The 72,089-nt window shown below is 40.0% G+C and overlaps 2 protein-coding genes across 2 annotated transcripts; one reads left to right on the top strand and one right to left on the bottom strand.

The window, feature by feature from the left end:
- Positions 1–17,085: 17,085 nt before the first annotated feature.
- On the top strand, positions 17,086–39,524 carry grm3 (glutamate receptor, metabotropic 3; the record flags this gene model as incomplete). The annotated part of the gene is made up of 11 exons (XM_079250269.1): positions 17,086–17,265; positions 17,959–18,102; positions 22,758–23,027; positions 23,465–24,065; positions 33,039–33,281; positions 33,376–33,565; positions 34,255–34,564; positions 34,670–34,863; positions 35,015–35,147; positions 38,459–38,640; positions 39,458–39,524. Exons 1-11 carry the CDS (start codon positions 17,101–17,103, stop codon positions 39,522–39,524), a joined length of 2,499 nt encoding a protein of 832 aa, XP_079106395.1. The 5' UTR covers positions 17,086–17,100.
- Positions 39,525–45,656: 6,132 nt separating this feature from the next.
- On the bottom strand, positions 45,657–60,035 carry elapor2a (endosome-lysosome associated apoptosis and autophagy regulator family member 2a; the record flags this gene model as incomplete). Its single annotated transcript, XM_079259051.1, has 22 exons — positions 45,657–45,790; positions 45,887–46,055; positions 46,356–46,534; positions 46,771–46,897; positions 47,016–47,117; positions 47,216–47,312; positions 47,546–47,732; positions 47,840–48,013; positions 48,107–48,370; positions 50,248–50,385; positions 50,464–50,566; positions 50,652–50,742; positions 52,862–52,990; positions 53,105–53,285; positions 53,368–53,456; positions 53,980–54,132; positions 54,231–54,336; positions 54,928–55,017; positions 56,825–56,972; positions 57,041–57,230; positions 58,406–58,526; positions 59,940–60,035. 22 exons carry the CDS (start codon positions 60,033–60,035, stop codon positions 45,722–45,724), a joined length of 3,003 nt encoding a protein of 1,000 aa, XP_079115177.1. The 3' UTR covers positions 45,657–45,721.
- Between the last annotated feature and the right edge of the window lie 12,054 nt (positions 60,036–72,089).

The raw sequence follows: 72,089 nt of genomic DNA, 5'->3' as shown, positions 1-72,089 counted from the left end.
TGGACAGCAGCAGGAATATTTGGACTGACAACGTCAATACAGTTATTGATAAGGGTATCTAATCTAGAGATATAAAATGATTGTTTTTTTCTTCTTCTAATAGCTTTATTATCCACAATATAAAACACATATCTGGTTATGAGAAGTTATCAAATGTAAGTAAAGAAGTAGTTTCACATTTTAAATAAGTTTTTTACAATTTAGTTTGTCAGATATTTTGCACTTTTTTACAACTAGTTCAGGCTGCAAGACACTGTGAATATGATCTGTTTGTGCTACTGACTGAAATATTTGAATTTTTGGTCACAGTATTGGTCCGATAAGTGCAAATATCATTGCATTTAACAATATCTCCTGTATTAGTCATTTATTCACAGCACTATGGTTCCATGTCTCTTAGTCATTAGCATTAACTAACAGAACAATAAAATCGTTAAGATAGACAGCAACATGGATACGCGCACACGTCAGGTTGACAACGGTTCACCAAAGTTCACCGTGTTTTTGTTGTTGGGAAGAAATTCCACTCTTTCCTCTGTCATGTCAGCGTGGCATTTCTCTTCTGCTCTCTGTTTGTCTGGTGTTCTTCCCAGAGGAGTACACCGGCATCAGCACACAAACAGTGTTAACCAATGCATGAAGGAAAGCTCCATTTTTTTCACTTTCTTTTCACCACAATTAAAGTTTTCCATTGCTCTTCAAAAGGTTAGAAATGTGCCAGTCCTTCCAGATTTCCTTGACATTGTTAAGAACTCTGATTATCATCTGTTAGATTCTGACATGCATAGAAGTGCCACCTCAGCAGTGGCAGGGGGTCTGCTTCTGGTTTTTGCCCAGATAAGTCTATAGAGGAAGATCATCATAAAATTTATTTTGCCATAATATATATTAGACAAAACTGTGTTTTCACTCATTAAGCTATGAGTTGTTTTGTTTTCTGTTTGTTTGTTTGTTTGTTTTCATTTTCTACCTTTAGTACCCAATATAAAGTATTATTACTTTTTATTACTTACTAAATAATTTGCTTATCCAGCTGTGTTGAAATGGTTCTCTTTAAACCTGATTTAAGATTTAAAGTCCAATCTTAACCTGAGAAAACAGAGTGTAGTTTCTTTTCTGCTGCGTTGATTTGTTTGGGGTTGAGTGTTTGTGTTCTATTTTCTTGCCATAACTTAGAGTTCAAAATTTCACTCAATTTTTTTTCCCAAATTTAGCTTTAAAGATACAAGACTGGGATTGTGATGATCTAAGTTTAAAAAAGAAATACTGGGGTGACATTTAGCTCAGCTTGTTCAGGGGCTAACCCACACAGGCTATTGCTCCTAAACACAGCTGACTCATGGTTACAATAGGGTGGTGAGCCTCAAGTGCCACCTAGAGAGCCACGAAAAACAATTTTGCACCTGTTGGTCAATAGGGCCATGGGAACGCATTATCAACTAGGCCCAAAAAATATTACCACAAGAAACTCAGTTGCAATGCAGCTTCCTACCACTTCGTGGAGGTAATGTGTTTGTTAGCTGTTCAACATACCAGACACTCAGCTAGCCGCTAGGCGTTAGCTTCACAGAAAGTTGTAAAAAAGTATTCGGAACAAACAAAAAAATGCAGACAAAGATGTTCCCAAGTCCCCCTTAAAAGCAAAAATGTTGCTCAAGGGCAATCAAACTCATTAACGGGCTTTTTTTAACAAGGCAGAGCTGAGAGGTGTGTAGTGTAGCTAACGCTAGCTAACGCTATCTGTCACTGAAGTATTGTTTGTCTTTTTGTATGCACAGTTTTGACATATGTGATATAAATGTCTTTTTATCATGTCATATCTGACAAGCAGCTTGTCGAACTGCAAGTGGATTTGGTTTAATTACTGAATGCAAACGAAAACAACTGAGATCAATTAAACCAGTACAGTGTTAATGTTTAAATGGGCCTTGGATCAGTTGGGCTCCAGTGTAGAAAAAATAAATAGATAAATGAAGACCCATGGCATAGTTTATACAAAAACAGAAGAAAGAAAAAAGTATTAAATTTTGCTTTTTTTCTGTTTTTGTTTTCTGTTTTGTTTGTTTGTTTCAATGTTGTTTTGGTTGTTAGTTTGAAGACCTCCTACAGTTCTTGTTTTTACTTTTTTTTTAATACTGTTGCTGCTCTCTGCATGTTTCTTGCACTGTTCTGCTCCAGTGAGGAAACAGGGAGGTGTCTGGAAATCACTGCTGCTTCTCACAGCTCACCTCTCATCATTAACTACAGTCAAAACATACACTGAGCTGCACACACACACACACACACACACACACACACACACACACACACACACACACACACACACACACACACAACACAAACACACACATACACACACACACACACACACACTAGTTTGAACACACATACACTGTGTAAGCACTACGCCCCTCTGTTCCCTACATGCACAGACATTCACACGCGTGCATACACTCAGGGGATGAGGCAGTGAAAGGGCAGTGGGATGTACAGCTGTGATGGTGTGTCTCAGAGAGAGATCAGACTCTTTAATAAATGATGATCTTGAGCAGGAAAACTGTGTGTGCATAAGATTGTGTGAGTGTGTGATTGATAGTGAAAGGTGGCTTCCTGGTCATGCATGCAGTGCATGACCAGGAAGTGACGCAATAATACAAAAGACCTTCCTAAAAGTTAATAGGAGCAGATATTTCACCAGTCAAAATTTTTCAAGAACTTTTGATGACACAAATGTGCCATTTTATTATAGATGACAGCTAATTTAATGGACAACTAATGATTATACAAAGCTGGGTAACAACTACTCAATCACTGAATGACTATCTAGCTCCACAAATCTACTGTATAAGACAATTTTGGTGCTTCTTGCCTTGATTGTGTAGTAGCTTCCAGAAATGAAGCTTTTACACGTGTGATCATGTGACAGAAGGCAAAAATACAAATCATGTGGGTGTCGTTTTTATCTTATTAATCTCAGAAGTTTCTAGTGTCCTTTGTGCAATTGTTTTACCATTCCAATTTACTTATATGACTGCTGCATAAACTGAATTTGTTTTTTTTAACACCTTTTGAAAATTGCCCATCACACATGGAACTTTTTAGCAAGCAGTGATCTCAGAAAGCAAATCAAACTCTCCAGCAGTTAGCATTTTTGTCTGAAGGCAAAACAAATCATTACACCACATCAATATATTCCTAATCAAAGGGGGAAACAGTGTCATAACAGATAAATGCAACAGATTTTTTGGTATCAGTAGTTCCCAGACTTTCTGCCACATTGTCTTCTTAAAATATAAACAATTTCGCTCAGGTTATGATCAAATTACTGGCACTATAGCCTTGTGGGTCTTTCTACCCTGTTGCATCAGGCACAGTAAGTACCCTGGATATTCACTCCTAATGAATAGCTAACTGCTGTGGGGGCATCTGCCACGCACCTGGGAACTGTGTGTAAGCTGTGAATGTCATTGTAAAAATGTCAATATATAATATTACCATATTAAAACTATAACTTGAACTTTGTTCCAATGCGATGCAATTAATGTCATTTTGTCTTCAAATGACAATAACACAATTATGATGATTATATCCTAACTGTGCTTTGCGGTGATGATCTCATTTAGACTATCTGTGTTCATGGATGTTTTTAATATGTAAGCAAAAACAATTAGGCGGACTTGCAGAATATTACCTTAATATTACCCTGGAAAATGCAGTGGGTGCATGTTTAGAGTGTAAATCATTAGCTCATGCAGGGTTTTGATCAAAACACTTTCAATATACTTCTAATCACAGTTTGTTTGGGATTCTTTTCTTCTTGTGACTTGCCTGGTACTCTTTTAATTCTGTAATAATGTATCCTGTTATCCATCAATGCACTTGCAAATTCTCAGACAATTGTTAAACTTCAGTTATATGGCTGTATGGTATGAGTATAGCTGGTTGGAAACTTTGGCACTTCAGACAAATCCTATGCTAACCTTAATCTAAGACATTTTGTTACCAAATTTTGTTGAGTAAAAATAACTATAAGTGAGTGCAAAACTGGGTAAAATATACAATAATAATGATAAAAGTAACAATATTAACAAAGCTGTATGGTCTCTTCTGTGTACAAAAAAAAGAAAAACAGGATACAAGAATTGAAGTTTGGCTTGTTGTACAAAAATAGTACTGCCGTACCTCTACCAGGCTTGTTTGGTCGTTTAAAAGGCTAGCTTTCATAGTGGACAGTGCATTCAAAGCATTATTCCTCATTCATAATATTCAAGATATATCCCTTGATTAACCTAAAACAATAAAATAGCAAAACCTTCTATATATGCAAAGTTTATTGAAGCACCCCATTTCAATGTTTTTTTCTGACGATTACTTTGCGCACAAGATTTAGGAAAAAAAAATAAACTGGAAATTCAATTCATACAAATGGCAATTTTCCTTTTTCCCTCAAGAAACTCCTGCAGATGTTTCACCAAATTTGCTGCAGCAACTGGTGATGGTTTCAGACAGTCAGGTCTGATGTAGTATGTGAATGTGCTGTTGCCCTGGCCTCTTATTCATGTCTGTCAGTGCCTGAGACAAGATGGCTTGCAGGGACCAGAGACGGTCAATGTAAGAGAAGCTTCATGGTTGAAATGATAGCCCTGATCTGGTTTGTATTCTAGACCAGATCTACTTTATCTTTCTTTATGGGATGAATAAAGTATCTTTGATTGAATGATTGATTTACTTGTGTTTGAGTTACAGTAGCACCAATAAGTCATTAACATGTCATTAATGTGGTTCAGGGTCAGCCATATTTAAAGTATATAAATAGACATTTCAAATTACTCAGATTTCAAATGATTTCAATATGGAACAAAGTGAGGTGACCTGTGAAGGGCGAGCAAGCTGGACTGTGTCTCACCTCATCTGTCCATATATAGCTCCTGGGTTTAAATTCGAATTCAATCCCTGTAACTGTCCATCCATCCATCCATCTTCTACCGCTTATCCGGGGTCGGGTCGCGGGGGCAGCAGGTCCGGTACCCCATACTCCCGGAGTACCCCCCACAGGAGCCCCCGGGGGACACGGTCGAATGCCTTCTCCAGGTCCACAAAACACATGTAGACTGGTTGGGCAAACTCCCATGCCCCCTCCAGGACCCCAAAGAGGGTATAGAGCTGGTCCACTGTTCCGCGACCAGGACGAAAACCACAATGGACACAATGCACAAACCACAATCCTCAATCCGGGATTCGACTATCCGGCGGACCCTCCTCTCCAGGACCCCTGAATAGACCTTACCAGGGAGGCTGAGGAGTGTGATTCCCCTGTAATTGGAACACACCCTCCGGTCCCCCTTCTTAAAAAGGGGGACCATCACCCCAGTCTGCCAATCCAGCGGTACTGCCCCCGATGTCCACGCAATGCTGCAGAGGTGTGTCAGCCAGGACAGCCCCATAGCATCCAGAGCCTTAAGGAACTCCGGGCGGATCTCATCCACCCCTGGGGCCTTGCTGCCAAGGAGCTTTTTGACCACCTCAGCGACTTCAGCCCCAGAGATAGGAGAGTGCACCCCTGAGTCCACCAGCTCTGCTTCCTCATCGGAAGACGTGTTGGTAGGATTGAGGAGGTCTTCGAAGTATTCCCTCCACCGACCCACTACGTCCCGAGTTGAGGTCAGCAGCTCCCCACCTCCACTGTACACAGTATTGATGGAGCACTGCTTCCCCCTCTTGAGCCGCCGGATGGTGGACCAGAATCTCCTCGAAGCCGTCCGGAAGTCTTTCTCCATGGCCTCGCCGAACTCCTCCCATGCCCGAGTTTTTGCCTCGGCAACAGCCGAAGCCGCATGCTGCTTAGCCCGCCGGTACCCATCAGCTGCTTCCAGAGTCCCACAGGTCAAGAAGGCCCGATAGGACTCCTTCTTCAGCTTGACAGCATCCCTCACTGCTGGTGTCCACCAACGAGTCCTGGGATTACCACCACGACAGGCACCAACGACCTTACAGCCACAGCTCCGGCCGGCCGCCTCAGCAATAGAGGCACGGAACACAGCCCATTCGGACTCAATGTCCCCCGCCTCACTCGGAACATGTTTGAAGCTCTGCTGAAGGTGGGAGTTGAAGCTCGCTCTGACGGGGGACTCAGCCAGGCGTTCCCAGCAGACCCTCACAACACGTTTGGGCCTGCCAGATCTGACCGGCTTCCTCCCCCACCACCTGAGCCAACTCACCACTAGGTGGTGATCAGTTGACAGCTCCGCCCCCCTCTTCACCCGAGTGTCCAAGGCATGTGGCCGCAGGTCCGACGATACGACTACAAAATCTATCATCGAACTGTGGCCCAGGGAATCCTGATGCCAGGTGTACATATGGACACTCTTATGTTGGAACATGGTATTCGTTATGGACAATCCATGATGAGCACGAACACCATTTGGGTTCAGAGGGGGGGGGACCATGCCTCCCAATCACTCCCCTCCAGGTCTCACTGTCATTGCCCACGTGAGCATTGAAGTCTCCCAGCAGAACAATGGAGTCCCCAGAAGGAGCACCCTCCAGCACTCCCTCCAAGGACTCCAGAAAGGGTGGGTACTCTGAACTGCTGTTCGGCGCATAAGCACAAACAACAGTCAGGACCCGTCCCCCCACCCGGAGGCGGAGGGAAACTACCCTTTCATCCACTGGGGTAAACCCCAACGTGCAGGCACCAAGCTGGGGGCTGATGAGAATGCCCACACCTGCTCGGCGCCTCCCACCATGAGCAACTCCAGAGTGGAAGAAAGTCCAGCCCCTTTCGAGGGTACTGGTTCCAGAGCCCAAGCCATGCGTCGAGGTGAGTCCAACTATATCTAGCCAGAACCGCTCAACCTCGCGCACAAGCTCAGGCTCCTTCCCCACCAGAGAGGTGACGTTCCACGTCCCTAGAGCCAGCTTCTGCAGCCGGGGATCAGACCGCCAGGGTCCCCGCCCCTTGCCGCCGCCAAGCTCACACTGCACCCGACCCTTACGGCTCCTCCCGCAGATGGTGAGCCCACGGGAGGTGGGGCCCATGTAACCCTTTCGGGCTGAGCCCGACCGGGCCCCATGGGCAAAGGCCCGGCCACCAGACGCTCGCTCTCGTACCCCACCTCCAGGCCTGGCTCCAGAGGGGGGTCCCGGTAACCCGCATCCGGGAAAGGGAACATTCATGCCCAGGTTGGTTGTCATCATAGAGGTCGATGAGCCGTGCTTGGTCTGGTCCCTCCCCTAGACACCTGTTTGCCATGGGTGACCCTACCAGGGGCATAAAGCCCCCGACAACACAGCTGCTAGGATCTTCGGGACGCACAAACCCCTCCACCACAATAAGGTGATGGCTCAGGGAGGGGCCCTGTAACTGTAACTGGTTTTATATAATTTTTTTCATATAATTCATGAAATGTCTGTGTAGAAATTGCATAATGACTAAATAAAACAACCTCATTTATAGCTGGATACTATTTAAGTTTGTATTTTTTATGAACAAAAAGCTTATCATTTCATTTTGACTGAGACAAATAATTATTTGTAGATGTAAATTAAATTATTCAAACTTAAGTACATGAAGCTGAATTGATTGTGCTGCAGGCTGAACAACTGAAACCAGGAACAAAGGGAACGAGCAAACCAGGAAGTTGGTACATTATTTGAATAATAATAATTAGTTAGAAATGGCTTCAGTAATTAGTTTTTACACATCACTACCTTACCTGAATCAACCAAAACCACTCAACATTATCCAAAATTATTTTATTATTTTTCACTAAGAGGCTTTTGTGTCCATCCAAGCCAATTGTATAATTATTCTTCCAACTGCCTCAGGTGGACTGTGGTCAGCACTACGACTCCCTACCTGTTCAGCACCTCTGTACACCGTATTTATCAACCAGCAACAACAGACATGCAAATGTGAACATTAATTAAGTAGTATGCAACAAGGACAGTGTCATGACAAGGTTGACTGATGCTCCATGATGTCTCCCAGGGTCTTTACATGACAGTTAAGTTGATAGATGCCATCCACAGATGGGTTATTCTCCATTTCACAGTCTCTCTATACCTTCTACAATGATGGAATGCTGATCTAATGAATGCTTTCACAAATCCCCTACCGTGGTCTGTTTTTAGGCTGAACAGCCATTTTTAATCATGTTGTGTCAAAAGAGTGGTGGATGATCAAAACTTAGGGAATCCACACTGAGAGGAAAATGAAGACAGAAGGCTTCCTCACACAGAGATTGTTCTTTTAACAGCACCAACAGCATTTCCATGTCATGCCGCCATTTCTCGACTGTACTCATTCACACAGAAGCACACATAGCCAGTGTGCACTCTCAGATAATAGGCCACTGTGGTGTCCAGTTCTGCAAGTTTCCACAAAATTTCACCAAAAATAATTGCCTTATATGATGGAAAGGACAAGAATGAGCTGTCCTCTTACCTTTCTAAGATTCAAGCACTTTTAACGAACACAGAGAGATGGGAAACACATGCTGCGAACTGCGGCGGTAGCAACCTAAATGGCTTGTTTGGATCTGTGGACTTCACCAGAAAATATTGGGCCAGTTTTGTTGTTTCTCTTAATATCTTTTAATTCATTTTATTTTTGTTGTTTTAGTCTTAATTGGCTTGGCTTTGACTGACACGACCATGAATGCAGCTGTGGGATGTTTCAGCGGCCTACAATCTGATAAGTGGAAGAAAAATTCCTTGTGGACCAGATAGTAGGAAAACTGTTTCACAGTATGTAAAGCCCAACACAGAAATTGTCTTTAAAATGTTATGTTTGTAATAATTTTTACAAGAGCTAAATTGTAGAAGATTAGTTTTGCATCTTCAAAATGGCCAACACAACAATGGGCTGGATTACCAATAAAAGATGGCCGACGGATCTGGATTTGATCAGAGACAAAGACAACTGCAGGTTACAGTGATATATAAGGTGCATTTCCTTTACACATAGAATTGTGCAAAAACTTAGTGTCGAATTAAAAAAAATTGCTAATGAAAACACCGACAATTCGCAAAAAGTCTTAGATATTGCTAAAAGGTTTTTACACTCTCAGGAGCTGGTTTTTCAGATGTTTTTATATAGAATCATATTGCAAAAGTGTAATGGAAACACTTTTTTGCATTTACGTGTCCCCGGACGTGACATAGGGGGTCATGACCAGTTCATTCCTGTAAAGATGGCATGGTCTGGAACAAACAACAGCAAATTTCACAGTTTTAGGGAAAAAAATGAGGAAGAAAAGCTTTGAAAGCTGAAGCTAATTCTCTGCAGCAAGTAGAAAACACCAAAATAACGCGACGTGGCTTCTTTGCATCAACGCAATTTTTGTAAATCTCATGAGCATAAGATGTTACGAAACTTGAGATTTATATAATAAACACAATTCACACCCACAAATCGCAATTGTTTTGTCAAAACTTACAAATATCGCTTTTTATTTTGAGACAAAAAAAAAAAAAAGGATGTAATGGAAACACAGCTATACCTGCCAAACCGTTGATGTCTCTATAGACCATGTACCTGACCATTTGTTGTGACAGATTGGTCCTGTCTTTTGTCTACATTTATTAAACAAATCTTAATTTTTCTGTAGACACTGATCTACTGTAATGCAGTCTTCCAAACAAATGCTATAATAGAACAACATGAATGCATTGTTCCACTGAGTATAAACAGATCCATAGGGTGAACTTAAACAGAATTAACTCGTCAATATTAGTTAAAAGAGAAAGGAAATTGAATTCTGGCAGAGTGCAAGCCTCCAGACTTGGTATGTAACATTGTAATCTCACTTTGGCATGCCCCTCGGAGCTGCCTTTCTCTCTCAACAGGTGTAGATTCAGCTTTGTGACAACCTGTGAAGCTGATTCAAAGACTGTACCGCTGTGCTGCTTCACTCCATATTTGCATCTTTCACATAGGCAGGTGGATTGTTGTAAATGTGTCACAGTCTTTGCCTTGAGTAATGAAGTGAAAGGGGCTACAACTGATTAAAAGACAATAATATGGTAACATACATCCAAACTCTATTAATTTCCCAAAAGGCTATGGCAGGTTTGTTGATGATTAAATGTTTTTACATTCTTAATAATTTGAGGGCTGTTACTGTAGTTAAATGTACTGTGTATAGTAGTCCTCCTCTCTAGACTTTGTGTAAAATGGTTTAATCTTTCAAATTTAAGCTAACTGGAAGGAGCAGAAAATTGTGTTTATGTACATATATATATATATACATACATACATATATATATATATATATATATATATATATATATATATATATATATATATATAATGTTTTCAACGTGACATGGCTTTTAACCTTTTGATTCAATGCTGGTCACGAAGCGGACTGACTGATCAATACAGGAAAGGCTGAGCTGAGAATACCTGTTCATTGATTAGTAAATGGTGATGAAATGTTTCTAACCTAAGTCCGCCCTGTGTTAACACTCTACACACAATTTCAAATCAATGTCAGCCACTTTTTAATGACACTTTTTTGGAATCTTGGTGATATTGAATTATAATTGTTTTTCATGGTTATCAGTAAAGGAGCAGAAAAAGGTGGCGGGGGCTTTTGTGATCAATTTGTTAAACATGTTTGCTGGTGTGCTCACACAAAAAGGAAAGACGGATGTTCATCATGTCTCGCTGGCTGTTTAGTTGTTGTGTTTTGCTAGATCGTTCTGTCCTATTTATGGATCATCTGTCTTTCCTGCCTAAAACGTACTTTGTAAATAATTCATGGTCACACCCCATTGCACCCATTAGACTGTCAGAAGTCTGCACCTCTCATTTACTGTGCAAACACACATTTAATTGTTTTGAGTTCATGTCAAAGTAGCCAACTTCTCTACATTTTAGCAAGAAGCAAAAAATATGAATATCTTTTCTATTTCATGTAGGCAGAATTTCAAATAAAGTAATGGGCACCGCTGTCCTTATTTAACACTTGGTGATGAAGATAAAGATGAAAAGCCTCAGATAAAAGAAGGAAAGAGACATGAATATATGAAATAGTTAATGAATTGACCTGGGTGGCTTTAAATGCAGCAAGGCAAGGCTTCTGATAAACTTCCTCTCCATTTCTGTTCCTGAAACACACATTTGCGCATCCCATGTCTTCTCACACTGTGCAACTCAAGTCATGTGTACAGCTGTGAGTTCTGTGAAGGCTACAACAGACAGACAAACAAGTGCACAGACACACACACAAATGAATACACAGTGGAAACAAAATAGACACATGCAGAGATTGGTTATGAGGCTATCTCTCCTCTCAGTGTACTGCGGTCCATCGACCCTGCATGGCTGCTCTCAGCTGGAGACGTGTCATCCACAGCAGCCTTGCTTGGTAGGGGGAGAGTAAGAGCTGTGGAGGATGTAAGAGAGGTGCAAATATATGTGGAGCGAGGAGAAACAGCAAAGACTGTTTGGAAGAAGAAGTGGAGGGGAAACAGAGATGATGCCTTGGAAGAAACCTGATAAATCAGGAAGAGAGGAGTGTGACGATGTGTGTGCAGCCTACTCACTGACTTGGCAGGGTCAGGGGTGAAATGGGGTTTTCTGTTGAATGATGCTTTACATAATACATCCAAGGGAGAGTATTCAGTAGGCAACCTCTGAACTTTTTTTTGTGCTACTCTAACTGTTGTTTAGTTGATTAATGTGTGTCTCCATATCTCTCTAATAGGTGTCTTTGGTGATGATGTCATGTGCCATCTGCAGTCTTCTCTTATTCTTCTTTATTCAGGTAAGCAATAGCTTAGTATTTACGAATATTTTGGGATTTTTTTTTTTTTTTTTTTTTTATCGTAGAACTCACTGAAAAATTGATGAGTAACAGATTAAGCTATCAAAGTACATGGTACCTCACACATACCTACACAATTAGTGATGTAATCTTGTTATCAAAACTTGGGTGTTTTCTAAAACAAACAGGAATACAAAGATTGGTAATTAATTGAAACCTTGCTTGAATTAAAAAAGAGATCAGAACATTTGAACATTTAAATTGTTTTAGATTGAAAAGACAAATAAAACCTGCCTAATAATGGTGGTCTTTAATTTTAAATTGCTGTTCTGAATCATCTGATTGTTTTGAATTTGGTGCTACGTATTTTTAAGATGTTTTTACAGGGAAAGCATACTTTGGAGAAGTTGTGTGATGCCAAAAAAATGACAAACTACAATAAAGTTGAAAAGAGTATTGATGGAAGACTGGTCCATAAGAAGATTAGTTTATTATTTATATTTTTGTGAAGGGCTGCCTTTATGTACAGTATATTTGTTTAAGAATAATGTTTCTTGGTGAAAAAATTTCAAAGGATTTGGAGAATTTTATTCATTAACAGAACTTAAAATTATCACAGGCTTATCATGAAAAAATGGAGGAAACACGCCAAAAAACTGTGAAACTGGTGTGATAGAAAGAAATTTATTTTTCCTGCAGGAAATTCAGAACTTTGTCTAAACAAGAATGTTTCTAGAAATCAGTACATGGGGCTCAGCAACCTTTCTAAAAACATTTGTCTGTGTTCACAGTTTATTTCTGCAGCCAGAAATGCTAAATTAACATCTAACATACAGTGATATGGAAAAAAAAGCAAATTACACAACATGGCTGCCCATGAGCTGTTTTTATTGATTTATTTAGTCCTTCATCTGTTAATTCATTTCAGTAAAAGTGAATAAGAGGTTAATACTTAGTGATGCTGTGTTTGACTTAATAAATGCTTTTGATGTATCTTCTTAATGCTCTGCATAAGTGCAACAACTGGACAGCAATTTACTTTTTATCTAATAAAGCAACTCATGCATGCACAAATGAAATCATTCAAATGTGCTTTAGTCTCCCTTGAAATATCTTTCAGTACAAAGGAAACAGAAAAATAAAATTTGGTTTCACAGAATGTGTTTTGTTTGCACAGTTGCTCTTGAGAGCGAAAGCTGGGTTTGGGCACTTTCCAAGAGGTTATAATGAAGCAAACATTTAATTTTGGGAGACACCCTGAGAGCAGCAAAATGCTGGAAGTTATCATCAGGCACATTTTTGGAACAATGACTTCATTGTTTCACTGTAACTGAGCAACCAGTTGAAATTAATGTATGGCCTTGAATGAAACTGAGTTTTACCTCTATAAACATGCATTTCACAATGCACACATCCATGAACGTGTTTATACAAAAACAAACATGCAGCTTTGTCTGAAGCTTTGACGCCGTACTGTCCTCAATCAGGTCATTACAAGTCTCTTTTGTGTTTGCCTTACAGTGGGATCTAATTATTAGTTCTTTTGAAGAGTGAATCTCCAAGAACTCCATGTTTTTCCATGGAATCCCCATTCTGCTGTTCCCCCCCTGTAATGCACAACACAAACATCTTGGAAGAATGACAGCTTTGAGAATGCGTATCAATCTTTCATAGACACCATGAGTGTCATCACTGAAAAAAATCAGGCACCAAGTTGAATTAAATATTCTTCTCAGTTTTTGGCAGAATCTAACATGATCAAGTAAGTTAAACTAAAACAAGAGTCACTTTACAAGACGATACGTCATATAAATTTTATTTGCGGTCAAAATGATGCATCAGCTCTCCAGTTTTTCCTATCAGCTTTTTTTTTTAAATTTATTTATCAAAAATCCTAATTCTGTGCTTCTTCTGCATGTTTCCTGAGTACACTCAGATCTCTGTTGGTTGAAAGAAAAGGGAGCCAAATCATAGAAATAGTCTGCTTTTAGGTCAACCCCTCAGAGAAGCAGAGGTTGTGAATGTGTATGTGCATTTTTGTTTGTGTGTGTGGGTGGTTGTTTGTCTGGGTGTGCGTGTGTCTGTGTGTGTGTTTGTGTCATATTACAGAGCAGAGTGGTAAAGGTATGGCAGCTGCCTGCTGAAAAACTGAGCTGTGTGCATCTAAGAGAAGCTTTCATCCTCCTACCTGCCCACCAAAGAGGAGAAACGTACTCTCTCTCCAATACACACACAACCACATACACACACCTACACACACACTGTACAGCTCACACACAACAAGCCATCAACAGGAATCTGACTACAAGCTTGCTCCATGGTCTGGATTGATTTTTCTAGTCACAACGTCAACTTCCAGCTTCTGTTTTATAAATCCTGAAAACCAGAGAGACTGACAAGTGGAACAGAATGTCTTGTGGCTATAAGCGACTTTTTATTACCTCTATAGTAAAGCAAATAAATACGTGGGGTGAAAGGAAGAATGACTTACCTCAAAGTACGATTATGTATCAGCATAGTGTAGGACTATTACCTTTCTGCCAGAATCACCACCTGCCAATTGAAATCTGTCATCGATCACCAAATTTCAACAAGCCAAATAAACACAATTTTACCATTTTAGCAAGCTGATATTTTGCAATAATTTGTTCCATAATTATTATTTTATTGTAGTAATCAAGGGCAGGCAAGTGTATTTAACCCTTTCATGCATAGTGGTCATATAGTGGACACTTATTTACAAGCTGTTTTTCTTGCACATTCATGAATGAGGATGGTATTTTTGTAAATAAACCACTTCAGTGGATGTTAGTGAGTCATCCATTACGTTTCTACTCACTTGAGAATAAATAAATATATGAGGGTCACTGGTTCGATCCTTGCCCTGGGAGGGGTTCGGTCAGTGGCCTTTCTGTGTTTGCATGTTCTCCCCCTGTATGTGTGGGTTCTCGTCCAAAGACATGCATGTTAGGTTAATTGGTTACTCTAAATTGCCCATAGGAGTGAGTGTAAACGTAAGTGGTTGTTCATCTCTGTGTGGCCCTGTGATGGACTGGCGAGCTGTCCAGGGTGTATCCTGCCTGTCGCCCAAAGCCAGTTGGGATAGGCTCCGGCTTCCCCGCGACCCTGAATTGGATTAAGCGGTTCAGAAAATGAATGAATGAATTATATAAAACATAATGTAATTATACAAGCTTGCCTTTGTGATAAATAGGAAAATTTTATAGAAGATTCACATAATGTAATTATGATTATATATTCTTTTATAAATATTTTATAGTATACATTAATATAAATCATGATAAATTCTAAATATCAAGAATAGACAAAAAAAAAGTATCATTCCATATGTCTGTAGAGGTTGCATTGTTTTTTATCAATTCATGCATGAAACGGTTAAAATGCTATGCTAAAATTGAGGGATCAAAAGCAGTATCTTACAGCTCTTTCTAGGACACAGTAGGCATCAGATTTCATTGACATCTATCCAAAAGATAGATGTCAGCCTCGTAGTGACAGCTGAGAGAAAGTCAGTGGACTAGCAAGTGATTTTAATATGAATGAAGCTATTTAAGCAAATGCAGAAGTGGTGATTAAACTTTACCCAATAGCTTTTTTATTTTAAAAAAAAAATTGCCTAAGTAGATGGTACAGCTGTATATTTAGGAAAAGAAGACAAAGAGTGTACTACTATACTATACTATCTGTAGGGGACATACCACAGAGTTCGGTACAAACCTAGCTTGTTCAGGTTGAGAAAAATACTCTGACCTGGATAACTGCAGCACTATTAACTTTTTACTAACTAATTTCTCTTACTGTGGTCTTGTTGCTAATGTTATCCCTCAACCTCTGCCATTACAACCCAACACTAAAACATAACCGATCCAGCACCGTGCCTAAAAGCTGCAGAAACGTTCTTTTCCAACTTGGCTTATTGCACACAAGCTTTAATATTGTAACTGGGTATCCTATATAAACAAACAATAGGTGTTGATGTCAGCTGATTCAAAACATGCCTCCAAATATTAGTCTCACTGACCTATAATAAATGTTTTAAAAAATGTCAAGTCCATAATAACTGCAAGAATCCTGCATTTTCTGGGATAAAATCCCTAATATAGCTACAGCAGACATTACATAACATGTTGAGCAGTACTGTCAATGACAAGTAAATTGTAAAATTGGTGGGATGCATGTTTAGAAGAAGCGCTCATACTTCAGATTGTTTCATATAATAGGCTGTTTCTGACAAAAGTGGAGGTGGAGAATGTTAGTGAGGGAACAGCCAAAACACAGCTTTAATTGAGTCATAAGCCATGATCAGTAGCATCAGTTGTTGTTGGCTCCATTGTTGTCAGATAGCATCTTTCATGGTAAAATCCATTCAGTCCTCACACTGTAATTATGCAGGAGAGAGAGGGAGCAATAAATCTGATAACACACACACGCATACACCCACATACTTGGGGGTATAAAATCATGGACAGGCAGAGAAATGCTGGGAGAGAGATCAGATTAGAGAGGCTTCTCTGATCTGTGGCATGAGAAGGCTGGGCTCATGTATCAACCAGCCATCTAAGCTGGCTTATCCTGATACAACCAGGGGGAACGCACATCCATACGCACATACATACAATAAAAAAAAAGTTTGCTGAGTGATGTAAGGGGGAGAGGAGGTTGGACAGATAGTAGGGTAGTCTCAAAACAATTCTATATCCCTTTTTGTCATGGCTTTGCTTTTGCTATGAAGCAGAAATGACTTTGAGCCCTTGTTAACAATGTCCCCAAACGCCACTAAAGGTTTACTTTGCAGTCTTTATTCTTTATAGTAACACTTAGTAAAAGTGCAGTCTCTGAGCTTTGTGGTTTGTCCTGTCATGTGGACATGGTAATATATACCCTCTCCTTGTCTTCTTTCTTCTCTTCAAGGACAACTGATGCCCAGATGGTTTGCTCCTCCACACGTGGCCCATTTCAGTTCTCCCTGACCATCACATGGGCAACAGACAGACATAAGAAGCCACAGCTACTGCTTGATTTAACCCCAACACACTCTGTGCACCTCACTCATAGCCCCTTACCCCTAACTTTATCCCTCAGCCCTTCTCTCTCCTCTATCTCACTCTGTTGAGTCTCTCCTCACATTGAGACAATGCTAATCCCCCATGAGCCCAACATGGTGTCCCGTATCCCCATTTTAGTCTTGGTTATGATGTGTCAGGGCGCCTTGCTCTCAGACCCACCACAGTCACGCAGAGAGATCCGCATCGAGGGTGACCTGGTACTCGGTGGCCTGTTCCCAGTGCACGAGAAAGGAGCTGGAATGGAGGAGTGTGGCCGAGTAAACGAAGATCGAGGCATCCAGAGGCTTGAGGCCATGCTGTTTGCCATAGATAAAATCAACAAGGACAACACATTGCTCCCGGGGGTTTCCCTCGGGGTCCACATCCTTGACACCTGCTCCAGAGATACATATGCATTGGAGCAGGTGGGTGAGCATCTTCACTGTTAATAAATGTGCCATGTTTTTTATTTTGAGATGATTCTGGGCACTACCAAAATACAGTTTTGGGTCAAATAAGTGATTTCTTCTTCTTTTTTTTTATCTTCATTTTTTTTTTTTATCTAAAGGTTATTAATTTCTTATTAATTTCTTTGCTTTGATAATTGATGTAGGACATAGTATTAGATTAACATAGCAGGGAATGTGATTACAATACAGCTGAGTTATAACAAGGTAAAACATTAATAAAAATTTAAAAAAAGAAGGGTAATGCAGCTGATGATTTTATACAATATGCTTCTTGACTGATTGCATAAAGCTCTGGACTCCTGACATTTGGTTTCTCTAAATGAGTTTCTGATTCACTATTTGTTTGTCCACATAAAAGAAACATGTAATAATCTGTTTTGGTCTCAGAGGAGTTCATTTGCAACTTGGACCCTGTACTGAAAGCGTTCATAGCCCCTAGACAGCGATGGACGTTTATAGTCCCTTCAAAAAGACGCTTTGCATTTTGAAAAAGTATAAATCTCAGTCTGCTTTTTCATGTGGCACATTTTTTTTACAAAGAACATAATTCAATGGCTGGTAAAGAATTGATAGAAAATGTAGACCATATAGCACCCAGTATGCTGCACTTCCTGTGTTATAAAATATCAATGTGCGTGTGTCTCCCAGGCTTTAGAGTTTGTAAGAGCCTCCCTCACTAAGGTGGATGACACAGAGTTCATCTGTCCAGATGGATCTTACGCTCTACAGGATGATAGCCCGCTTGCTATTGCTGGAGTCATTGGAGGGTCCTTCAGCAGTGTTTCTATACAGGTAATGACTGTATATGATGGCCATATATGATGCACAGAAATACATACCCAAAATGTTGACCATTATCATCTGTCTTGGTAGCTCCTTATACAACTTTCACTTAACCGTGCTCAAGCTCCATGAGCAGTGGCATGTTCCAGTTCCTGCATTTCCTCGTTTAAATGACCACACGTCATGTGTGAGTTCATATTTGTTAGTATCAAGTCGAGTTAGTGTGTTCTTGTGTGTTTCTCCAGCTCTACTAGCTTTTGTCACAGAGCCGATTGATTTGCATAGTTTAACATAAAACCTCCTTCCTCCTTACTTCTCTGTGACGGCACAAAAGCCTCCTATCAGTCTTTAAATCCCTAATCTCAGCAACTGCCTCTGTGTCTTCTCCACCACCCTTCTTCCCTTTTTCTGTTTAATGTTTTTTTTAACTTATAAATCTTTGCTTTCTTCCATCTCATCTACTCACCTTTGCCTTTTCTCTCTATCTTTATATGCATCCAGAGGCATTCCCTCTGGCTATTTGGGGAGAGCTCAGTATACGTTGACCTCAGCTCCCCCTCCTCCTTCTCCTTCCTTGTGCAGCCATTGTTAACACATCTGCTCTGCTACTTGTCCTTCATCCCACCTGAGTTTTCCCTTGTTTTCTCATTGTTCATTTTGTAGCCATTGTTGTCCTCCCCCCTACTTCCCACCCCTTCCCTTAACCTGTCTTTTTCTGAGGGCAGAGTTGTTTATGAGATCTTAACTTCGCTCTGCTTTCTGATCTCCTGCCAGAGAAGCTAATCCAGCTACTCCTTCATGCATCTCTACTTGGCCAGTCTGTCTGTTGCTTCTAAATGAAGTAACAGGGAATTATTTTATGTTTAACCATGCACTCTGATGCCTTGGAGGCATTTGCTTAGTAAGCATCGTTCCTCCATCTCACTCGTTTGTGTGTAGGTATCCTTTCATTTATGCTTATGTGTGTCTGAGTGTGCGTGTGAGTGAGCATGGTCCAGGTATTAGTCATGTTGTGGGCACCTTAATCTGTTTCCACGGTCACATCAAGGGGATGTGACACACTTATGGCAAATATAAGTAAGTCTCCATAATAATAATCCATCAGTCTTTTTAAGCAAGATAATATGTTTTAAAGTTAGGAAAATGTTGTGTTTAAGCTAGGGTCTGCATGCATGTGGATGCATGTGACCAGAAAACACATAGTACCTCTTCTCTGTACCATGATCGTTTATTTCGCTTTCAGTTTTTTCACAATCTGACCATTCATCCAGTAAATATCTCCCTATCCTCAACCCCCAGGGGAAGGGAGAAGCGTAGAGTAAACTCTTTTTACTTTAGTGTTCCTGCAGAGCCTCTTACTTACTGTTGGCAGGTGTGGCAGCAGGTCATGGAGCAATGCTGTTCTATTTTTCAGAGTGACCTTCAGTGACATTTAAGTTAACATCAATCTTAAAACCATAAAATCTTTCTGAAGACCTAAAGGCAGACATGAGTGAGATTGTATGTGTGTGTTTACCTGTATATTTTCTAAGATTCTGAATTATTTGTCTATAGTGAGATACTGACATGTTGTCAAAACAGCTCATCAACTGAGGTATGAATGAAATGTAGGAAAACTCAGAGCGATGGATTATGGAGGGATTAAACTAAAGCAATAACAGAATGTTTGTGTAGTTTTTTTAGTGTGCAAGTTTGAGTGTGTATGTTGACAAGTCTTGGAGAGGATAAGCATGTCTTGGAGTTATATTTTCATTGTTTGTACAACATCTGTGACTAAAATTGTTTAAAAAAAAAAAAGCGAACCAAATTAAACAGCAATCAAAAGGACAGAAGAATGTTACATAAACATTACAAAACACTAAATGACTTAGATCACAGTTTTTTTATTATTATTATTATTATTATTATTATTATTATTATTATTATTATTATGTCCATATACATTTCATGAGTTTCCTCATTTGTATTGGTGCCTTACGGAACATCTATAGGCAAGAATCGTCTTTTTACTTTTTTACATGTTTTAGGGATCTCTGTACACATACCATCTTGTTAAAGAGCAGAAAAATATCTTACAAAACAACATGAACTGCAACTTTAAATAGCTGAGGCTGAGCAGCTGTACACAAGTTTAACCATTTAAGCCTAAGGCTGTTTGTTGAAGCTTCCACCCAAAAAACATCCACAAATTCAGTCAGTAAAATCTGCACCACTGCAATGACAAACCCAACAACCTTGGGCACTGGATAAGGAACATTTTCAATTCTGACATAGACTCTTAAACAGAGTCTTCCTGTCCTTATCACTAGACCAGAGAGAAATTTTTCAAAACTTGTGAAAATGTATGTTTTAGTTCTGTCTAATCGAAGCTTTTAATGAATGGTTATGAAAATAATACTCATGTTACTGAATTTGATCTCATTACTTCCAGCTGTTAGTTGTCAAATTTGTAACATCAGAAGCTGACAACAATAAATTCAAAACAAGTCAGAGTCATAAAGATGCCACAATAAATACTGGTTAAAATACTGAGTAATAATGGTTTGACATCATTTAATATTGAATTAAAAAACCAAAGTCTTTTGATTGGAGCATTCTTCTGTAAATGTTGTTCTCACGTTTCTGTAGGATCATAAGTTAATCTTTTTATGCATGAATTACAAAAATGTTGCCACGACTTTTCCCCATGCAATACATTACTGCTACAGACATGTACAGTGATGATTTTATAAAGTCATATGTTGTTTGTATAATATTCTATAGAAGCCCAGCGAATAATTTTTGGTCCTGTTTATCACTGAGTCAAACTTTGTAATTAGAATGGGATTATGATGGTACATTTATCCAGTGTATACAAACATATTTGCAAAATGTCTGCGTTGTAAATCCCATTTACAACAGTGTAGAATTATTTTAAAATACATAATGTTTTGTTTTAGTTGCTGTGGTAGAATGAGCCATGTTGGTGCAAATCCTTTACCTCATAGTCTGCTTTGTCGCACCACCTTGCTTTTTTCTTGTTTTTTTCAACAAGCTATTCCATGGTTCAGATGGGGGATGCCCCTGTCCAATTTCCTGAATATAACTGGGTTTTAAATTAAGGCTCCTTTTGATTGATCATGTAAGGTTACTAATTACACCTCAACTCTGATCTCTGTTGTTTTTACACCAGCTCTGGTAGCAGAATTCAATTTAAGTTAATTAGCTATTATCATATCACTACAGGCTACACTTTACAAGCTGTGTGTCAGCACTGGATATTTATGAGCCATTGATATTATACGCATAGCTTATTTTTTTCTTTATTATTATCCATGTACATAAGAGATGCAACCTTCCATAGGCTATCGCTGCATCAGTGAGAGACCCATCAAAAGATAATGGGAGAGAGTAATGCAGTGGCATGTTTAAGGAAAGCAGGTGGCATTTTGCCAGAAAATGCTACATTCACAGTTACAGCACACAATGCCGCATTCATTGTTCATATGGGGGAAAAACAAGGAAATCCCTGCTGCACTGTGTACAAGTGCAAAGAGAAGAGTTTAGCTTTTGTTGTGAACAGCATTAACAATAGTTGTTTTAATAAATGCATTGCATAGTAACTGATGTTTCAAGCATGTACACAGCAAAGATTTCAATAGCTTTTAGAGTGTCGCAGTTTGTAAACGGTGCTAAAAGAAAATTCAAGTATCACATCAATACTTGGTATCAGCAAATAATTCATCTTTACGTACTAATGATTTAACTATTTTTTGACACCTGTAATTTGGTTCTTGTGAAGATAAAAAAAAGGCTGAAATTCCAGATGGACTTAATTGTCCATCTGGAATTTAATTAATTGGAGATGACAACATTAGATTTAGGATTTTATGCAACTTTGGGAATTTATTTCCATGTGTTTGGGACTGAGACTAAACATTCAGTATTTGACACAAGGTACATTATTCTTCCTTTAAAGATTAAATGGTTCTACTATAAATTCATTCATATTTTAATCACACAGAAATATTTGAATCTGCTTAAAAGTGCGTTTTGGTGACACTTCCTCAAAGTGTCTTTCAATTTTCTTTGCTCTTTGTGTACTTGAACACCACCTTCGAGTGGCTTGTTAGATTAATTGAACATTAACTGGCTCTATTGCTGCCACCTCACCAAACATCTGCGCTGTAAATACTACAAGATGCTGCTTGACTCCATTCAGTCTGGAATTTAATGCACTGCACTGCCAGAACTGCTGATACCCTTTGCTTTCAAACAGATAATCGACATCACAGATGTAGAAAAACAAATTATACAGCCATTCAGAAAAAGTAATCTCAAGTTAATGAAATGTATTCCCATAAAAATAAAGACATTCAGTTTATTTCACTCTGCTCTCTCAGGTTACATTGTTCACACAGTTCACAACAATTGGTCTAAATTGTACTTAAAATTTAGCATATTTGATATGAAAGAAACAAATCAATGTTTTAAGGTTTGCTCAAAAGGCTGTACCATTTAATACAATAAAATATAAAAAAAAAAGCAAAAAGGAAACACCTCCTCCTTAAAAATATATTAAGCTTCTGATTAATAAATTCTAAATTTCTTTGTTTAATAAATACGTAGGGCAAGTTTAGAATGATTTCACCTCACTTATGTCTGCTTTACTGTCTCATTCCCAGGTTGCCAATCTTCTCAGACTCTTTCAGATCCCTCAGATAAGCTATGCTTCAACAAGTGCCAAGCTTAGCGATAAGACACGCTACGATTACTTTGCCCGCACTGTACCCCCTGACTTCTACCAGGCTAAGGCCATGGCTGAGATTCTTCGGTTCTTCAACTGGACATATGTGTCCACTGTGGCATCTGAGGGTGACTATGGTGAAACTGGTATCGAGGCATTTGAACAAGAGGCACGCATGAGGAACATCTGCATTGCTACTTCGGAAAAGGTAAGAACTTTGGCAAAATTCAGGAGCACCTCCATTTACTTTCCGAGATGTCCCATCTCCATAAAGAAAAATAGTTGAATCTCGAGTGTCATCCTGATTAATTGTCTAAATCTGCAACAGTTACAATGAAAAAGATAGCAAAATTGCGAGCTTCGAAAAGTTTGTCTTTGAGGCTTATCTTGTCTTAGAGCAAAATGAGGTTTAATATTACAGTAGTGTTATCAGTTTATGAGGCAGAAAATAAAAGCTTATCTCCAAGAACTCATTCTGTGTCCTTTCACGGTCACATTTTTCATCTCATTTGCTACAAAGGTGCATGTTGGTGTGAAACCGATTACACATTTTGCTTGTTTCCTCCATGAAAAGAAAATGATAGAGATATAAGTATTTCAAATCTGAGTGTTTCAACTGAGCCCACATGTCCTCTTTTTGCTCAGGTGGGGCGTTCCAATGCTAAGAAGTCCTATGAAGCTGTGATCCGCCAGCTCCTCCAGAAGCCAAATGCCCGCGTGGCTGTCCTTTTCCTACGTAGTGATGATGCCAGAGAGTTGCTGGCAGCTGCTGCCAGGCTTAACACCTCCTTCATATGGGTGGCCAGTGATGGCTGGGGTGCACAGGAAAGCATTGTCAAGGGAAATGAGGTCACTGCTGAAGGAGCTATTACACTTGAACTGGCAGCCAACCCCATACCTGAATTCAACAACTACTTCTTAAGTCTAAACCCTGTCAAAAACCATCGGAATCCGTGGTACAAGGACTTTTGGGAGCAGCGGTTCCAGTGCTCCTTAGGAGCAGGTGGCTTGGGATTGGGAGAAACACCTCTCCCACCATGTGACACAAACTTGTCAATGGACAAAAGTCCCTTTGAGCCAGAGTCCAAGATCATGTTTGTGGTGAATGCGGTGTACGCCATGGCCTATGCTCTCCATAATATGCAACGGAGCCTGTGCTTCAACACCACCAAGCTGTGTGACAGCATGAAGGCCTTGGACGGGCGCAGACTCTACAGGGATTACATCCTTAATGTCAGTTTCACAGGTAAGAGAGCAAGTGCATGGGGGAGCATGTGTAGAGTCCAAGATAAGGCACTGAAAGTGGATGAAGAGTAAAAAGAAGTGAATGTTGGACAGGAAGAGGGACAGATAAAAAGAACTGGATAGGAATGTGAATATTGTGCCTACTTAACAGTCTTCTAATGAACACATGACTGTTGTCCTTCTCCTAAGTCACAAAACACAAAAAGTACTGAAACAAATCCACTTAATTGCAATGTATTGTAAGAGCCAGCTTGCCATTGACAACTATTACCCATGTGTAATTGATGCAACACTATAAAGTTGCTTTGAGGAATGAGAGGTGCAGTTAATCCGTCAGCCATATTCTTCTCTCTTGCACTAATGAAATTGTGTGTGTTATAATAGCTCCTATAGTAGGCTGCCTGTCTGTCTGTCAGTCTCTGAAGAGTTGGGAGAGAGGAGACGGAGGATTGACTTGACTGACAGGTTGCGTACAAAGGAAGCGTTATAAATAAACTGCTGTGTCTCAGGGACTGACACAGGTTTAGAGGTGCTTATTCCTCCACCAACCGTGACCAAGAGCAGACATCAAAACAGCCAAACAACATTAACACAGCAGCTTTGCCATGGGACGCTGGGGAGAGGGAACAGGAGGGATGGGGGACACAAGTATGGCATCATTCGTGGAGAGAGCGAGGGGGGGAGGGGGCTTAGGGAAAAGACTGACAGGCAGATTAAAATGAAAGGAAAGAGTCTCGGGTAAGGTGAAAGGGAGTAAGACAGAGAAAGTGATAGGGAGTGAAGGAAAAAAGGAGGGGGGGGTGAAGAAAGAGTGAGCGCTGAGGCAATTCCAGCGTGGGACAGCATGCGTCAGCAGAGGAAGAGAAATCTCTTTGAAATTTCACATTTTCGTTTCAGCAACGAATCAAAGGATTTGGCTTGTCTGTGTGTTCTGTTTGCGATAGATAGATAGATAGATAGATAGATAGATAGATAGATAGATAGATAGATAGATAGATAGATAGATAGATAGATAGATAGATAGATAGATAGATCGTGATCAGATTCTTATTTTAAAAAAGTATGAATACTTTATTGTAAATTAAAGTCCTGCAAAATTTTTACTGAATAATTTCTTCCACTCATGTATTTCTGATGTTTATGTTTCACCTTTACTAAGTTAAATCTGTGCAATGTTTATCACAAAAGGGGTGTAAAGAAGTTAACTCCTGTTTTTAAAGGAGCTAAACTGCCACATTTGATGGTTGCAATCATTTTGATTGAGTGTGGGTTTGGCATATGCTCAGTGCTCTTCGACCTTTCCCCTCAGGCTGAATCCCTGGTTGCAGACAGGGAGGCAAAAGAAGTGTGAGTGGAAGTGTGTTATCAGAAAAAAAGCACTTAAAGCATTCAAGCATTCAGTGTTCCCACCACAATAGCTATAGTTTTTTTGTGATGTACTGTATCACATGAACATTATTTAAAAAGCTTATGGTCATTTCGACAAGTGATTACTTCTGATTAACAGTTGATTTCAGATCATTCTGAATATATGCCACTAAAATTTTTTACTGCTCACAGTGCAAATTAGGATGGTTCTTTACTCTTTTAATCTATGATTTTCAATTTTCACAGAGTACACAGAACTAGATATCACTCAAGTGAAGAAAAAATAAATATTTAAATCACAAGTGTGACAATGGATACAAAAGTAACCAAAAATTGCTACTGCCAGAAGTTACTGCCTTGTTTTAAGCCAAACACAACATAATTGACTCTATGTGGAAAAAAAACAGCAATTTGTGCCTAATCAACAGCAGTGTCCCTGTTTCTTGATTACCTAAGGAAAGTGGTTGAACAACATTTAGTTAACAGCTACGGTAAAAATACCAATTTATTTACATAGTTAAAGGCTGATTATAAGTAATCCAACCACCACAGCGCACAGCCTCATTACCCACAATGCTACTTTCTTCAAGGGGAAAGGCTCAGCTAGTAAATGTGTGAATTTGCTATTAGATTTTAGATAACTATGATCACCCGGTAGAGTTACGTAATCCCATTACAAATTGTATAATGTATCAACTATTTAAGGGATAATGCATAACATTTGGCCACTAGGGGCGCTAAACCTGTAACTTTACATAGACCACACAAGACACTGTTGCAAAATTAAAATCTCAACTATGAATTATTGTAGCGACTATAATTCATAATAGAGACTATGAATTATAGTTTTGAGCATCAAATGAAGCATTAACTTCATAAATCATGTCAACATGTAAACGTCAGCATTAGCTCTTAGCTATTGGGACATTACAGTTGTACTGCTTCCTACTGAACAGCACAAAAAAAACATAAAACTAAGCCAGGCCACGTTCTACTGTAATTTCTGGACTATGGTGATAATTTGGCAAAAGTATGAATTTTTACTGTTTTTACTGGCTACCAAGTCATTTGCTCTTCATGCACACACTCTCATGATGGAAAACACATTAGGAAATAAACATGCGGTGATCAATGAAGCCGTTGAAGGAGATAGAGCTGCTGCTCCTTTGGAGAAGGTGTGGCTTATATTTAGGTGCGCTCTGCGGGGGATCATAGATCACAGTAATCATTTTGTTACTTCTTTGATACTGAAATGAATTATAGGAAATGCATTTGTTGCATGTAAACCAGCCCAGCTTGCGTGAAATGTTTAGGAAGTCACATTAGCTATGGTCTGTAGCCAATTAGCTTCAACTAGCTGCATTTAGCTTGTACTGAACAGCAAAATGAAGACACAGACATGTACTGCTAAGTTCTGAAGCTCAGCAGGCACTTAATGCCATGCTGAGGGGGCAGTGCTGTGATCTGGGGTTGCTGCAGTCGGTCAGGTCTAGGTTCAGCTATGTTATGTGTTCAAAGAATGAGGTCAGCTGACTACTGGAATACAATGAATGAGCAGTTTGTTCCATCCATGGGTTTTTTTTCCTACCTGATGATACAGCCATATTCCAAGGTGACAATACTTGGCTCCATGTGGCTCAGATTATGAAAGAGTGATTCAGGACGCATGAGACATCATTTTCACACATGGATTGGCCACCACAGTCAAGACCTGAGCCCCAACTGAGAATCTTTGGAATATGCTGAAAAGGGCTTTTTGCAGCAGTCAGACTCTGCCGTCGTCAATGAAAGATCTTGAACAAAAAATTAAACCAGCACTGGATTGAAATAAAGCTTGTGACATTGCAGAAGCTTATCAAAAAAATACCATGGTGAATATATTAAAAATAAATGTCTGAATATGGAAACTGCTATGTAATAGTTACAAGTGACACTTACGAAATAGTATTAACATCTTTAATATATAGTACACAGTGAAGTGCAAGAACCTGAGTAAATGTATTTAGTTACAGTCCATCACCAGAGTGGTTGCAGCTGATACCACATTTTTTTTAGGATCCATACAGAGATGGATAGAACAGATATACATATTTGCACACAAAAAGTTGAGAATTGGACTGAGCTGCCTTCTTATGTATGGCTTATTATCTTTCTCGCTTACATTTCCATCTAGCACTAGCCCTTCCTTCTTTTCACTGCCAATATCCATGAATTGCATGTCCTCATTCTGAGAGTCCTAGGAGCCGGATGACAATACAGCCATACTGAGTACTATTAGCAGAATTTCTTTTCACTTGTTGGTAAGCCCTGAATGACTCATTCTTGCTGCTGTACATATATATCTCTAGCTACAGTATGTGAGGAGGAAGCTGAGGTGAGTTGGGGTTGAACGTTGGGTATAGATACTGCAGCATCACCATCCGCAGTGCTCTCAGTCTGAACTGGAAAACCAACACTCTTCAGCATGCCGTCTCTCCCCCGTTCTCCTCTTTTACACACATGTGTGCTTATTTCACAGTTTGTCTAGAACATCAAAGTTTAACTTCTTTTCATGCCTCCAGATACACAGATACACTTGCCACTCTCATTAGCTTTAAATTTACCATTCAGCCGACTCTGTCTTTAGCTGTGATTAGGCTGTTTTGTTGTGTTTTATTGGCAGCATGCGTGATGCACTGAGGCAGTTTGTTGTGTGGTTTAGATCATTTTTCATATGCAGCTCTCTTCATCTAGTCTCATCTCGCTAGTTGCTATGGTAATGAAGCAGACACTGTTGCCAATTGTTGAGGTGATCTGGTAGATCATGGGAACTGCTTCATACCAACTAGTAACAGACACAGGGGCATATTTGTGCATCTTGATGAGCCCAAGCCACATACTTCAAACACTAAACACAGACATACATACACAAGAGAGACACAGACAAAAATGTGCAAAACAGTTAGCTTTTTTTTTTCTTTTTTTTACAAAGAGGCAGTTTGAAATGCTTGCTTTTCTACCAGCATGAAATTGCAGACACCCCCAACCCACACACTTCTCAGAGCCATCATTCAACTCCTACCCACCCACCTCCCCAATCTGCAGCAAACAGATCAGTATATACACACATGCATGCAGTCTTCTGTTCAAATAGTGGTGATAGATGTGATATTCCCCCTTCTCTGCGCTTGTGTGTGTGTGTGTGTGTGTGTGTGTGTGTGTGTGTGTGTGTGTGTGTGTGTGTGTGTGTGTGTGCGTGCACGGGTATGTTTGTGTGTTATGTCTGTGTTAGCAGAGGCGGTGTGCCTTCAGGGCCATATTGAGCACAGAGCTTACTGCAACGTTCAGATGCTAGAAAACAACCTTCACTCATTCTCTGCCTTGTTTTCATTTCCCTCTCTTCCTCTGTCTTCCCATTGCTGTCTCCTTGTTTTTCTGTCACTCTTTCTCATTTTTCTCATCCCTCATTCTTCTTTTTCTCCTCTCTTTCTCCTTCCTCTTTCTCACCCAGAAAGTGTGCTACTCCCTCTACATTCAAAAGCAGCACATCCCACTCAGACTTCACAAGGTTGCTCTCCTACCTCCGTTGCCTCTCAGCACTGGTCTGTTCCTCCACTCCTTTACTTTTCTCACCCTTCAATCCATCCTTCACCTATTCTCTATTGATTTCTACCTCAAAAGGCTCCCCTTCATCTACCAGTATCTGTACTGGCATGACATTAGTTCCTTGAATTCCCTATGCGCTATCTCCTCTCTTTTCCACTTGTATTCTTTTGCCTCTCCTCCCTTGTCACTTCCCTCCTTTCTTCACCGTTATCTTGTCTCTAAGCTCATCCTCCATCCCAGCACTTCGTTTTCAGCCTGCCATGTCTTTCTTTTGTCCCCTCTATCTCACCACCTTTCTTTCAGTCAAGCTTCAGCTCTCTGCTGCTTCTCTCCTATACACTCGCTCCCTTATTCCAGACTTCCTTTTCTTCAGTCTGTCTGTCCTCTAGTATTCCCCTGTGCCTTTTCACTGTTTGACCCAGGCAGCAGCTTAGTCCCATAGGACTCAATCTGCAGGGAGAACAAATATAGCTAATGTGATCACGCTTTTGTTTGCATTTGTGACATATGAGTGCATCCCTGTGTATCTGTCTGCTGATGCCAAGGGATGTGTCAGTGGGTGTATTTCAGCACACTCTTAAACAACTGAGTCAACCTCTGTTTATGAACCATTTTACATCTCCCCTTCATTTTGAATTACTTATATCTACTTATTCTTCCAAAACACCTTTGCCTGCTCTGTGTCTTCCTACCTGTAATACCCACAATCCCCCTTGGGCCTCGCTTTAGCCCGACTCGGCTGAAGACTTAATTAATTTCTCAGCTTCTGAATGAAAAGTCTGTTTTCACCATGCTTCTTATTAAAGTAGAATAATAAGGTGTTTGTCAAGTTTGTGGAAAAGCTGAACTGTCTCCCGAAACTTTGGTTCGGCTGCAGATGTCTCACCTGCATTATTTTATTTGTTTTACATTTGGCTTTGTTTACCAGAGCTTCTTTGGGCCAAAGGGTTTCGTATTTTATCATAAATGGCCTTCACAGAAGACATTGTCTACTTCTGGATGCTAACGATGCTTCAAAAGGCATAGCAAGTTACCAGAAGCAGTGAGTAGTGCTGAGATCAAAGTCTGCTGTGGGTCTCAGCTGGACAAGACAGGGCTAGGAGAAAGTAATGCATGGTTGAGATGACACAGAATCATCTGTTTTTGGTCGTGTTACTGTATGTGCTAAGACACCCGAAAACGTCTGCAAGCTGCTCCTAGGACACAGTTAGCCAATCCGCTTTTCAAGGGATTTGATTCAGTCCATGCTTTATCAAAGTCACATAAATATGCCACAGGAAGGTACATGAGAACCCGCCCCCTAAAGAATATGCATTCTATATTTACTAATGTCTGTCACACTTATTACATAATCACTTGATCACAGTTATTTTTAGTTGACTGCTATCATTTTGTATTGTTGTTAAACTAATTTCTCAAAAACCGTTGAAGTTGCACAGTCTTATTGATTGCATTGGTAGTGGATGAGAAAGGTTCGTTCCTTCCTTCCACCCTTCTTTCCTTCCTTCCTTACTGCCTTTATTTCTTCCTTTCTTCATTCATTCATTTTCAATACTTTATTCAGTCCAAGGTTACGTGGGGGGGCTAGAGCTCCCAGTCCATTGCAGGGCCAACACAGAGACAAACGACCACTCACATTCTCATTCACTCCTCGGAAGGATTTTATGGAGTGACCACTTAGCCTAAACATGCACGTCTTTGACATGCCAGTGAGAAGAAGCAGGACAACCTGAAGAGAACCTGCACATATATTGGGAGAACATGCAGATTCTGCAGAAAAAAGCTGTGTACATTTCTATCTCAGTGAACTTCAGAATATTTCTTGTCCACCATGAGATTCACAGTGTTATATTTCCTCTTGTCATGGATTCTGGGTATTAACAAATAGTGTGCAATTAAAGAAGAGGCATTCTGTGAAATCCAAACATCCCCAAAAACATCCATGGAAGCATGACTGTGTAAAAAAAAAAAAAAAAAAAAAAAAAGTTATTTTTCCACTGGATTGCACCCCATATTTCGAAGTTATTGCAAGACAGTGATTTAGGATCATGGTGTCAGCCATCAGTCAGACTTGGACCACTTGTCTCTACTTTCTGCAGTCAGAGGAATCTTGGAGACTTTCACAATCACTAACTTGCACTCTCAGACACTTTCTCTATTAAGCCATTCTGTCATGTCAGCAAGGTTGCTTATGTATAAGGAAGACTTACCAGCGCGTTGCAGTTTATTTGCACTTCCAACTGATCTATTGAGGGAAGTCAAGGACAAAACAGTGCTGTTCGATTGGTGTGTAGTCTAACAGACTACCGTTATCGCTTTAGTCTGTAATGATTGTAATTACTCCATTCAGCTAATTAGACCTCAGCACATATCTAAGGTCCTGGTAAAGCACATTTATGGTAATTACTTCGTGGCAAACTTTTTTTTTTTTTGTGAGTCTGCATGGCTGTCAAAGAGGGAGATTGTCTGTCTTGCTTATTGCTCTGTGTTATTAACAGACTTTTTATCTGGCTACTCGCAGCATAATGGGTTCATATCTCTTCTTTGTCTAGAGATATTATCAGCACATTTTATTGAAATTATTTTCATTTAGCTGTCACCAAAACATTTAGCCTCGGAATCCAAAGAAGGCTTGACACTTAGAATTTCCTGTGACACACAGGGAGAGAAGGAAGATAGAGGGTTGTGCTGTCTCTGTGATTTATGGATTTCATAAACCCTAACCCCCTCTGCTACCATCTGACACGCCATTCTTCCCTGAACGCACTGAGCTTTCACAACAATAGGACAGCTTTAGCCCATGCTGCACGCGTGCGCATATACACGTTCACTCACACGCACGCGAACTAACAGCAGGGTCAGAGCTTCAGTTCTGTCAGCACAGCCTCCCACAGCGCTCAGAGCAATACCTTAGCTATCATACTGTAAAGTAAAACCTAATTGAGCTCCCACACATTTGTGTGCACATCCTTACAGGCATGTACACTTTTCAGCCTCACAGCTTATTTGCAATCTGTGTTTTGATTCATTCTACTGATCTCAAGCTGGATGTGTGGAGAATGAATTTGGTCCACAAAGTCTTTTGTTAACTCAGGCGAACAGAGACACAAGGAAGGCAGCGCAGTACCATCAATGCTGCTGCACACTGAGGACCAGGAGTCTTGTTATATGCTGAGGAGTGATGCTTTATAAGCCTGGCATACCCTGCACTATCCCTAGTCACATCATCATTTGACAGGCAGCAGTGTATTATACACATCTCTGTGTGTCACCAGCACAGAGTCGATTGCTCTGTTGTAAGGACAGATGTGGCAGAGTAGGAGACACATACGCTTTGTCTGAGTTAAAAGGACCGAGTGTCAGCACTATCAGGTCCGATACCACCTGCAGCACATCAAGAAGTTACTTTTCACTCAGTTTATAGTCATTTTCTTCTTTTTGTTAAAATCATTTTAGCATTGCACCAGTCTCTTGTAGTCCTTCATCTTCAGGGTAGATGGTAATCCTTACCCTGTCATAACAACATGTATACAAACCAATTTGGCAGTTTCAGCTGTGTGCCTCCCTCACAGAGACCCAGAGGCTAATTCTATCAATGTGTGGGTATTTATCGTGTTGCCCAGGGACTCAATCCTATGCTTTCATGACTTTATGGTTTTTATAGGCAGTTTGTTCATGATGCATTTGGTAGTAAACTTTGTAAGATAGGAAATTAGGCAAGCAATTTTATCCCTATGTGACCTTAGTAAAGGATGGGAAGCCAGTGACACACATATCACTATGTATCCCAGGCATTTATAGCCTCTTTGCAAATACTTTTGAAACTAGCTTGGCCTCAGTAATGAAAACATTATTGTAATAGCCTTGACTTTAGCCTGAACTGACCATTACTTCTTGTATCTGTCACCACTGCTGATTTAAAGAAAACATCACTGAGGCATCAGTGGGATGATTGTGTTTTGCTTTGATCTCCTTTTCTACAGGCTTTTCTCTCATTTTATCTTTTCTCATTTCCCTACAGCCCCTCTCTCTCCTCCAGGCAGTGAGACAGTCGTGAAGTTTGACTCCCAGGGGGATGGTATGGGCAGATACAACATCTTCAGTTACCAGCATGCCGGCGAACGTTACGGTTACGTGCCAGTAGGGGAGTGGGCAGAGAGTCTGACTCTGAACAGTGATCTGATACACTGGCCCAGAGAGGTGGTGCCCACGTCGCAGTGTAGCGACCCCTGTGAACGCAACGAGATGAAGAAAATGCAGGCAGGTAGGACAATTGAATTTCAGTATGCCACAGCAACTTGCAAAGCTTTTAAAAAATGGGGAAAAAAACACATTCTGCACATATCCTTGTGTCCCAGGTGAGTACTGCTGCTGGATCTGTACAGCCTGCGAGGCTCATGAATACCTGGCAGATGAGTTCACGTGCTCACCGTGTGCTCCTGGTCAGTGGCCCACTGACGATCTGATGTCCTGTTATGATCTTCCTGAGGACTATATTATGTGGGAAGATGCTTGGGCCATTGGTCCTATCACCATCGCCTGTGTAGGGTGAGTATCGAATGATTTATCAACAGCAGGACTTATTGTTTCAAAACTTATGCAGATGAAAAAGGATAATTATAAATAAGAATAAATGTATTGTGAGGTAAGCAACTATTAGTACTAACTAAAAGTAACTATTGTTACTATTGTTAACATATATATATATATATATATATATGTATATATATATATATATATATATATATATATATATATATATATATATATATATATATATATATATATATATATATATACATATATATATATATATATATATATATAAAAAAGACATGGTTTTATTAAAACATAGACCATCTTTCTCTCTAAAACATGTCCACGAGTTATATGTTCATACAGACAGAAACAACCAATCATATCTAATCCTAGCAATATATTGGACTTACTAAAGGCTGAAGCAGTGACAGTAACGGAGGAAGTTTGTCACTGGAGTTAAAAAAAAAAAAATCTGCCCTTTTACAATTGTAGAAAATATCAGCAAGTCCAACATATCTACAAACAATGCTCCATTTGTAAGTTGCTAATAATCAGACAGCATACATAGATGATGACACATTTGACTTTATAACCAATGTAAAGTTTTCTGTTTATTTCTTGAAATCTAGCCTAATCATTTTTATTTAACAGAATAAACCTGATTTTGTGGGGTGGCATAACTTCCTTCTTGTTCACAGGTTTCTGTGTACTGGCCTGGTGTTTGGGGTGTTTATCAGACACAACAGCACACCGCTGGTCAAAGCCTCAGGCAGAGAGCTGTGTTACATCCTCCTCTTAGGAGTCTTCATGTCCTACACCATGACTTTCCTCTTTTTGGCCAAACCCTCTCCTGCTATCTGTGCCCTACGTCGCCTCGGCTTGGGAACGTCATTTGCTGTATGTTACTCTGCCCTCCTTACCAAAACCAATAGAATTGCAAGGATTTTCAACGGTGTCAAAGACGGAGCGGGTGCAGTGAGGCCACGCTTCATTAGCCCATCGTCTCAGGTGAGTGAGTGCAGCATTGTGTCTGTCTAGTAACAAGATGGATGGATGGACTGACAAACAGTACATCTTGATGACTTAATGTTCCTTTCATCCCTTCTTTTTCAGGTTTTCATCTGTCTGAGTCTGATCTCCGTCCAGTTAATAATGGTCTCAGTGTGGCTGCTGCTGGAGGTTCCTGGGACTCGACGCTTCACGTTGCCAGAGCGGAGAAAGACTGTCATTCTCAAATGTAATGTTCGGGACTCCAGCATGCTGCTGTCACTGGGATATGATGTGCTCCTGGTGATCTTGTGTACTGTGTAAGTTTTAGATCCAATTTGATCATTGCACTTTAAATTCATAAACAGAAAGATTAATTTTAAATATGTTTTCTTCTTTTTTTGTTGTAAAAAGTGCTTTTTTTCCCCCCAGAAGTGTCTGCCTGATCAGAAATATAATCTTTTCCTCTAGGTATGCCTTCAAGACCAGGAAGTGCCCTGAGAACTTCAATGAGGCCAAGTTTATTGGATTCACTATGTATACCACATGTATAATTTGGCTGGCCTTTCTTCCCATCTTCTACGTCACATCTAGTGACTACAGGGTACGTTCTTCACCATACTCTACACAAAGGGTCATACTGAACATGGTCATGTTTGAATATTTAATATGGAGCTATTACTAATTTTGTTCTGTAAAAAGACAAGAAACAGGCCACAGCATTGAAAATAGGGGTGGAGAATCAAATTGAAAAGAATAAAATATTGTTTTTGATTTTTTTTTCTTCACTGTGTTAAAAACTGATTTTTTTTTTTTTTTAAATCCCTTTTTTTAATTAAATAAAAGCGATCGATTATAAAATTTTGTAAGTTCTTTTGTTTATATTGATCTTTTTACTTGTCTTCTTGGGCTTCACAGCAGCAGGATGATGATCTGGCTACTGTGTTGTTTTTTTTCCTTTGAAATTAAGAAAAATGACAAACAAAAAAAGTTTTGTACATTTTTTTTTTTTTTTTTTGGTCTCTACAATAATCAGCAATATCGAAGAATTGCGAGAATCACAATCTAAATCAAATCAGCACCCAAAAACTCTAAATCAAATCGAATCAGGACAAAAGCATATCGTCACTGTCCCAATTAAAAATAATGCCCATTATGAACTGTAAATATGTAAGCATAGTTCCCAGAATGCCCGGTTCTCTTGATGCTCAGCGGGTTTTTTTTTTGTTTTGGTTTTTTTTGGTTTTTTTTTAGTTTTTGTCCTTCGTATATGATTGATAACGACAGGCAGGTACTGTGGTCACTTTCCAGTTCTACTGACTGTGGTCTAAATTCTGCAGTACTGGGACAAAAAATGCTCTGTTAAACTGCTGACACATGTCCATCTTTAACAGCAAAGGCGAGTGGATCTGAACCAGACTAACCTTAAGCTTACACATACACACCTTAAGCACACGTCCTCAAACAGTGTTTCAAAGGGCGCAACAGAGGAGTGCTGATGCCAGCACTGGCCATTTAATCCCTGCAAAAAAGAGAGAAAAGAATCCTGTAGAATCCTCTCTCTCTCTCTCTCTCTCTCTCTGTCTCTCTCTCCACCTCTCTCTAGAATAAGCATTTACTTTGCTTAGTAATCGTTAAGATTAGTCTGTACACATGCATAACATCACCACATGCACACCCACCCACACACGTAGGTATTTACATAAACAGAGGAGTTTAGGAAGGGTTGATTACTGATTAATGTGCTCAGCTGTGCTTTGATTTCCCATTCAGATTGCTGTAAATTTTACAGCAATCTGAACGGGACGTAGTGCATACACCTCTGCAGACCTGTGATCAGGAGACGGCACTTAGCTTTGATTTGTGCAATAAATCACAGAAAATAAAGTTAATGCTGCCAGTGAGAGATTGTCGTACTTATTTGGTTTCTGTTGATTGGGTTCTTATATTGATTGATATTGCCATTGTTATCCTTGGGATTCTTACAAGGTGATAAAACTGTATTCTGACTTCTCGTGGCTCATTGGCTGCATACTCACGTCGAGATAAGTTTCTCTAGCATATCATTGGCAGCATTTTAATAGTGTGTGTTTTATTCTCTTTTTTTATTTATTATTTAATTTCTTCACACCTGAGCTTTAGTTTCATATCCATTTTGAATTTCTTCTAGACATCTAAGGTTAAGAAGATATTACAGTTTTCTCAGTCACTGTCAGTGCAGAAATGACTGTAACATAACTGTAAGTTTAAAGTCCACAACAATTAAACCTTCCTGCTCATCGCAGTAGCATTTTTCATAACACTGATCAAATAGCAAATGCTTTTGAACATGTAGCATTTTCCTTATTAATATTCTCTGCAATTTAATTTTTATATCATTTGCTTCGGTCTTGTCAGTCAAAATGAACTATACTTATGGCACAATGGTCATTACATACAAAAGTTAAACTATTTAATAAAATGTCCTGCAGAGGGTGTATTTGCTGCTCAAGGAGATCATTTCCTCAGCACATCGCACGGGATGATATCAGATGTGATGTTGATAAAATGTATGTGGCAAGACGGGAACGTCTTGATGCACAGGAGTGATTTGTTTATTTATGTTATGCAATGTCACGTCACATCGCGTTATACAGTGTTTTTGTTTGGTTTTTTGCATAGTGCGATTTACTATAAGATGTATTTCAAGTCATGTGTTCAGTTACCCCACTAAAAACACAAACCTGTAATTCTACCGCAGTTGTGGCTGTAAATCTAGTATGTTGTGGTGTATAGGGCATTTTCAGGTCAGGTCTCCACGATCTGACTTTTTTGTATTCACAAACACTTACAGATCAGACCGCTGCAATGAAAACATGTCTAAGCCATTTGAGTTCCTTATTCGTTCTCAATAGTGACAGGACTTTTTATTTGTATGGTTCCAACAGTTTCATTGAAATAAATACTTACTTTTGAGTAATTAATCTATTTTTTATCAAGCGAGACACTTTTTATCAACTATATTCTGCAGTTTGTACTAATTGTTTTGAGAAAAGCACTAACTGCTGTGCAAATCTTAAATCTACTGTGAGAAAAGCACCAAAGCGACTGAGGAAAAACTATGTGTAAAACCTAAATATTATCTTTCAACTAGAAGTAGATTGTTTTTGGTTTGTTTTTTTGTTTTTTTTAAAAAAAAAAGGCCCTGTAGGGGGAACCATTGATCTCAGGAGGTTACATTTGTTTGTTTGTTTTGTTTTGATGGGCTCATGATGTCTTCTGTATGTCTTCTGTCATATAGATTTTTAACCTGCATTGCCTCTCAGTCCAAGGCAACAGAGCATTTCCAAATGCCAAAGAGGCTACACTGCATGTTGATATTCTATTACCTTCATTTTCTGGATCACAAAAATGCAGTGCTAAAAATAAAAATGCTAAAATCCAGTTCTGCTGCCAAAACCTAGCCGTAGCACACTGGCAAAGGCTTTACATTTTTATGTTTAAAGTCGTCTGCTTCTCAGGATCACAATCATTACCCTGCTACCACATTTACAATCATTTGTTCATTTTTTATTAATATACATTTTAAAGAGCCAAGTTATGTTTATTAATACATTGACACGGGGTGTATAAGCCTGAGATTTGTTGGACCATACAGAATTCCTCAGTTCAGATTTGACTTTTCCACAGGATCAAATTACTTCTCCTGTCCTGAGTATGTCATTATCAAACCAGTGCTTTCAGTCTGGGTTTTACAATAGTTAATCAATTTTTTTTCTTTTTTCTTCTTTTTCATCTAAAGTGGTGCTTTAAAAGTATCTATTGCTAAAGATTATAATCATCAAATTAGTTCTCAATTGCAGCTGAATTAGCATAGGTATATCCATCAAAGTCTGGCTGCTGATTAATTAATATCTTCTAATAAATTCTCTGCAGGTTCAGACCACTACCATGTGCATCTCAGTCAGCCTCAGTGGCTTTGTGGTCCTGGGCTGTATGTTTGCCCCCAAAGTCCATATCATCATGTTTCAGCCCCAGAAGAATGTGACCAGCCACAGGCTCAATCTCAACCGCTTCAGCGTCAGCGGGGCTGCCACCACATACGCATCGCACGGTAGGTTACACGCAGTCACCTTCTCCTGAACGAAAACCAAAACAACCCACTTTTTCCAGAATAATTAGGATACAAATAAACATAAAAAACAAAACACAAATCATAATTAATTACAAAACATTTCAGACCTATTTCTAATCAGAAATAGTAAAAAGATTCTTTTCCACTATGTGAACTGTACTCTGTGTACTTGTTTAATTTGTTGCCAAGCAGTCTCCATAAATAGTGGACTCTATGATCTATTTATATTGAATTCAGAGGAATAAATTTGTTTCATGAAGCAAAAACCCCAATAGAGACCCTGAAATGGTGAATTGCTAAAATCACATAACAGGCAGAAGTAAGAAAAAAAAACATTTGAAAAACAACAGCACTTTGTGGGTGTAAGTTGCTTTTTTTTCCTCTAGGTGTTTTTATTTTTGTACCAACTAATGAAGCCTTGTTGCTTAATTCAAGATAAGCAAGCATTTTATTTATTTGTTTAGTTGTTTTAAGTAAAATATTTTGAGTAAAATATTGTTATATGGAGTTTTTTTTTTTACACAGCATCCCAACCTTTTGGAATTGGGGTTGAACTTAAAAATTCATTTATTTGAATATTACAAATATGTCTTTTTTTTTCCTCTTTTTTATTTTTGTTCAGTTGCAAGACTGAGTTTTGATTTTTATTTCATACAATAATTTCCATGATTATTTTTTCGTTAGACCTTTATTAATAAGACAGGCATCTATGAACAATTATATTTAAAGAGAGAAACATCCTTTATATGAACTTATCCTTTCGACCATTGTGCTCCGTATCTTTTTCTAGCTTCTGTCAGCGCCCATTTTGTCCCGACCGTCTGCAACGGGAGAGAAATCGTTGACTCTACTACTTCCTCTCTGTGATCCTGTCTCCTCCACCTTCTACATCTGCCCTCCGACTGTTAGCCAAATGATGAATATTTTCCTCCCCAGCTTTGTTTCCGCACATTACACACACACACAAACACCTACACACACTCACACATGCATACACATACAAACAAACAAACACCTTCCTTGTGTACTAGAACTGTAATGTTTCACAAATGTAGAAAGTGTGTAACTATAATTAAATTATTTTCTAGGGATGTATATACATGGAATCGACATTGTTGTATGTAGAGAAACAAACAAAAAAAAAACATAAAAAGTTTTTAGGAGGAATTTTTGGAGCCTTTGTTTTTGATAGCTTTGTTATGACGCTGTGTAAATAGACATGCGCTTAATCATGGTAGGAGGGGCTGTGTCCCTCTGTCTGGATGCACATTTGTGGCTCTGCTTGCCTCACCTGCAATACCCACAGACTTTTTATTCTCATACTTTTTTGTAGGTCTCATTATGATAACTAATATGTATGCATTTCTAATGTGTATCTGTACATTTTGTATATTATACTACTGATGGTTCAAACAGCACAATGTTGAAGTCTTGCAACCCTAGAATGAATGTGATTAAAATCATAAACTGGATAGGCTAGAACAGCCAGAATGGAAAGGGGGGGAGGGGAGGGAAGCCGGGGGGGGTCCATCAAATTCACAGAATTCATCTGTTTAAATATTATTAGATGCACATTGCATCCTGGATCTGTATAACAACTTACTTTGGTTGTTTTGGCAGGAAAACAGGTTTTGCTTTTATTTTTTTTATAGAAATGTTTTTGTTTTGGTTTTTTTTAATTATTTCTAATTATGAAATCCCTTTATCTAAATGGCCATGGTTCCAGACATGTGTTCAGCAAAGCAACGCCAGGTCACGCCTACTCTTCAACCGAAAGAGTGCTGCGTTACTGATAACAACTAAAAGCTTGGCTGGAAAGACACAGTACAGCAAATGCATTTTTTTTTGCCTCAAAATTGTCGACAGAGACTATGCTGCAGTGTTTCCGTCAACAAGAGCAAATCGGTGTCTTTCCTGGTATTTCTGAACTTCATGACTCAAGTAAGGTGGAAAATGGTCTGCTTTGCTGAACACATGTTGAATTTTTCCAATTACAGGGCAGTGGTAGCTTATGTTTTTGTGCCCCTTAGATACTGTACGTGGTGATGTTTTGGATATGGCTATGTGCCTTATTGTATGTTTGATAGGTAGATGTAGTAACAGATCCGTTTTACATTACCTGCTTCGACTCTTTGTTTGGTGAGTTAAAAAGTGGCCTCAGTATAGAGTACATGCTTCAGGGCAGCAGCATGCCAGTCAGTTTTATTTAGAAACAAGCCTTCTACCATTGATTGTTACCTGAAGTATCAGAACAACCACTCTGAGGAATCCCTCGCTTATAATGACTTTCTCTACCGCCCTCCTTTTTTCAGTCTAACACTGAAAAACATGAACACATCGCCCAGATTTTTACTTTTTACACCTCACAAGCTCCAGTGAAAGAAGGAAGGCAAATAGAGAAGAAGCACAGATACGCCATTAAGACGGAGTCTGTGACTCGTCGACTTATTGAAGTGTGCAGTTTACATGCCTGTGTTAAATGTGTTGATGTTGGGAGGCACAGTGGAGCAGCTGGCTTTGGCAGTCCCAGAGAGGAAGCAGAGCACACAATGTCAGCTGCCGGCAGATCCCAGCAAACAAAAAGGATGTTAGAGGAGAACAGTCTTTCATAATATAAATACAATGTATCAATATATCCATATATATGAAAGTGAGACCAGAAATGTGGCAGAACCCCTGCAGGATGATATTCATGAGGTGATGGAATGCATAAGAACATATAATGAATTAAGCTGTCAGAAAAGTCAGTAGCCTAAATTAGTAAACTAATTTAGCTCATTTTATTTTAAAGACTTGACTCTCATGCAATTATTTGTTGACTGTGGGATGGTAGTAATTTATTAATGAACTGATCTTAAATGTTTACATATAATAAGCTGTCTAAAATAAAGTGTGACTGTTACAGTTGATGTTTTGAACAAGATATGCGATCAGAATGACTTTTTTGCAAGCAATCAAATTTCTTTCAAAATCGCTCTGGCTGAACTTCTGAACATCCATCTTTTGACTGGTCAGCATCTTTGCAAAGCCACCTTCCAACAACCCACTGTGATAATCACACTCAATGATAAATTGAAAGCATTCCAGATGATGCGTCAAGATGAGCCGACCTACATTGGGGCGTGTGCACTAGGTGCAGAGAGCAGCAAGAGAGAGCGATGTGCCAGAGCAGAGGGATACTGCTGCTGGATTATGTAAAGCACTCCCACAGCCCAGAAGTCGCACCGCTTCTACGGAAGCTCAAAGCATCTCAGAGATTCACTGTCTTTGTTAGAAGAAGGCTTAGCCATTCACACAGTGATCCTGCTCCCACAAGATACACCCTGCATGGCAGGTTGCTATGGACAACCACCACCACTACATCCGCTGCTGGAATGTCTATTTGTCTGCATGAAGAGACGGGGTGGAGAGAGGGGTGAGGAGTGACTGAGAAAAGAGGAACTGAAAGAGGAAAAAACGGGTTGCTGGTTCCAATTCAAACTGGCAGTGACTGATGAGGTTTGGCTCATCAATGCCGTGTACTCACAGCTTTTAATGGCCACACAAACAGAGCACTTAACCCTGATTCCCCGCTCATTTAGTACAGAATTTAGTCTCAAACAAGTCTCACACTCTTCTTGTGACCCTTTCTCTCACAATTCGCCTCACCCCTTCAACCTTTCCCTCACAACCTTTTATGCACCTCATCTCTTCTCTGTGTGTGAAACTTGCGACGGAGTCCCTCTCAGCCAAGACCACCTAAGCCAGAGCAATGACTGGTGGTTCACACTTGAACTGAAGCATTTGGATCTGGGTGCCCACTGCAGCACATGCCATCTAGGCTGCCTTGAGGAGGTTGGAAAAGCAATAAAAGGATGTCAGACAAAGGTTTTGGGGACTGAATGGGAAAATTAAATTGGAATTTAGTTATAAAGAAATTGCATCAGTTTAAAACTCATTACCTTTCTGAATTTATCATCTCATGTACCCAATAACTATCTGGAAACTTCTTTAATTGGCTTTACACATGAATATCCTTTTCAAGCAGCCTTCCACTATGGATATTTTTCTCTATTCAGGCTCTGCCAACTGCCATGTGCTCTACAAAGGCCTCTCTGCTGTAGCTCCTTCTATATAATAGAATGTGTCCTCGGCCTCTGGGCTTTGAAACAAGACAAGATTTCTTCAGGCAAAATGAAGCCGAGGTCAGTCAGAACTCTGAAACTGGCCAGTCACAAAGCAATAGTTGTGTGTTTATGAAATGTGCAATAATGAGGATGTGACAATATCATGATGAAGTAAAAGAATAAAATGAAGAAAACAGCTTTGGGTGTCTGCTCATCATTCGGTCTGTTTTGCTCTGTGAAAGTGGTGAAGTGGGTCTGGGTGCAGGGTTTAGAAATGCCAGCAAAGATCTGAATGCTGAAGACAAGTCTAGCAACACAGACATTCTGACACATACAGGGTCTATTCATAGTGCGTGCTGGAAAATGTTGAAAGATTCCTCCAGCACTGTGCCTCATCTGTTCCCTAAGTGTAATCCCTCCAATTAAAGCATCTGCTGGAGTACTCCCTGCTTTTGGACAATGCATGCCAGTGTCAAGGCTCAATATGTTGCTGGAAGAAAGCCTGAATATAATGAATCAATAAGAAAGCAAGACAAAATCTGGAGGAATAAAAGACACAGCAAGTTTTTCATTTTTTTACGTTGTACACCACTGTCACTGGTTGGTGAAAAGTAAGGAAATCAGTGTTAAAAAAGTTTAAAAATTGTTTACTAAATATTTTTTTCTTGTTTTCCTTCTCATGCCTTTTTATATACTTATGGTTAGGTTGCAGTTTCTGTAGTTTTTATAATCAGAACTGCATGAGTATTCCTCTGTACCCTGAAAATGACCTCCCTCCAGATGGCATAGATTGCTGCATCAACTGCTTCTATTCTCTCATACTGGTGATATTTGACACTGATAGATATAAAACAGATTCAGTTTCATATTAACCTGCTACTTTTTATCATTTGCAATCCAGATACACAAAAGCTCGTCAAGCTCTTGGAGACTGCAGAGATAAATGAAGTGAGAAGTTGGCGTTTAACTCCCATCTTTTACTGCCCTCTGCTGGACACTTTGGGTGTTAGCTATGGGAGGTGAAGCAGATCATAGTTGCGAAGTCTTAAATAAAATGGATACATATTTAACCCATAAGAACCCAGTATGACATATATGATACATACAGTTTCTAAGAAATTCTGCGTCACTTAATAGTAAAAATTTGCTCAAAATCATGAGGAGCACAATCTGATTTTTGTTGTCTGCTTCTTAATGGAAACCAGGAAGCAGAAAATTACACTAAAAATTTTAACACGTGGTAATAAAAGGTTAATATCCCTAAAGTTTTTACATTTTGTTAAAGGACCCAATAAAGACCCTTTATACTTCTTTTACATTGGACTAATCTGACCATTTTGTTAAAAGAATAAAAAGGTAGAAAGTAAATTATGTTTAGAGTCTTTCATTGCGTACAAACAGAGAAAGACAGATAATACTTTAGTCTCCCAAGAGAAATTCACTCTTTAGGTTAACTGAGGCCCCGTTAGTTAAAATACGTATTTCCATTCAGTTTCGGCTCGTTTAATTAATATATTTTAAGGATGAACGTAAAGTGTCGGTCAGACATCAAAGTTAAAATTTGAAGCTTAATTACTGTTAATACAATGAGCTACCAGATTATAAAATGAGCAACACAGCAAAGACATTTACATAGAAAAAAAACTATGACTAACTGAAAACTAATAACACTGACACCATGTCTTTTCAATTAAAAACACATCTTTAAGGACAAATGACTGTTACAGTCTCATTAATGAAAGGTCACTTTTGTTTCAAACCAATGACCCTTAAAAACAAAAGAAAATAACACTTCTGACCCAGATTGTGATTATTTACAAAGTAATAGTGTACAACCTGCAATGTCTGGCAGGTTGTACAGTGTTATATCAGGTTTTATAGTATTCAAGGCCACTGGCATTTCAACAGCGGGTCAAAGCTCTGCAGCTCAAGATGAAATGGTTTCATAAGCAAGCTGACAGGGCCACGTCGATGTATTGTAAGATTTGACCGAGAGAAAAAAAAAAAAAAAAAAAAAAAGAAAAAAAAATCCTTACTGAGATGAGATGCATTCATTTCACTACAACCTAAAACTGGAACTGGAGGCTGTTCTGCAAAAAAAAACCTCAAAATTCATCATTATTCCCACTAGTATTAGCACGACATCAGACAATTTCGGCTGATGTTTGAATTTTACGAGGCTGATTATTGGTCCTCTGGTTTCAGAGAAAAATCTGATTTTGAGTGTTGCAAGCTAATATATTATACGATCCATTCATTTTCATCCTCATTGCCAATTGGATATTTTAGTCTCCAAGGGGTCCATTAGTCAACTTAATCACACAGAGTTCCCTTATACATAAATACATTATTTATTTGATGCACACGTACAGTCAATACCACAACCATAACAGCATAATATGGCAAGTTTATTTTTCATGCCATCAGCAATTCTTCTCACTACATTAAGTGCAACACAGAATTACAAAAAAAAAAAAAAAAAGAGAAAAAAAAGGCAAGATGATGATAGTTCTTACACGGCCAAACCAAACTGTGAGAAGTATCCACAGGAGATAGAAATAACGCTGCTGTTGTCAAAGAAACATCACTCATTACACAGTGAAATAAATAGAAACAAAACACAGGAACTCAGTTGGTTCCCGTCTTGCCCTGAGCTCTTCTGACAAACTTTTCTGACTTCATTTGAGTCAGAAAATTATTAGGAAATGTAATGCACGCACCCGCTTCACAGATCTATGGCTCTGTCTTATCAAACTTTAAGGCCACCATGTTAGCAGGACTCTTCTGACCCTGGTACTCAGTGCTTGATGTGTGTTTTGTTTGTATGCGTGTTTTTGTACACACTAATGGTACTCCAGGTACCAAAGCTCTTAATGAGGGTTGTTTTACTTAAAGGGGTCACTCAGTAGAAAGCGTGCTAAGGGGTGTGGTATCACCCCTCCTTCCAGTCACACAGTTCTAGCTCCACACCAGCGCTTTGGATTGAGACGAGTTCAGCTGCACATTTTCATAGTTCTCTCCATTTCCCTAAAAGAAGAAGTAAACGTCTTTAATGCTTCATCATATCAAGGATTTTACCAGTGGAAAATATTTTTTGTGCTGTGGTGATGTTATGACACTCACCTTGGATGCAATGGCTTTGAGTTTGCCAAATAGAGAAGGTTTTGTGTACACAACTTCGTCCTCCATGTCTCCCTCATTCTCTCCCTCCATCACAGCACAGCTGTCAGCCACTGGCATTTCACACTCCTTATTAGCAGACATAACCAATCGGGAGTACTTGTACTCCAACCTTACAAAGTGAGAGTAAAAGAAACAATATCAAACGGAGAAAACATGTCCCATGCAAATGCAAGTCAGTGAATGCGGTCGAGAAATTATGGAAGGAGAATTGGGCATGTTTGGAAGAAAGGAAGGGAGGACAAACTAAAGGGAGGGAAAGTCAAAAGAAAATGATGTTGATAAAGAAGAGTTAAGAGGAAAAAGACATAAGGAGGATAAAAGGATACAGACACAAAGGAAGTCATAAAGAATTAAAGAGTACATATGAGAAGAAATGAATGGGAGGGGAGGAGAATGAGGTCTTGGATACCGTTTGTTCTTCTTCCAAAAGTAGCAGGTGAGGGAAACCAGAAGCACTGCAGTGAAAACTCCCGTTCCAGCACCAAGCTGAACCCAGAACTCCATTCCCTCACATGGTAAGGTTTCCTTTTCAGGCAAGGTCACACCTCCAATGCACAGCTTTGGTTCGGTCCACACATACACCACATCCTGAGGATGGATGTAGGAAGACATAATTAATAATAATAACCAAAATACCAATACTAATAATAACCAAATAATAAATCATATAATAAATAATTATAACCAAACATATAGGAGTTAGTCGGCGAAGTGTATTTTCTAGTTTGGGGTCTACAAAGAGCTGAGAAGTGTAAAATGCATCGTTTGCATATTTATATGATTCCATTATGCGCGCACACACACACACACACACACACACACACCTGGTGCCCTCCTTTGCAGGCTCCCTCTATCTGATGGTAGTCTCTCTCCGTGCATGTAGGGCAAGCCCCAGAGCTTTCCCATAAGAAATGAAAAGTGCAGCCATCACAGGTCCCCGCATGGCACTGACTGCAATAGCCAAAAGTGGATTCTGTTATTTCTATAAGTGAAAACAGCTCTGATGAAAGTCAACTGCTTTGTTTGTAGAAGTGGCTACATTTAACGCAGTGAAGAACAAAAGTGCTACCTGGGAACTGAGATTTCTCCTTTAACGCTCATATCTGGGTTACAGCGAAGTGTCACTACTGCACTCCGACCAGACTGACAAGACGAAGTTGCTTCCAAGGATCTGAACAGCAAAGACAAAAGGAAAACACATCACAGCCTTTTCTTTTTGTTTGTTTGATTTTTTTTTTTTTACTTTAACACATCTGAGATGGGAAGTACCTGTAGTAGAAATTAACATCAGGGAGTTTCCTTTTGTTCTGGGGAAACAAATCTGGCTTTGCCTGTATTCCTTCAAGACTATCATTTATAGTTGCACCTGACAAAAACATGAACAGAAGAATAAATCAATTAATATGAGAAAGATCAGTGACTTAAATCAATCTCTGATGTAACGGAAAGTGGGCATCAAAAAAAAAAAAAAAAAAAACACATTGGAGTCTCACACACAGATCTTTCTACTCATCAACATACATTTCCTTCCTAAATCTCAAAGCAAGTAAATAAGAAGTGAAATTCTGTTGTGCTCACTGACACTGTCTGCATCCTTACCTAGGAATGTGTCAGCCAGGTTAATGGACTGCGAGGAGAGGGCAGTGTGGAAGCCTCGTCCAGTAGCTGGGATTATCGTTGACTGACAGATGAAGGTTTTAACAGCGCTCGGCCCTTCGCCCTTCTCTTTCTGGGAGTCAGAGATTGACAGGTCCGTAACGTTGTCTGTGCAAACTGCCAACTGACCCTTGAAACAAAGGAGGAGAGCAAATGGCAATGCCATTTCATTTTTGCACAAAAACTTTTAGAATGGCAGCACTTTCAACGTGTGTCCCTTTCTTTCTCTCTGCCCACCTGTCCTCCACATAAACTGATATTGAACAGGTGAAAATACTTTGTTCCTTTGGAGGTAAAGCTTGGCCCATTCATCAGTGATCCCACAGACCCAAGGAGGCTGAAGTCATAAGTCAAAGTGGCGTTGCCTTCTGTGTGGGTGAAGTGACAATCACTGTAACAGAGCTTGTGGTCCTGAAAAGCACAGACATAGATTTCCAGTGGATTATTCTATGGACTATTCCAGAGGAGGGATCAGCTCGACATTTTCACCTCCTGTTAGCAAACCTTGTCACTTCTGCTGGCTGGCCCGCAGGCTTTGCAGGACTCAGAGCCCGGTGTGGCGTGAGGAACGAGGTATGTGTTGCTTGGACACTCTATGCACTGGCTGGTGAGCGTGTCTATGTAATGCCCGGGGGGGCATGGCACACAGGCGGAGCTGGAGGGCTGAGCGCTGAGGGCACAGACCTGACAGTCAGAAGAAACCCCATCCACCGCATTGCTCACCACGATGGAGTAGATTCGTGCAACGTCATTTATGTATCGCCGTACCTGAAGAAGTGATGAGAAACATATAAAGGGTGAATTTGTGTGCAGCTTTTTTTCTTTGTTTTTGTATTAAATCAAAGCAAAGCAGAACTCCAGTGATGACTGGAACATACAGAATTTATACATGAACACAGATGACTCAAGAGAGTCAAGATTAACCTTCATCTTGTTGCCGCTAGTGAAGTTGAAAGCATTTAGACTGGTTGCCCAACCCGGAGAAAGTAAACAAACCTCAAATGTTCACACATTAAGGAAGAATCTGTATGTGCACAGTGGTACAAGCAGTGTTTTGTTGTTCAAATACTTCCAAAATTATCTTTCAAAGCGAGCAGCAGGGAGTGCTTTGTGTGCAAAGTGTGGAGTGGTTTTATGAACAAGATAAAACTGAAAGGAAAATTCCAAAGCTTTGTATTTTTTCTTATACCGGCAAGGATACTTTGGAGTTTTATTTCTGCATGAATATGACTTTAGACATGTTTAGACTTTCACACAAGTCAAAAGATGACAGAGGTGGGTCGAATTTGATAAATGAGATTAAAAGCTAATATCTGATTATTTCTGTGAAGATAATAATCCAGATTTACATATAAAAACAGTTTGGACGCTGATTTTTGGAGATGAAAAAGGACTTTCCAGCAGATTTTCTGTACAAAACTGTATAAAGAACTTCTGTCACCTTAAATTAAGGTACACAACTTGGTGCTTTTTTAAATTTTTTTTTTACTAATTCTGAATAAGAATTATTCGGCTTGCTGCATGACCTATTTGCTCTTTGAATTAATTCCTATAGTTATATAACCATATGATTATCTATATATGCTATATAACCATTGCTATGGTTAATTGATCACTTATTACATGTAAGCCACTTTGGATAAAAGGATCTGCCAAAACTGTAGAAGATTCAGTTCACATAACACTGGCCTGACATTTCCCATTAGAGTTTACTGATAAGTTCATTGACAATGCTGCCAAGCTGAAAAGACAGAGCCAAACAACCAACAATCCACTGCATTTCACAGATCAGAAAAGGTTTTGACTGAAATCCAGTGGGGTTTTTTTTCCTTTTCTCTACATATTACACTTCATTCACCAAAAACAGTGTATTTTTGTCATATCCTTCCAAAAAACTTTGGTGTTGTTGTGATACTACAATCCTGAACATAAAAAAATGAAATTGGAATTTTAGTAGATCAGAAATTATCCTACCAGGCCTTACCAACTACTTAACACCATTTTCATTAGTTGTGCAGGTTGCTTGTTGACCTCACCAACTGAGGGTAACAATGAACTTTAATTTCCTCCTTTCTGAACTCAATCTAACTGACTCTGGATTAGTTAAGCCTAATCATTACCGATAGTTTGGTAACTATTACAGCCTTATGAGCATCAACAAGTTAAAAAATTCATTTGATCACTCCAATAAGATGTGTTGCAAAGATCAGACTTAATTTGCTGTTCAAATTAAAAAATAAAAACAGACCACCAACTTTAGGAAAAAAAAAACAAAAAAAACTGCCGTTATCTTGCCTGTACTACACCATACTGTAATTTTTAGGTGAAATGAGCAGCTATTTGAAACCTTTCATAAAATTTTTCAAGTTGTTTCAAATTATACATATATACATATGCATATATATATATATATATATATATATATATAAAACAGATCAGGTTTCCTAAACATATCAAGCACAGAGGAGATGATAAGCAACTTTAAGTGAAATATGTGTGCACACCATGATCTATGTAGTTATCATTATTAAACATGTCTTCAGGCTCAAGTATTAAGTATTAAGCCTATCATTTAGGATTACTCATTTAAAGCCTCAAAATACATATATACATAATGCTGCATGTGTTTACATCCTTGTACTTACATCGGATGGCTGGTTTGTCCTCTGAAAAGCCCACGTGTAGGAAACTGAAGCATTTTTTGTCATGACGTGTGTGTAGGTCTGCCTTGTTTTTGTTTTCTCCCATGATTCCACCACTGTAGTACTCTTCCTGTTGATGTCCTAAAATATACATTCAACATAAGTTCAAGTTCTCTAAACATCTGTACAGCAACACAGCAACATATATCAGGATCTCACCATCATGAAGTAGAGCTCACAGTCGCCTGTGCACACAGTTTCAAATTCAAAGCTGATGCGACCAAATTCTGTCGCTGAGTGGCTTGACACAGAGGTAGGCAGCCTGGTGGCCATTTGAACAGAGAACAATAGATTCAGTAAAGGACACAAAGAGCTCAGTGACCAATTAAAAACCCCACATGACTCACTTGAAGCCAGGAACATGGATGTTCAGAATGAGGTAATCATTATCTGAGCTTCCTGCTCCACTCTGAATATGATCACCTGCTACCTCCCAACCTGAAGAGCAATGGGAAGAAAAACAAATCATTCAGCTTTTTAGTTCTGATCAATCAATATCAATGGAATAATCTGTTTTCCACTTTTATATTTGCCTAAAAATATTCCTGGTGTCGTCTAAGATTTTTTTTTTTTGAGAACATAAAAAACAAAAGTGAAAGTATAAACACGTAGACTTAACTAACTTGATAAAGAGGAGAAAAACAGCTTCACTTTGTCAGGATAAAATTATCCTACATTTCAAAAAATGTTTTAAAAAAAAAACAGAAAAAAGAAAATCAATGAGAGTAAAGGTGACCATAGTACAAAAAAACCTTAAAAATTATTACATTGTTTAACATAATTATGTTTACAGCTCACTATAATAATAAGTATCTTTTACCTGGACAAAGATGCCAACAAGGTTGCACTCAAACTTAAAACTATTTTCTTCTGATTAGTTTTGACGTACACAGACACTTGTTATGCACATTCTGAGGCCTAAAGCTGCCTTGTCGCCCTGAACCGGAGTTCACAACTTTGGTTTCCAGCCTGGCACAACACCATTCAGCCTCACACTGCTACAACATGCCTGAACAACTGGATTACACATTTTCCACAGTACCTAAAGTTCAAATAAAAATAATGGTGTCATCACAAATAAAATTGGAGGAAAAAGTCACTGTCAACATTACAAAGGTTCGGGGGGGGGGGCTGTATGGTAGATGTGTAAAATATACTCAAGAAAACAATGCTAACATAATAAGTAAAGAAAAAGAGATCCAGTGTAGAAGTAAGATACAGGCTCAAACATTAGATGGGATTTTATGGATGAAGAGAACTCGGAGGAAGACGATGGGATGGCAGATGGAGGCAGAGTTTGCTTTATTGTTGCCATTCCTAAGTAATATTTGATCACTTCTCCATTTCACTGCTGCATTTGCTTTTCTTGGCTCAGTCAATAAAGTCGCGAGTGTGCAAGCTTATAAAAGTCGTGATGTAATAAAACTAATTAAACATGCTTATAAAAGCCAAACATTTACTTCAGTGCTTTGTATCCTCTGTAACATTACAACAGCAGGATAATCTTAAAGATTAAGATGTGAGTTTTGAGGTTATCATCATGTGTGTTTCATAGATAAACTGCCCCTCACTTAAAAATAAGTTGTTCACACATGTACTGGTTTCCATGTATCCCCAACTCGATTCACTGATGCAAGTCAGAAAGAGCAAGCTAAACCAAAGATCAGATAAATTAGAAAACTTGTGTATTTTTTTCCAAACTTCATGTGCCTGGCAGTGTCTGTTCAGAGTCCAGATGAAGATTTGTTTTTACTACAATTTCCTTACATCCCATAGCTGATCACCAATTGCCAAATTCTGTGACAATGTCTTCAGATTTCTTTGAAAGAATTTAAATTTAAGACTTCTTAGTAAGGGAATTCTTTTTTTGGTACATTACACACTGGACACTTCTGCATAATCAGGGATGGCATTTTTGCAGATTGATTGTTAACTGTCCTTCATGTCCCCAAAATGCATATTTAAATAACAAAGGTCCAAATTCAAACTCATCTTTTTCTAATTCAAATTTTGCTTGAGGCCTATTAGATCTGAAAATATGTAATTATTACGTAACATGATGTTTAAGCCTCTTCTCGCAGACTGTGCTGAATTCAGACTCTAGTTACTCATGACACGTTTTCACGATGACACGAGTTGCAAAGGAAGGAGCTGTAAAATCAATTTAAAATGAAGCAGAAGTAATGTACATTGACCAAAGCGTGCCACAGAAATGCTTTTTAGTAAAATCTCAGTAACTTTGTCAACCTGAGACAAAGCGACCTGTTTGCATCTATTTTCCATTAAAAGAAGCACAAGAACAAATAATAAACTTTAGGTGAGCTCATAGGCAAGTTTTGTTACCAACATAGGTCCACTAGCTTCATCAAATCTTTTCATAAAGCTTTGCTATGTAAAGATCTACCAACAAACACTTCTTGTTTATCATTTAAGTTGTTTTAGTTTTATATTCCTTTAGACAACAATGTATTTCCTACAGGCAAAATATAAATTAATATAAGAAATATCAAGCAGAAACAAACAGAGCTAAATGAAGAGAGGGGTTTAAATGACCCACCGTTCATATTGTCACATTTAGAGTTGCCCACATTGAAGCAGGAGGTCTTCATGTTGGAAGGAAGAACATTCCACCATTTATACTTATAACCCAAGATGGGTTCAGTACCCGCTGGGCATGGCTGACATGCTGGGAAATAAACACAACAACATATAATGAAGAAACTACCCAAAACAAACTAATGATAACTTGAGAAAAACATCAAAACAAAGAATAACAAATAAAAAAATTAATTTTCATTACGATTCATCCCATCAGAGAACGTTCCCGGTGGGCAAGGCGAGCAGGTGGCCATGTCGTTGTTATAGAAACCCGGGTTACAGGGGGGGCAAGGCTCTCGTTCACCACTTGCAGGCAGCGTCTGAGCCCCAGAGACATCCTCGAGACAGATCTTCGGCTCAATCCACTTGTATATGACCTGAGTCTAGAGTTACACAGAGATGAACACTGCTGTTGCAGAGTCGGATCAACACGCCCTACTGAGAGCTGGTCACTTCTTCTCTCACCTTGCCTTCAAGGTCACATGCTGTGTGGATCTGGAAGTAGTCCTTTTCAGAACAAGGAGGTCGATCCTTGCACTCAGCTGATCCCTCGGCTTGGAAACAAAACGCGGTCATTAAAACAGTTTATGATTTATCCAAAATCCTGCAAAATGTACTTAACCAGCGCAACTATCTCCAACACCAGACGGCATTTTAAACAGAAGACCTAATAAATAACTAATGAAACTCATTTAGATGTTTTAGTTCATTGTAATGACATAAATCATGCAGACACTGCGACACATGATATAAAAGCAGTTTTGTTTCTTTGCTTCTTAATTTTCATTTCAACAGTGCTGCAATTTTAAAAGCTAACGCCACCATCTGCCAAAATCTGCAACTCCCTTGTGATCACACAAGCTCATCGTGCTTGTTAACAAGCATGATTCTTCCTCTTAAATTTGACTAAACTTGTGAAAATAGGACAAGCCCTCTTTAAATCTTTTGGATGTGTTCTGTGCCTCTGTGAGCTGCAGTGAAGGCATTCAGATGAAATTAAATACTGCAGTGCAGTTTCGTTACAGCATTCTGAGGATTTCCCATTGAAAAAGAAGTCTGATATTTGGCCTGTTGTACCTGCATACTGAGTGCTGTTGTTGCAGGGAGTGCAGGAACTGGCTCCATGGCCAGAGTATGTGTCCCGAGGACAGGGTTCGCATGTGGAGGAGCCTGGGACTTGACTGAATGTCCCCAGCTTGCATGGGAAACACTCGGATGTGTAGGCAACTCCTGGTGGGGAGAAACGACAGCAAAGTATTTCTTAAATACTTTTCAACAAAAATGGAAGAAGCATGGATAAAAAAAATAATTAAATAAAAGTCACTGACCTTCAATTTGAACATTTTTCAACAACACGGGCTTCACGACTTTGGTCCCCATCAGAATGCCTCCTGTCCTCCAGTACAAAATGTTGGTGCCAGATTTCAAGTTCACCTAGAATAAACGTTTTCCTCCATCATCTCTTTGGCATGAACACAACCAATGCAGCGGTAAAGAGAAACTGAATGTGCTTGCTGTAGTTTCAGTTCATGCCACATGAAATCTAAACAGCTTTACGATATCAGTGGAAAGGCTGGTGCGGAGTGTTTACAGCACACACAGCTATTTACATGCAAAATATGAAGCTGGGCAACTAACATAGTGAAGCATGAACAGTAAGCAGTTGAAAACTAACTTGATGCAAAATGTTGGATGTATTTTACTTGTAGTAAAAAAAAAAAAAAAAATCAGTCATTTAAATTAGCAATAAGAATAACCGTGAGAGTACAAAAAGGAAAGCCGCAATCTTATTTTGATTCATTTATAAAATTAGTGGGGGAAGAAATTGAAATAAACAAGATATTAAAATTACAGTTTCACTGGAAAATAACTGGAGACAGCAATTCACGATTGCCGCCTCATCCTTTGTACAGAAAGGCTTCCTGTAGCTGCCTATGTTGCTGCACAACACATCCATGTTAGATGGTTGTGGCGAGATACCAGAGATCTCTATTCTATGCTTATCTTACAGTCCGAGACATTTACCGTGTGGGTTGCCCATTCGCCGTGATTGGTGTGCTTCAGCCACTTTGTGTCGGCAGACTGATCCATCTCCTGACACTGGTCATTCTGAATCTAAAACCAAATGAATGGTGCATGTCAGATGTCACCTTTTCCTTGTGTTTAATAATGACAAGACAATTAATTCTTTGTGAGAAAAAAACATTAATATGACTTCAAAAATCTTTTTGTGGACCCCAGGAGCTGTCCTTGCATCTATCTAAAGAAGAACCCACTTTAATTGTGTCTGCACTAAAATAATTGGGGATAACTGTTGCTTGTGAGACCTGTTAATGTCCTCCAACCTGTCTGCAAGTAGGCAGAGAAATTCTATAAAAACAAAACACAGAGGAATGGATTAACAGCAAAGTCCAGGGTTTACTGAGCCTCTATGTTCCATGGAAGTTTTTATTCTTATTTGACGTGTGTATTTGCTGGTTATTTTGTCACTTCAGCTCTCCATCTGCACGGAAAATGCAGCTAGCAGCAATAAGAGCATGCAGACCACAACCAAGACATTTTCTTGATTTTTTCCCCAATTATTGAATATTATCATTTTTGAGTCAGAAGCACTAATGGCAAAATTATCTGCCATCTCTACACAGTAAAGAAACCTTTGAAAGACTCTTACTTTTTGTTTTTCAATAAAATCCTATGGGTGTCAAAGATCCAACAACACTGTTTTTAAAGTGTATTAAAAAGATTTAACCTTAATTTGAGCCATTCCAAAAGTGGCCTTAGAGAGCTTTACTGAGAACAGGCTGTTCCTATGCCTCTCCACACCAAGCGCCCCTCCCAAGGAGAGGATGAGGCTTTCGCTGGACCCCGCTTGGTGATTTTAGAGGGTAGGCTCCTCTAGAAGGTGGGCTGGCCCGTGGCAGTATCCACTGCCAGGGTGACTGATGATTTCACTTTGTGAGATCTGAACAGGAAAGATCTCAGGCTCACCTGTTAAGGCACACATTCGCTGCAAAGAAATCATTAAAAATCATTTCCTCATTTTTAGGCCTCATGCACAGGCACATAAAAAAAAAACCTTTAGAAAGTGAATTGTACATAATATGGGACCTTTAAAAATTTCCAGGATCCACGCAGTGATACGGATCACTTCCAAAATCTAATCACTTGTTCCTTCTTTTACTTGTAAGATTTCCCAACAATTTAATCAAAATCTGTCACACAGCAGAATACATAAACAGACATGCAATCCTTCAGTTGCTCCCCAGCCCCTGTTAACCTCCAAAAGCCTATAGAGCAAACTGATTCCAATTAATTCATGCTTCAGTGTGTTGAATCTTATGATGAGAAACCAGACTTTAGCACTGGAACTTTCTAGATTACATTTGCATTTAAATTAGTAGTAACCAATGACATTTAAGTTAGCTTTGGTTGAATCCTCTGCCTGTAACTCAGTATTACATCTCTTTAATAAGAAATGTATATCTTTATTTCTTATTGCCTTTATTGGTAAAAGGTGGTCAAATATGACAACATAATTTAACAAGGAATGCTTAGTTTTCTTCTTTTTTGAGGGTGTGTGCGTGCGTGTGTGTGTACAGTAACCTATAAGTAACATGAATATGTAACAAAAGAGACCAAACACATTTATCACAATGCAAACTCACTGGCCACTGTCAGATAGGGTTTTTTTTTTTTTTTTTTTTTTTTTTTTTTTTAAATCAGCACCCAGAAACAATCTGGCTTCACCAGGGGCCCAATATTTTTGTCTCATCCCTTGTCAGCAGGCAGTAGTCTACGCAAAGTTAGCAGATGAACGGCAGATCGATGCACAATCTGACAGATGGAGTTTTTTTTTTTTTTTGCAGGACTCTTAACATTCTTGCAAACTTGCAATGAAATAAAACGACTGTGTGATACTCACAAAAAACTCAAACAGCAGGTTGTTGTCTGAATATTGGTACTCGAAGGTGACAGAACCCTGTTTCTTCAGGTGAACAGCATAGATGAGCGACACTGTGCACTCGTCCCGATTAGACTCGAGATAGTTTCCCTGAGGTATCCAGGAAGAACTGTCAAAAAGAAAAGGTATATAGAAATATTCTTTACCGTTCACAGCCTCACACTTTAACTCCCTTACCTGTTGCAGGTGAGCCCGTCATCTCTATGGGGACTGTTTCCCAGGGAAGTTGCCAGGCTACTGAATCCAGCAGGTATGGTATCCCATTGGTCGAAGCGGATACCACTGCCAAGGGAGTAGCTTCCTGCTGCGCACTGGGTGCAGTCCTGAGCAGACATCTCCAGGAACTCTCCAGCTTTGCAAGAGAAGGCTAAAGGAACATAGTGGGGGAGATGTAACAGGATGGAGGAGAAAAGACAAGCATGCTAAATAAATCATTTTCCAACCTCTCTTCACATTCTACTGCAATTTAACCTAAAAGAGACTAACAGTCATGGAAATCACTGCTGCATTTTGCATGGAGCAGTCTGGTGAATTGAGGAGCCTAATCCTTCCATGCTGTTACACACTGTGTCTGTCTGCACTTTTTCTACTCAGCCATCGTGCCTCTGGATTTGCCAGTGTCAGCATTTCCTCATACTTGATCTGGTTTAATTCCACGGTAATGCCTCACTATGCTTCGAAGCAACAAAACACAAAGTTATCCAATTTGAGCCAGAAAAGGAATCGGGATGAACAGCATGTTATCTTCAACTGTTCATGAGAAAAGATCGGTGCTTTCCCTGTCTGTGAATCTGATATCTGAGGAGGAAGAAGGAAGCAGAAAGTTTAAGTGTAATGAAAGGTGAGGTGCTGCAGAGACATTTTATCTTTTACAAGAGGTATGCCATGTGAATTGTAAAATCGATACTTAAGATCTTACTAAACCAACTTTCTGTCACCAGCTTGCAAAATACCCACGTTTTACACAGTCAAGTTTGTCTTTGTGGCTCCGCTCAAAAATCACTTTTTAAAGGTCTCTTCCAACAAATAAAAGAGATGCAACACTCCCTGTGATTCACCTTTGACAAAAATGTTAGCGAGGATAAACGTAATCAAATAATGCAAAGATTAGTCCCATGAATCATTCATGTGTACCAAACATACAAGGTCCTTTCACTTGAATAGTTTAGAATATGTTCGACTACTTTTGGACAATATTGTAGACATTTCTGCATCATGATTACATATTTTAGTCTCTTATGGTGGTTTGTGCATTTTGCCATGTTTTCCAGCAACTACTAGTTTCCTGACTTCACATTGGACACATACAATATTTTCTGGCTGAGAATGAGCCATAAATAATGCAGCAGGGAGAGATTATGTGGCAGTGTTTTGCTAAAAAGGTTACTGGCCTGGAGGTTTGCTCTGGGGCTGGCTGAAATCCAAAAAAATTCTCATTCACATTGCAGAGGTGGAAATTACAGCTGCTGATCTCAATGTGGCACAAATAAGCTACTACTGATATTTTCACACACTTCACAAATGCAGTTATTTCCTACTTACTGCACTCTGTGCCGCGGACTGGCTCCGGTAGTCCGGTACAGACCCCCGGACTCTGAGGGATGGCCACTCTCCACCTAGATCCTGTGCTGTCGCATTCTGTGTACTGAAAGTAGTAGTCCGCCTGCAGAGCATACACAGAACATCTGAATAGGAAATCACCTGTCACAACAGGCTTTGTGCTAAACAAGGAGCAAAATGTAAACCAAAGGAAGGTCAGTAAACACATCACTGAGGGGTCTCCACCCAATTGAGAGCGCTGAGTCATCACGGTCTAAGTGCAGACTAACTGAATGCGCAGCTATTAGCAAATCTGGCCCAACAAAACATTCATGCCTGATGTGACTTTATCTCTCAAGCTCTGACCACTCTTCAGCCATGAGCACACAACATACCATCTCCATGGCGATGGCAGTAGGGGTGAGGGCTGACAATGAAGCAGGAAGTTATTTTACCAGCAGCTTTAAGCATTCTTTGAGTAGAAGTACTCATTTGATTCTTGTACATCGTAGTTTTAATCAGTCGCCTGGAGGGATGCCATTAGCTTAATGTTCTTGTGTTTACATCATTTCGCCAACAGAGGAGAGGAGCCTCTTTTTATACAGTTCACATTGTGTTATTCCTAGAGCCAAACCATTTTGACACCATGGTTAATGCAGGCTGTTGTGTCTGGAATGGTTTACCCTCTGGGTCTGGTCGAAGAAGCCAGTCACCCCGATAACAAACAATAATAAAGAAATTCGACAGTAATAGACTAAAATGGTTGAACACTGATGCAGCAGTGATTTAAAGTAAGAAGAATCAACAAAAATCCGGGTTGTATTGTGACATACGCAACAATGAATCCTCATAATCTCTTCTGACTAATAACACCTGATCAATATTTTTCTCACATAAAACCATCAAAAGACATTTCAACCAAATCATTTGCCCTTAAGTTTTATATTGCCATCCCCTCCTCATAATAGGATTCAATACCACTAAAAAGATGACAACATGGATCTAAACTGGAGTGATAACAGCCATCTCTGTGCAAGTGTGAAATACAAACATTAGAGGCAAGATTTTGGAGGAATGTTGTTTCCCTATCTTGGGACTGTGCTGCCAGCCTCTACTGGGGAGGTGTTGAGCTGAGCCAGAGCAGAGGGAAGGAAAGGCCAGTCCATGCAGGAAGCTGATAACAGCCTGGGCAGCTCTGAGTGGTTAAGTTCAACATTTACCAGACCTCATCACTGATTCATGCTCCTCCATGTCGTACAGGCTCTAAAAAGAGATCTATGGTTAAAGGCTTGCGTCTCATCACTTGCTGTCAATGATACATCCGATAAGCACCTTTTTTTTAACCTCATAAATCAACCCGGAAACGTGTTATTATCATCATCATATAATTGTAGCCTGTTTATTGAAACTGCTGGATTTTAAAAAAAGAAAAAAAAACGTCAAAGCAGCGCGTGCAGCCACGACTGATGGTCAGTGCATTTTGTTTTTAAATGCCAGCTTTAACCTAACCATAAAGCTAGTCTGCTGTTGTCCTCACCTCAGTGCACCTCCGCTGTCCATCGGCCCTGCCAGTCAGCCGGAGCGCGCAGAGGACGAGAGCGCATCGGGTGACGAGCCAAGCCGAGGACCGCATTGTGGATCATCGAGGGAAAATAATAACAAGAAAAAGCGGACGCTGCGATCGCGACAGGAGACAGTTGTTCTTATAATGGTTTGGCGTTTGCAGCGTGCACGGCCACGTCTCGACACCTGCTTCTGTCGCCTGGAGCAGGCAGATTGTTTTCCGTCCTCCACCTGCGATTATCCTCAGATTGTGTGCTTCTCCAAGTGCTGGATGGAAACGCACTTCCGTTGTGGCTTTCAAAGTAAAAAAACTGGTAAGTGCAGGGTGGAAAATGTGCTCGATTAAAGACATTTAAATAAATATTTTTTCTCCTTTCTTTGAGTTTTTTGTTAAATGTGCACACACTGGTTAGTATTTTTGTGCGCTTTATTCCTCTGGAAAGGAATACCTGTGTTGGTTTATTTGGAAGGACAAATGGGAACATGCTGTAGATTTATGTAATCACTTGATGGAGCTGGGATGAATGTATAAGTGTATATACTGTTTTTTTTTTTTTAGCAGTTTCCTAATCGTGACTATCGAATAAATAGAATAAATCGTTCATAAAGCTTAACCTTATTAATGGTTAAAGGAAAGTGCAAAATTGTGAATTTTTTGGTGGATATTTGTCGGCGCTGGTAATGTCTTTTGAGCATCAGTATCTCGATCCGATGAGTTGTAGTTAAAATGAATGGCCACCAGAGGGAGACATAACTCCATAAGAGACTTCTCATAGTCCTGCCATAAGACTATGCATTACAGCAGGGGTGTCCGGCTCCTACTAGTTTTCGGTGCATCCCTGCTCCAACACATTGAAGCACATTGAGTTACTGTGCAGAACTTCATTGGGCGTTGCAAGCATTCCGTTTGAGTCAGGTGTGTTGAAGCAGAGATGCACTGAAAACCGGGAGGACAGCGGGCCTCAAGGACTAGTTCTATATTTCTTAAGCACCAAAATTTAAATCTTTCTTAAATTTTGTTTAGGATTTCGATTATGATTAGGTTAGAGCTGGTCCTTGAGGGTCATATTTTATTTTTATTATTATTATCATTTTTGATTGTGTGTTTTTTTTTTTAAATTCTTTTATTGTTAGTGATTATCTTAGAGTTATTTTAGTCTATAAATTTGTGCTTCATTTGATGTGTATATCTTGCTGTCAAGCACTTTGGCTTCAAAATCAAATTATTCTAACACCTTATCAAAAATGCAACATAACTCAATTATTTGAGTCAGGTGTGTTGGAGCAGGGAAATATCTACATGCAGGAAGGTTCCCCATCACTTGGCAGGAGAAAGGTTTGTTAATGTTGAATGTCAACATTATAGAGCAAATGTCTTGGGCCACCTGTCATTTATTCATATATTTGCCAAGAAAATTGGAAATAGTTGCATGTGTTGAAATGGAAATTGTGCGATTCTGAGTAGCTTAAAAGTAATGAGTGGTATGACTAAATATTCTCCAACACAATCTGAGTCCTCTTATACAAGCACTGAACTACTGTAAATGCTGTAAATGTTCACTGACTTATATGCTTATTTACTCATAAATACAACTTAAGGATTATGAGTACAACACCCATCTGGTGTGTGTTTAAAAAAAAAAAAAAAAAAAAAGATTATTTTTGGTTTTGAATGTTTTAAAACACTTTCTCCACTTCTTTTATATCAATCAGGAACCAAACAGAAAAAAAAAATAGATACTTAATTTAACAAATGTGGTTCAAGAGCGAGTCATCCAACAGGTTGTGGCATCTTGCTTTCCGGTGGATAGCTTGGTAAGTTCATCGTAAACACGGCACAAGACGCCTGCACTTTCCTTTCCTTGTGCAGATATATTCAGGAAAAATTAGATTTACCATAATTTATCTAGTCAAACATTGATTTTTCTGCAGGAAGCTCTAACTTCAATTAATCAGTTTTGTTGTTGTTGTTTGTTTGTTTTGCTTTGTCTTCACAAATCATATTTTAATTACATCAGTCAAACCCATGCTATATGTACATCTACAGTTTAAAACTAATAAAAAATAAATCAATAAAAAAAATACGGTCTTTCATGGGAAAAAGTCATGTAAAGCAGGTTGTCTGAACTACAGATGCAATGTGGTTGTATGAATGTTTAAGTGTCTGTCGTCCTAATGCCACTGGGTTTCTCCTGTCTTTTTCTGCAAAGAGTGATGCCAGCTCTCTATCCTTCTCCCTATATCTGTCTATCTTTTCATCTCTCTCTATCTCGCACTCTCATTCGTCCTTTCTCTTTATCATCTCAGGCCTATCACTTACTGTGTTTGCCTGTAACTCGAGCTCTCATAATCAACCATCTGTAACTCTCCAGTAACCTTTACACCCCAGACCACTGCTCTGTGATCAGATAAATTCATTAATTAATGGTGGTGAAGTGTAGGGCAAGTGTATTAGTAACTGACCCTGAATCAGATGGTAACCAGAGTCCAGCTGGACCAGTGTGATCCAACCCCACTCTCCAAACTCACAAGAGACGAGGGACTACCTAGCAGTGTAATGAGACACCCAGCAGCTCACACATACACATTAAAAACCTTGAGATGTGTACACAAGTTGCAGGTTGTCATGACTTGGAAGACAAGGAAACAATGACAAGCGGAGGAAATAGACTTTTTACCATTTAACACCACAGTGGCTGAATCCCAGCAGCCAGACTGGGAATTTGTCTTTTCAGTTATCAAGTAGGAGTTCATCTTCATGGATCAGTCTGGAGTATAGTTTCTTCTGGACTACGGAAGAGCTGTTACATTTGAGTATATTTCTGTTATGGAAAAATCTGAATTTATGGACATGTTTTTGTTTCATGCATCACTTCAATTTTCTAATCCCTTCTCTTATGCTCATGTTGTGATTTGACCTTATTTTTATCACAAAGAGTAACTCCTTGATGTGCTTTACACACTACCCTGTATCAACCTAATGTTAGCACAAAAAGGATCTATCTTATTGTTCCTTGTGATCATTTATAAATCTGCAAGCATGCATGGACTACCCTGTTCATCTTTAGGTCACTGTTTTGGTAATCCATCTGAGGTGAACACCGATCCAACACCATCGTTAGAACCAAACAATTCCATGCACAACAGAAGTAGTAATGGACACCCGATAGATCCAGTTATAATCCAACCAGAAATCATACCAGGCAGCCCACGTGAGCACCACCACGAACAGCTTAATAGATCTCTCAGCTGTATCTCATCTCACTCCACAAGGAGCATCAACCTAAATGGCACCAACTCAAACTCAAACTGCTACATGCAGGACAAAGATGAAGAGCCCTGCTTCACGTCTCCTCCACCCAGCAGAACCTTCACTGAGAGTTCGGACAATGAGCTGGAGTTGGAGTGTAGCCCAGAGCTGGAGATGAAATACCCCCAAATCCCCAGACCTTCCATCGTTATCAGACAGCCAAAGGTAAGAATGCCAAGTCATATTTTCACTAATTACAAGTTTAGTTGATGGACAATATTTTCACTAGAAAGATACAAATTAAAGTTTCATCTCATGAGCTTTTTTCTTTTTTTCTTTTTTTTTTTTTTTTTTTTTTTTTTTGGGCATGGGGTTGCTTACAAACTTGTTTTGTTTGATGTAATGCAGCACATAACCACAAGGTGGCGCAGAGAAACCAAATAAGGTTACAGGTTCCGCTCCGCAGGAGAGTCATTCTCATCTCCCTCTGATAGTATGAAAGTCATCCAGTTCAGTTCCAATCAGTGTGAAATTTAACTGGTTTTATCAGTGAAGGGAAAACTTGGAAAATAAAAGCACTCAGACACACACACACACACACACACACGCAACCACAGATATGTTGTGGTCAGAGTGTTTAGTGACAGCAGATAGGATGTCAGTAAATCGTGTCCTGAGCTCATGTTAAACACGATCTGTGTTTCCTCAGCTGTCCAAACATGTGTAATTTAGAAAGATCAAATGTATGTGTTTCTTTGTGTGTATTTATTAGGACAGTTTTGTTTATGTTAGCCTTAAAGTTTAAACAAAGATTGCCAAGACGTAAACAAGGAAACAACCATTTTCTCAAAACAGAATAGCGCATGGATCAACACAAAGCCAACAACATTAAAAAAAAACAAATTGTGAAATAATAAAACTAATTTTTTTTAAATTAAATTTGTTTTAGAAAGCGGAAAATATATAATATGCAATGATGAATGGAAAAACACAGCATTTCAATAGGCTATTAAAGTAGGACAAGAAAAATAATGATAAATGATAAATAATTATAAACAACAAAGTTATGCATTTTATTTTACAAAGCACAGAGGCACTGAGCCAAACACACAAAAGAAACTATCCAAACATCCCAGCAAAAAGAAAACACATAAGTATCTATGAAAGCAAAATTGTTTTGTTCATTGTTGGCATTTTTTTTAGAGCTTGTTGCTTTTTGTCTTGTTCATCTCTGACGTGTTGCTGAGTTTGGCAAAACCCACTCATGTTTTTGCTGTGCTGTTATTTTAGGCTCATTTTTGTCTCATTTGCCCATGCATTTCTATGTTTTGATTCTCTTACATTGATGCATTTTTGTTTTAGATGACCATTGTGAAATCCTTATGTTTTCCATTTTTCTTTTGTAGTTTGTGGAGTGTTGTTGTGTCTCCCACCCAGGGGCCATTGTTAGATGGTGCTTCCTCATTATTCTAATAGGGGACTGGCACATACTACAAGTAGTGTCCTCAGGCTCTGATCAATAATGCATATTAGCAGTTGAGATTGCAGAAGAATTAGGGGGACAAAGGGCAGGTTCCTGGATTGTGGTCTCTTCAATACTTTCTATGCAAGCGAGGCATCAGGACTGATGGCTAAACCAGAAGGTTGTTATTCGGACAAACAAGAAATATGCCATGAAAGTATGAAATGCATTGTGACAGTCAGATAGAAGTTTAACGGCCCACAATACTAAACCAATAGACATTAGAGCTAAAAGATTGCAAATGCAACCTCTAACATGGCTACACTGCTTCAGTTCTGCCTGTAAACACATAAACAGCTCATCTCCCTGTAAACTGCTGAATCAGAATGAAAGTCCAGTGTCATTTGAGTACATGGTTGTGAAAGCAGGAAAGTAGCTGCACAATTTTACTGAGCCGAGCATGTCTAATCTTCCACACCTACTTCCTTTGATCATGACAACGGTTTTAAAAAGACTGATGCACTGATAAAAAGTGATATGACCATATGGAGTAACCTTACAGTGGTCCAACACTTTATCAGCTGAATACTTGCAGCCTAAAGGCGGACTGCTTCTATCCTCAAGGTACAAATTAATATTCAATCTGTTGTAGTGCTCAAGGGGGTAAAAAATGACATTAATGGCATTTAGTAGCAAAAGACAAGGCGTGAAATGAGTATGAGTGAGTTGGTATGAGGGTATATTTTGAGGCAGTCTGGGGAACATTTGCTGATTTATTTATTGAAATTTTTTGTTCAGACTTCCAGCTCAACAGATGTAGCTTTGATCTCTGCAACCCAAAAGCTTTATCTTTGCTTGTGTTTCATAAATCCATTGAAGCGTCTGTCCCTTAACCCCTCCCGTAAAAGCCGGACAACTTTATTGGACACTTCCTTGATCCAGAGAATTTTACTGTCTGTTTAGTATGAGTGTTTATATCTTTCGTAAGATTGTGTTCCACAATTAACAGTCATATAACTCTCACACACAGAGACACACTCAGTAATAAAAGATTACTGAACACTGTTATTAAACATGTACAGGGGTTGGTTTTGTCAGTGAGCAAAGAATATAAACAATCCCCTGTGATGATTATAGTCTGGCTTTATGCTGACTTTGACCCACATGTGAGGTACTTGAAGTGTCATGCGAAGGGTTGCGCACTATGGCATCAAAATGAATCTAAAAATAAATAGATAAATAAATAGAGAAAAAGATGATTGAATTCTGTTCCAAATTACAGGCAAAATCCATCCATCCATCCATCCATCTTCTGCCGCTTATCCGGGGTCGGGTCGCGGGGGCAGCAGCCTAAGCAGGGAAGCCCAGACTTCCCTCTCCCCAGCCACATTTGCCAACTCTGCGGGGGGGATCCCGAGGCGTTCCCAGGCCAGCCGAGAGATGTAATCCCTCCAGCGTGTCCTGGGTCTTCCCCGGGGTCTCCTCCCCGAGGGACGTGCCTGGAACACCTCACCAGGGAGGCGTCCAGGAGGCATCCTGACCAGATGCCCGAGCCACCTCAACTGGTTCCTCTCGATGCGAAGGAGCAGCGGCTCTACTCTGAGCCCCTCCCAGATGACTGAGCTCCTCACCCTATCTCTAAGGGAGAGCCCACCCACCCTGCGGAGGAAACTCATTTCAGCCGCCTGTATACGAGATCTCGTTCTTTCGGTCACGACCCACAGCTCATGACCATAGGTGAGGGTAGGAACGTAGATCGACTGATAAATCGAGAGCTTCGCCTTCTGGCTCAGCTCCTTCTTCACCACGACAGACCGGCGCAGAGCCTGCATTAATGCAGACGCCGCACCAATCCGTCTGTCGATCTCACGCTCCATCCTTCCCTCACTCATGAACAAGACCCCGAGATATTTAAACTCCTCCACTTGAGGCAGGACCTGACTCCCAACCCGGAGAGGGCAATCCACCCTATTCCGGCTGAGGACCATGGTCTCAGATTTTGAGGTGCTGATTCTCATCCCAGCCGCTTCACACTCGGCCGCGAATCGCTCAAGCGAGAGCTGGAGATCACGACCAGACGAAGCCAACAGGACCACGTCATCCGCAAAAAGCAGGGACCCAATCCTGAGGCCACCAAGTCGGATCCACTCAACCCCTCGGCTGCGCCTAGAAATTCTGTCCATATAAGTTATGAACAGAATCGGTGATAAAGGGCAGCCTTGGCGGAGTCCAACCCTCACCGGAAACAAATCCGACTTACTACCGGCAATGCAGACCAAGCTCTGACACCTGTCGTACAGGGACCGGACAGCTCGTACAAGGGGGTCCGGTACCCCATTCTCCCGGAGTACCCCCCACAGGAGCCCCCGGGGGACACGGTCGAATGCCTTCTCCAGGTCCACAAAGCACATGTAGACTGGTTGGGCAAACTCCCATGCCCCCTCTAGGACCCCAGAGAGGGTATAGAGCTGGTCCACTGTTCCGCGACCAGGACGAAAACCACACTGCTCCTCCTCAATCCGGGATTCGACTATCCGGCGGACCCTCCTCTCCAGGACCCCTGAATAGACCTTACCAGGGAGGCTGAGGAGTGTGATTCCCCTGTAATTGGAACACACCCTCCAGTCCCCCTTCTTAAAAAGGGGGACCACCACCCCAGTCTGCCAATCCAGCGGTACTGCCCCCGATGTCCACGCGATGCTGCAGAGGTGTGTCAGCCAGGACAGCCCCATAGCATCCAGAGCCTTAAGGAACTCCGGGCGGATCTCATCCACCCCCGGGGCCTTGCCGCCAAGGAACTTTTTGACCACCTCAGCGACTTCAGCCCCAGAGATAGGAGAGTCCACCCCTGAGTCCACCAGCTCTGCTCCCTCATGGGAAGACGTGTTGGTAGGATTGAGGAGGTCTTCGAAGTATTCCCTCCACCGACCCACAACGTCCCGAGTTGAGGTCAGTAGCTCCCCATCTCCACTGTACACAGTATTGATGGAGCACTGCTTCCCCCTCTTGAGCCGCCGGATGGTGGACCAGAATCTCCTCGAAGCCGTCCGGAAGTCTTTCTCCATGGCCTCGCCGAACTCCTCCCATGCCCGAGTTTTTGCCTCGGCAATGGCCGAAGCCGCATGCCGCTTAGCCCGTCGGTACCCATCAGCTGCCTCCAGAGTCCCACAGGCCAAGAAGGCCCGATAGGACTCCTTCTTCAGCTTGACAGCATCCCTCACTGCTGGTGTCCACCAACGAGTCCTGGGATTACCGCCACAACAGGCACCAACGACCTTGCAGCCACAGCTCCGGCTGGCCGCCTCAGCAATAGAGGCACGGAACACAGCCCATTCGGACTCAATGTCCCCCGCCTCACCCGGGACATGTTCGAAGCTCTGCTGAAGGTGGGAGTTGAAGCTCCCTCTGACAGGGGACTCAGCCAGACGTTCCCAGCAGACCCTCACAACACGTTTGGGCCTGCCAGCTCTGACCGGCTTCCTCCCCCACCATCTGAGCCAACTCACCACCAGGTGGTGATCAGTTGACAGCTCCGCCCCCCTCTTCACCCGAGTGTCCAAGGCATGTGGCCGCAGGTCCGACGATACGACTACAAAGTCGATCATTGAACTGCGGCCCAGGGAATCCTGATGCCAGGTGTACATATGGACACTCTTATGCTGGAACATGGTGTTCGTTATAGACAATCCATGACGAGCACAGAAGTCCAATAACAAAACACCATTTGGGTTCAGAGGGGGGGGACCATGCCTCCCAATCACTCCCCTCCAGGTCTCACTGTCATTGCCCACGTGAGCATTGAAGTCCCCCAGCAGAACAATGGAGTCCCCAGAAGGAGCACCCTCCAGCACTCCCTCCAAGGACCCCAGAAAGGGTGGGTACTCTGAACTGCTGTTCGGCGCATAAGCACAGACAACAGTCAGGACCCATCCCCCCACCCAGAGGCGGAGGGAAACTACCCTTTCATCCACTGGGGTAAACCCCAACGTGCAGGCACCAAGCTGGGGGCTGATGAGAATGCCCACACCTGCTCGGCGCCTCTCACCATGAGCAACTCCAGAGTGGAAGAAGGTCCAGCCCCTCTCGAGGGTACTGGTTCCAGACCCCAAGCCATGCGTCCCCGCCCCTTGCTGCCGCCCAGCTCACATTGCACCCGACCCCTACGGCTCCTCCCGCAGATGGTGAGCCCACGGGAGGTGGGGCCCATGTAACCCTTTCGGGCTGAGCCCGACCGGGCCCCATGGGCGAAGGCCCGGCCACCAGACGCTCGCTCTCGTACCCCGCCTCCAGGCCTGGCTCCAGAGGGGGGTCCCGGTAACCCACGTCCGGGCAAGGGAACATTTATGCCCAGGTTTGTCATCGTCATAGGGGTCTATGAGCCCTATGACAGGCAAAATATGTTTATTATTTATGCCTTGTACCATAAAAGAAAATAGAAAGATTAACTGGTTCACCATATAGAAGTTCTGACATATCTAAGGGTTTCACTTCTCAGAACTTCTTCCAAAGATCAACGTTAGTTTAATTTCAAGGCTACAGTTTTTCACAGTCATCATGACATTGAGGTCCTGCAAAAAATCTGACTTCCCAAATGTTATCTCAGCAATCAGCAGCTGTGTGTTCTTCTGTAAACCTATGTAGCAATCTGAAAATCAAATGTAGCTGAGGGCAAGAGGTTGCTGCAAGAATAAGGAAATTATTTGTGGGCAACATTTTACTGTCAAAGGAGAAAATGGAGTCACTTAAATGCCAGCAGGGTCTGGAAACAAGCACAACTCTGTGCATGTAATATGTTTTTTAAAAAAAAGAAAAGTAGATTGTGGAGTAATGATTCTAAACACATTTCAAAAGGAGCGCACACGGATGGTTTTGACTGTGCCATCACCATTCCAAATATCATCTCAAGTCTGTGGAACGACGTCATGAGAGCAGACCTGGCAAGATGGAAATAAATTATATTTGGGACTGTGTTTTCATTGGCTTTAAGTTACTTTAAATCAGGTATTTTTCACTTGCATGGCTATCTTCAGAAATTTTAAAGGTGCTGAAACCTTTCCATGCCAATGGTTAAAAACAGCATCGGCCTGTAAGTCAATCAAAGATTGTCAGGTTACATTTCCATTGAGTTGGTTGGTAGTGTTCTTTAACTGTCTCTAACAGTTCTCGAATCTTAATAATATCACTAAACATGACAAACTTACCACATTTCACTAGAGCAACTGTCTGATCCATGGCCACATGTTTGTGTCATGTTTATACACCTTGTCCTGTTCAGATGCTGTAGGCATGTCCTCATTGGTGCTTGAACAGTGATGTCGATGAGATTAATGTGTTTGTTATACAGTGATGACCTTACAATGACTGACAGTATCCCTTTGTCTTCTCTTCCCACACACTCACCCCCAGGAACCAGAATTCCAGGAAATGGAATCTGACAGGTCAGACAACAGGGAGACAGAGGATGGAGGGTTATCAGGTATGGAAAACAATACATGCTTCTTCCTCTCCACTTTCCGCCCCTTTCCCCTCCTCTATATCTCCCATGCTAGAATTGCTGGGCACAGACTGAAAATGGGAAAAGTTCCAGTGTGAGGAAATTCGTGGAAAAACAACTGTGATTTTAACGAGGAAATGATGGAGTTTGCATGAAAGGTTCACGCTCCCAATGCCTCAACATGTCATTATGGAAGAATTTTTATTCCCCAAGTGGACTATTTATGATTGATAAGGGAAACTTCTTTTTGTTTGTCTGTAGTAAATGCTGATTCAGAGGAAAGGCAGGGTCTATAACTACGATTTTGTGTGTATTTCAGAATGTGTTTGTGTGTTCATACTCTCACCTTGCCAGGATGTCTGGGAGGAGTAGAACACTGGCGGCGGTTACCTTGGCAATGAGTCTTAGGGCAAAGCAGTGGGATGGGTGGAGGACTATAAATGGGTAAAAGGAAGGAGTTGAGTGGCTGATTAATAATGTGATTGAGTGTGTACATTGTTTGGATGTGCACATCTTTACAGTGTTAGTGTGAATTTGAGTGTGTGCTAGTGAATGTACAGTTTGTGAGAAAGCTTTGGCATGCACTAAGCAAGAATGCTCTATCTGCAGCCGATCTACAGTATGTCTTTTCTTATCTAAATCCAATTGACAGCATCACAAGGAATCGAGTTTTTGGACAGGATTCAAGAAACAAGAACGTCTCGATATTTGTAAAATATGAGATAGTACAATTATATTTAACTGTAAAAGAAATCCTAATTTAAAGGCTGTAGAAAGGTGGCATATACAAGCTAAATCATATCATTACACATTATGTTATAAATTGTCCCTAATATTCAATCTTTTAGTGTTTATTCCATCTCCAAACTAAATAAACATTTACTTTTGTTATGGGGACATGTGTGACTGTAATTGAACCTTGAAAAACACAAGATGTATAATTACAGTATTAGGCATCTCAATGATCTCAGGTTCAACTAAGTTTACACAAACATTACTTATTATAATTGTACAAATTTAGCAAAGCAAGAGATTTAGCTGATAATTATAGAATTATAAAGAAAGGGGAAAAAAAGACGGTTACTTTCACCATAGCAAAGTTTTAAAAAAACACCACACTGCAAGTCAAAAGTTTGGACACCCTTTTTTAATTAAACCCAATGGGAAAATATGTCCAAACATTTGACTGGTACTTGAAATTCAACAAAGCAAATGTAAAATAAAAAAAAATAAAAAAATAAAAAAAAAGATCAGTTATTACAACAAAACAGACAATAACACAAGACTTTACTCCTGAGAGCTCAGGGAAAAAACTACAGAAAGATGCAGAGTTCATGTTGTTGTTATAGGTAAATAATAGCTGATCAGTTCTCTCATTCTGTGTTACTTTTGTTTGACTTGAATGGTTCATATATATTCATGTCACAATCATTTCTCCTTCTGCTCTGCATTGGATGCAAATTTGAAGGATTGAAGCTGTGGTTGATTTCTGTATTAAAACTACATAAACATGTTTATGCACTCAAATTTATATACCTGGAATGTCCATAAATGCTAAATGTCAAGGTAAAGAAGGCTGACCAACACCGTTTTTTGCTCATACACTCTCTCCCCCCTTACACACACACACTTCTTCCTGGAGTTTTTTTTTTTTTATTTGCTGCATTCCTTTTGTATGTTTATTGTGGGGTTTTATTCTACACACAAGTTATTCCAAAAGGCACATTTTTTCTGTTATTATTTAATTTTTACTCATGGTGGAAGCATGTCATTATTGCTGTGTCATGTTGTGTCATAAAGCAAATCAAAGTTGTGAATTTTGACATTTCCGGTCCCAAGTGGGAATTAGCTTAACAAAGGTCAAGGTACTTCTTAGAAGCACACCATTTTAAATTTCACATCATTCTCTAGTGTTGCT

The sequence above is a fragment of the Telmatherina bonti genome, assembly GCF_933228915.1.
Source record: "Telmatherina bonti genome assembly, chromosome: 2".
Lineage (NCBI taxonomy): Eukaryota > Metazoa > Chordata > Actinopteri > Atheriniformes > Telmatherinidae > Telmatherina > Telmatherina bonti.
Note: the sequence above shows the minus strand (reverse complement) of the source record. Positions and strands in the feature narration are given on the sequence as shown.